Source organism: Aplidium turbinatum, chromosome 10 (assembly GCF_918807975.1).
Source record: "Aplidium turbinatum chromosome 10, kaAplTurb1.1, whole genome shotgun sequence".
Lineage (NCBI taxonomy): Eukaryota > Metazoa > Chordata > Ascidiacea > Aplousobranchia > Polyclinidae > Aplidium > Aplidium turbinatum.
In genome coordinates, this window is record NC_137481.1 from 25,850,625 (window position 1) to 25,920,270 (window position 69,646).

The window sequence follows — 69,646 nt, forward strand, 5'->3', positions numbered from 1 at the left end:
GCTTCTTAGTCTGGAGATCCCCTAGCCTATCCTAAATGGAAATCAATATATGTATTGTTTTAGTGATGGCAGGCCTAATGATGAAGATTTTGAAATTGAAGACGATTCAGAACGTGGTGTATTACATCAACATGAGTTGAATGATTTGGCACGAGATTTAGAACTAGGAAAAAAAGCTTTGGAACTCTTAGCATCCAGACTAAATGAGAAAAATTTACTTTGAAAAAGAGCGAAGGTATCATACTTTCGATCGAAAGAAAATGCGTTTTTACCGTACTTTCGAAGTGACAGCAGCTTTGTTATCGAGATCTGACCTTAAACCTGGTGATCTCAATATTCTACATGAGCCACTTGTTGACAGAGAGAAAATTATTTTCCCACCTCTCCATGTAAAGCTCGGCCTAATGAAGCGATTTGTTAAAGCATTGCCAACTGAAAGTGAAAGCAACTGTTTCAATTACTTCGTTTTGGCTTTTCCTGGCCGGTCAACACAAAAAATTAAGACTGGTGTATTTGATGGTCCACAAATTCGGCAACTGATCAAAGATGAACGTTTCAGTGGTTCAATGTCAGAATTGGAAGAAAATGCGTGGTTATCATTTAAAAACTTTGCCAAGGGGTTTCTTGGGAATACACGGGCAGAGAATTATATCGAAATTATTCAGAAGCTATTGGAAAGCTACAAAGAACTCGGCTACAACATGAGCATCAAGATGCATTTTTTGCATAGCCATCTTGCTAATTTCCCGGAAAACCTTGGTGCGGTCAGCGATGGGCAAGGAGAAAGATTCCACCAAGATCTGTAGGTGATGGAGGAAAGATATCAGGGAAGATGAAACTTGCATATGCTGGCTGACTATTGCTGGAGTATTAAGAGAGACTGCCCATAGCTTGAACATGCCAGGAAAAGCTACCAGCGTAAATTTTGCCCTAAAAGTCGCTCTTTATTTGTCCTGCAGAAGCAATATCCGTTTTAAGAAATAGAATATAGCTGTACAAATGTTTATTTGAAAACCATGGAGTTACTTTCGGTTGCTTGTAGTTCTTAAAACGTTTTATACAATAAACACAGATGTCTTAAATGTTGTACTTTTTGTGGGTTATGAGACAAAGTGGTGGGTGCCTAGCTCAAAAACGTGACGTGATAGAAAAAATCTGATGTCATTTTTGGATTCAGCGCCCAAAAGTTAGTCAAAAACAATTGTTAGATCGAAGTCAACAAAAATTGTGTTCTCTTGTGTTATCAGCCTGCAATATTGCTTTGTTGTGGGAGGATATAATACTTGCAACATTCGGAGTACAACTGTAGCTCAGCTTAATAGTATTACGGTTGAATATTTTGTGCAATCTATGATGGGGCGGGAAGTGTATGGAAACAAGCCTGAAAAATTCCCTACCAATATTGCTATCAACCTGCAAGCTGTAAGGAGGATTAAACCATAAAATTTTTCGACTTCTTTTCCTAGATGTTCGCAAGTTATTAGCAGGGTTGTAGCAAACTCTCTCCGCAAAACCACTTTTCAAAAGGGCATCATTATAAACAGATGCGGTCTTGTCAAATTCATTTTGGCCAAATGATGTGGCGGACAATCGCTTTGCAATCATAGTCGGGATTTGTCTCTTAATATTGGGTGGGTGATTAGACTGGGCATGGATGTAAATTGGATCATTATTGGGTTTTCGATAAGGCCAGAATTTACCAGATAGCAAATTCAAAGTGACGTCAAGAAAGCAGTTTCAATTAGTCCAGTATCCATAGTAATATTTAGCCTAAGCCATGTTGTTTAAATAATTGAATGACATTTTTCCTCAAACGATCAACTTTAATTTCATTTGATTTTTACAGGCTATAAATCTCATTTAATTTTTACAGGTTTATAAACAGATTTTATTTCATTTGTTCAGGTCACTACAGGTTACATTACATCATCACAATTCCTTGGGATTTTCATTCATTCATTCATTTTGTTCCTTCCTCGTCTGGAGGGTTGGATACAATGCGCCATTGTTCTCGACCATGAGCTGTGCGTACTGCACATTCATAAGTTAATTTTGTCCATTTTGTGATGTTTGTTGTCCAAGTTATTCTTGGTCTGCCTTTACTTCTTTTACCGTTTATCTTCCCTTCTATTAATGATCTTTGTAATGAATTTTGCCTTATTGTGTGTCCGAAATACTTCAATTTTCTTCTTTTGACTGTTTGTAAGAGCATTTTGCTTGAATTGAATTTGGAGAGTACTTCATCGTTAGTGATTTTTTGTTTCCATGAAATTTTTAATATTTGCCTGTATGTCCAGAGCTCGAAGGCATCGATCCGTTTCTCCATTTTTTGTGATATTGTCCAAGTTTCAGAACTGTATAATAGGGTCGACCAGATATAGCATTTTAAGATCCTGAGACGAGTTGATAAATTTAAACGTTGATTGGTTAAAATATTTTTCATTTTTCCAAATGTAGTTCTTGCAATTTCTATCCGTCTAAGAATTTCATGGTCACACCTCCCATCTTCAGTTATTAAATGACCAAGATATGAAAAAGATTTTACTTTTTGTATAATTTCATTGTCAATTATAATTTGGAGTACTGGAGTGTCTGGTGATTTTGAGATTATCATTGATTTGGTCTTTTTAGCGTTAATTTTCATATTAAATTCTTTACCAATTGAGTTAACATTGTCCAATATTTCTTGAAGATCTTCTTGTGATTCAGCCAACAGAACAGTATCATCAGCATAGCGTAAATTTGTTATATTCAAGCCACCAACTTTTACTCCTTTCATATCATCAATGGATCGAAAAATCATTTCTGTATATAAATTAAAAAGACATGGAGAAAGTGCACATCCTTGGCGTACTCCACGCTTGATATCAATTCCTTTAGACAAATCTTTTTCCATGCGAATAAATGCTTTTTGATTCCAGTACAAATTGATAATAAAACGTAAGTCTTTGCCATTCATACCAATATTGGACAAACACATATTGGGATTTTCACAGGTTATAATTTTGAAAAAATTAAATTTCATTTGATTTTTACAGGTTATAAATCTCATTTAATTTTTACAGGTTTAAAAACAATTTTTATTCATTTTGTTCAAGTTACTACAGGTTGCGCTGATCATCACAGATGCATTTTGCTTCTTTGTGATGTCATAGATGTTGCCATCATGTTGCTTGGTTTCCATTGGGACAAATTGATTGAAACTTTGTGGTAACGGATGGAGGTTGTCCTTAGTAATTCTGAGGTTTTTTTCTGCAGATTGGATTACGATTATAATATTTAATATCTTTTCTGGTATTCAGGTTTAGAGGTTTTTTTTGCAGATTAAATTACAGTTGCAATATTTAATATCTTCTCAGGAAGTACAGGTTTAGAGGTTTTTTTTGGCAGATTGAATTACAGTTGTAATATTTAATATCTTTTCAGAATTATCGATCTTTACTGTTTGCATGTTTTTTCAGACCTTCTGATGATCCGTTAGGTGAAACAATTTGCAAAGGCTTCAGATAGTAATAACTATATTTGATTTAATGATATAATTATGTGTAAACAATCAAATAGCCTAACAACAAGAAGTAATTCTCCTTATATTCCGATATATTGCAGAATTAACACTTGCAAACAATCAATACGGTAGCCTACATGGGGCCAACAGTTTGGAACAAGCTATTGTCTGATTGTTTATCTATTTTTCTAACATGCCGAATTGGATTTTTTTTTCACTTTTGTTATGGTTTAACGTGTAAAACATACGGTAGCCTAACCCAAATTTATCATATTACTGTGACATGCCACTACTACATCCCAGCTGGCGATGCCTGTCGTTTTTGCATTAATTCAACGTTTGCTAACGTTGGATCAGTGTGGAGGTGACGAGTGTAGCTGACTGGGGTATGAAATTATCGCTTTATCAACGCAACTTTTATCAAAGCACGCTTGATATCTTCAAGACATAACTTCCCTGGGTATAATTGAATTTCCGAAAGATGATGATGTTGTTCTTGCTAGTTTGTTTTATTTATTTTTGTCATTGTTTTCAATGTCGTCAAGTTATAGCCTATCTATTTTGTGAGTCGTACAAGGCCTATGGTGCGTATCAGGGCCGGTTTTAGGCTGATTTGACCGATTAGATCAAATTGGGCCCCGCACCTTGAAGGGGCCCCGCGCTAGCGGGGCTTTCTGTATTACGAGGTTTAAAATACTACTGAAACGTAAAATAAAAATTGAAATAATATTCTTTCTCATAACATCAATTTGTTATGCATCGTAACTAAATCAAAGTTATATTTCTGTGTCTGCCTGTTACGTCATAATGAATATGGTTGCTTGCTAGCAATCATTCGCAGAGTTGCCGGATTGGGTTGGTATGTATTTTATGATATATTAAACACCCATAAATTTTGCTATGAAGAGTAGGGGCCCCGTCATCACATTTCTAATTGGGCCCCGCGGTTCCTAGCACCGGGCCGCGAAAATTTTTTTCCTACGAGATTTCTGTCTCATTTACATATGTTGGTAAAAGTTTGGATTAAAACCGTGTGAATGCAACATTTTCTCGTTGGCATGGTTGGTTCAGTGGTTTCATCCTCGCCTAGTGATCGTGAGCACGAGGGTTCGACGCCCGACGAAGTCAAACTTTTTTTCTTCTATAAATTAATTTTTGCGATGCACAAGAGCTTTTCAAAAAAAGTAGGGTTAGGGAAAGCTTATATTTTATTAAATTATCATTGCAGAATTTGATTGGTAAAGAGTTATTTCGCAATCTGAATCAACCAATCTCTTAACACTTTCGGAAAATCTTACGTTTAGAGTGACTAGAATCAATGATACAGAAATCTCGTGGAAAAAAAAATTCGCCACCGGGCCTGGGTGCGTTGCGCTTGAAATGGCTTTGCCCGTGGTAGGATTTCTTTGTGGGGTTTTCTTTGCCTGCCTTGCTCTTCTTTGCTATGAGCTAAACGCATCAAGACGTGTTCCCCTTACGACCATCAGCACTCTTGATAACGCACCATGGCCGATCTTCATAGCAACTGTCCATACAAATCTTAAATATATCAGCTAAAGCTATGTGGGCTAATAAAGCTATAGCCTAAATATATGTTGTTTATTTATTTATTTTTTTTTGTAAAATTTTCTTTTTTTATTTTCCCTTTATATCTTAAATTTTTCTGAAGGTGTTGCGACCGTGCCAAATTTCTTTCAAATCAATAACTTACTTCGGTCTCAAGCACGTTTTAACGTTCGCGTTTTGTCGCTTCTTCCCTTTTCTCGACCTTTGCTATGCTGTTGACGTGTATTGTTTTGATATGATGGTCAGAAATAAAAACAACTGAACTGAACTGAATGCAGGAGAGCCAGGTCGTCTGCGTAAGCATACTTTCTGGAGATGGTGTCAGGCAGGTCATAGATGTAAGTGTTAAAGAGGAGGGGGCCAGGACAGAGCCCTGTGGGACGCCGTTCCTGAGTCGACGTAGTCTACTTCGTCGGCCGCTACCGGTGGAAAGGGTAAAGCTGCGGTTTTGCACAAGTTCCATAATCATATGGACCATGTGCCTGTCAGGAAGGAGACGGAGTAGTTTGCAGGGAAGGCCACTGTGCCATACAGTGTCGTAGGCAGCCGTGAGATCGACAAACACTGCGCCAGCCTTCTTTTTTGCCGAGAAGCTATCCTCGATGTCTTGAGTCATCAGAGTGACCTGGTCTACGGTTGATCTTCCGTGGCGAAAAGCGGCTTGTTTCCGAGGGAGCTGAGGATGAATCTGTTATCGGTTCGACACGGGCGTAGATAAGTCTCTCGAGTATCTAGAAGGGGGCTGTTATAGGCCAACGTGCATGATACTAAAGCAGGACAATCAGTTTAAAATATGGCACGGTCACAACACCTCAAGGATACGCAGTATACCAGGTAAGCACGCAGAAGCCGACAAGATTCTAATTAAGTGAGAGATTACTGTAGGCTACACAATAGCCTACGCTTCTTAGATTGCAAAATACGGCCAACACCATGTAGCCTACAACCCGTTGCTTTTGCTGGCGCTGCACTCAAGTCATCGCTGATACGCTCGATACAGGCTATAGGCTACCCATTTGATTGCAAGTCTTTTATCGTATCGGTTAAATATTCGTAAAGATTGGATTGTTTTAAAGCTTTTCTCCGCAGTATAGAGGCCCGTTTACTGCCAGCATATGATTATTAGGTAAGTCGATGTTGCTCATCAACAGAATGGGAATTTCAAATAGTTTCTTTTTTGCTTAATATTTTTTTCGACTTGCTGAGTTGCCATCACATCACCTCGGCAGACAACCAAGGTAGTTAGTGATTTATCGAAAGTTCTCTAATCACCTCTTTTAGGTCATTGATTTCCTGATTTTTAATTCTAACCTCAACTATGAGGTGAGATCACATTCTAAAGCCAGACTGGTTTTATCGATTTTTGTCACACTGGTTATGAGGCACCGGCAACCAGGGCGACTGATTGCAAGCGAAACGTTGGAAACAAACAACCAGTAACCTAATAAGCAAACAAGCAACTAGTTGAAGATAATATTTTGTTTTTTACAGCGCTAACAGCCACGTTGGCTACTTACTATTTATTTTTATCGTTTATAGTTGTGAACCTACCTGTGGACAGTGATGGGCATTATCGGCGATAATTTACCGGCGATAATTATCGTCGATAAATTTTTATCGCTTATCGTTATCGCTCAATTATTTTTTCAGTTATCGTTTATCGTTATCGCCAAAGGCAATATTTGATTATCGCCGATAATAATCGCCGATAAATTTTATTTCGGATCAACACACAAATGGAAAAACCATGAAAAGTAATATATTTACTAGCCACCTAGTTAATGAAACTAAAATTGAAACCAGTTCTTCTTCAGTGCCTGAAGTGTGTGTACACAGGTAGTTGTTAGGGGAGGGAGCACGGCCCCCTGCAGCGACGACCTTGACAACACAATAATTTTTAGAGTTGCAAATTGCAATGCAATGAAATGCATGCAACAATTCTCTTGTTGTTTTGCTGCAATCGGCAATCGTGAGTGAATTTTACAATTAGAATGTAAGCGCAACTCTGATTGCAGCATCGTGCATTTTACCTCACTTTTCAAGATCAAGACTCTGGAGAGTGGGATTTTATTGCATAGGCTTAGATTAGGGGCGTAGCAAGTTAAAAGTTGTTCCTGTTTAAAGTTAAAGAAAATTAGCCATGCAGTAAGCATGAAGTAGATAGGCTATGTATGACCGTCGAGAAAAGATGTAAGAACAATACAGTAGGCCTATAGTTCAGTGCTCTCGCCAAAGCAAAAAAAAGGGAGGGGGGCACCTTCCCAAAGTGAGAGAGCACCAAAATGTTAACCTAATGAACAAGTCATAAAAAAGCCGGTCACATAATAAACGCCATAAGTTTTCGTGGGGCAACAATATTATGAATGCGGAATGGTAATTTTGCAAATCAAAGTTAACAAATAACTAATCAACATAATAAGAAATCGGTTTATAAGGATAGGTCACAGAGACAAAAGACGTAACAAATAATAGCCTAGTGAACTTGAATGAAAAATTATTTAAAATTCAGCCAGAGAACTGGAGAAGCGCTGCAAACTCACTCAGTGGAATCCGAGGATCGGAAGCTCAGGGAGTTTATCAGAGAGTTTTTGGCATTAAATGGCTAATTTTAACATTGAAAAATCCGATACTGTTGTTCCGATATAAATTTCGTTTGATTTTGCGTGTTTTGGAATTTTTTCAATTATTGCTGACTTTGCTGTAAACAGCCCTTGAAGCAGAAAGCAAAATACAAAGTTTGGAATTTTTTATGGTATTTTCATTTGATTTAATTATTTTGCCTACTACACGTAAGCGGCAGTGTAACTCAATTGATAAAAGCATCCAACTGGTATCTGAAGGTATAATTATAAGCACAGCGGTTACCTCAGTGGTTTGATTCTGGATCAAGAGGTTGAAGATTCGATACCCACTGCCGCTGTTGCGATTCTATTCATGCATAACTTACAAAAAGTTTTGTCCCTTTACAGTAGCCTATATTATGTTCGATTTTTCGTCATGTTGATGAAAACAGTTCGTGCTGCATGGGATGGGGCAGCGCTAATCAAGAAAAAAAATTATCGTTATCGGACATTATCGGCGATAATTTTATCGTTTATCGTTATCGCTTAACTTTTTTTTGATTTATCGTTTATCGTTATCGTTTTAGGCATTTTTCGTTTATCGATTATCGTTATCGCTTAACTGAAAAATGAGTTATCGCGCCCAACACTGCCTGTGGACGTGGCTGTAATGGCAGCGACGTCCACGACCTACCTATGCTGCTTGAAAGGTAGCCTAAAAAGGTAGCCTGTTTCGAACAGAGGCCACGATAATGCCAACCGCGTGACAGAAGATGAGTAGAACATTGAACAGTTCGTGTCAACCAATCAAATAGAATTGTTTGGTTCGCTCTGTAATTTCCATTATTGCGCGACATGTGAGCGGCTCTGGCGCTGATGCTTTATGTGGCATTGGGAGCATGTTTCTGTAAGTAACCAGCCGCTATCAATGTGACGTCACAAAAATGAACTTTCCAGATGCAATTACATCACTGTAAAAGCAGTTAAAGAGTGTTTCTCGTTTAGTGTCGTCTGTAGCTGCAGACGATGGCAATAGATGAGTTACTGGTTTGTCTAAGTTCACATTTCTTCGAAATAATGGTTACTCTGTGTGTAGGCAGGTCGCTTGTTTCTTGGCTAAAGTGGACTCTTTGAGATAGCCAGACGAAGCCCAATGTGCTTCCAATATTTCATGCAACTTTTCAAAATCAGTAAAGATATAATTGTAGTGATAAAGATTCTTTATAGATCGCAGGCCGCCTAAAGCTGCTGTCTTGTTATTCTCATTGCAGCTAATTAAAAACAGTACAAATTATTACGTCATAAGGCAAAGTTGCTGGCTGCGAAAGAAACCAGTCTTTCTGTCACACTAAAAACTGTGGGAAAGTGCAAAGTTCCTTTTTAAATCCACTTGCGGATTAAATAGCAAACACAGCAATTTCCACGTTCCTTGTGCAAATAAAAGCAAAATACTTTTGCATAGCTTCGCTATAATAATCAGTGATGGGCAATATCGGCGATAATTTACCGGCAAGAAGTATTGGCGATAAATTTTTATCGCTTATCGTTATCGCTCAATTATTTTTTCAGTTATCGTTTATCGTTATCGCCAAAGGCAATATTTGATTATCGCCGATAATCGCAGACAAATTTTATTTCGGATCAACACTCAAGTGAAAGGACCATGAAAAGTAATATATTTACTAGCCACCTAATTAATGAAACTAAAATTGAAACCAGTTCTTCTTCAGTGCCTGAAGTGTGTGTACACAGGTAGTTGTTAGGGGAGGGAGCACGCCCCCCTGCAGCAACGGCCCTGACAACACAATAATTTTTAGAGTTGCAAATTGCAATGCAATGAAATGCATGCAACAATTCTCTTGTTGTTTTGCCGCAATCGGCAATCGCGAGTGAATTTTACAATTGAAATGTAAGCGCACAGGCGGGACAGTTTCCTTTGAAGCGAAGCGAAAGAAATTGGCAAGTGGTTTGTGAAAGTGTCGCAATACGAGCAGTGGGGTAGCCAGAAAAAAAAATTTGGGCGGGCCAAACATTTGATGAATTGAAGAGTGTAGATTTAAGCAAACAAAGTGTAGATTTAAGCCATCGCCACTTGATGTGCAGTGGCGTATCCTGGTGGGTTGAGCAAGGCAAGCAATAAAACTGGTGGGGGGTTAGAGCGTGCCTGAGGCACGCGTATCCTAGGGGGGTCCGGGAGCATGCTCCCCCGAAAATTTTTTGAAAAATTACACTCAAATAATGAATTATAACGCTTTCTGGAAACACTTTTAGGGTAATATTTGTATGAAATTTATTAGCAGATAAACAGCTATTAACTTATTAAAGATAGCTCTTACACACGAACGGGCAAAACTGCGGCTAAAATTAGACAACCCCAAAAATTCAGCTACACAAAAACCTAACAGAGTAAGCTATTCTGAAATTGCTTCCACAAATTAGTTCAAAGAAACGTAAATCGCGTAAATTTTGCGCGATTTACGATTTGCAAAATTTATTGGTGTCTTTCTGTGTGTCTAAAACAAGTCTTTGGAGGTGTTAATAGCCAGATGTCTTGGAAAACGCAATAAATTTCTACAAATTTTATTACATTTTCAACAAAGGGCTCAACTTCGGAATCCAAACTTGGAAAATTTGGGGGGCCATGGCCCCTTTCGCCCCCCCTCTGGCTACGCCTATGAATACGAGGCCGCTTTCAAGTAAGCATTGCAGCAGAAAGAGAACTCTGATTGCAGCATCGTGCATTTTACCGCGCTTTCCAAGATCAAGACTCTGGAGAGTGGGATTTTATTGCATAGCCTAGGCTTAGATTAGGGGCGTAGCAAGTTAAAAGTTGTTCCTGTTTAAAGTTAAAGAAAATTAGCCATACAGTAAGTATGAAGTAGATAGGCTATGTATGACCTTCGAGAAAAGATGCAAGAACTATACAGTAGGCCTATAGTTCAGTGCTCTTGCCAGAGCGAAAAAAGTAGGGAGGGGGGGGGCACCTGCCCAAAGTGAGAGAGCACCAAAATGTTAACGTCATGAACAAGTCATAAAAAAGCCGGTCACATAATAAACGCCATAAGATTTCGCGGGGCAAAAGAAATTGATAAACTGAATTTGATATACTCTATCAATTTACCTTCTCCACATGTATCAATTTGCCTTTTTCAAAAAAAATTATAAAATTCTGATTTTTGTAAGCTTGGATGCACATTGCAAAAAAAACGTAACATGCCCGTGAAGCTTTATCAATGAACTGTCAAATAAGTTTGGTATCATCTTTCAGGAACTTTTCTTTAATTTTCCAGACGAAAATAATCATGAGTTAAAAATTTTACGAATATACTCAAAAAATACACTTTTTACAATTTTATGCCACAAAAGCACGAGTTAGCTGCATGGTAGCCTATCATTTTTGTAGGCATTATTTTCACAGATATTCCACTTGAGAATATTTTTGGCTAATATTTTTTGTACATTTCTGTATGGGGGGTGTATCAATCCTTATCAAATTACCTTCCCTTAGGCTACCCTACTTTGCAGCTTTTGCAATCAGGAGCGCCGGAAGCGGGGGGAGCGGATGCATGATTTTTCTGCTTTAAGACTTGACAGTAGGTTACATCATTATAACATAGCATGATGCCCTTCTTTGTATACCGGACACTTGTAGGCTATTATTACTCAATACATAGTTAGCTGATAGATTAGCATTATCGCTATTTCTTATCTTAAAACTTGAAAAAAAATTGGCCTTTTAGTAAACAAAAGTGCCCTTTTTTCGTAATCTTGCCCCCCCAGTCAAAAATCGTTCCGGGGCCCCTGTTTGCAATGTAGTTTTGTTTTCATGACACCATGTTGAGATACAATATAATATCTGACTCTCAACTAGAGAATGGTAAATGGAGAGAGTGATTAATTTATGTCACTGTCATTAGGAGATTGTCTTAACGTACTAGAAGGCTCTGCTGTCCTGATTGCGGGGGGACTACGTTTTGTCTGCCCTCTACTTTTCGACTAGCCTGGCTTGGGTGGCCCTTCCAGGAGCAGATGCCAGTATCGCTCAGCATTTAAAGATGCTTTGGAAGCTTTCACTAGCAAGCTTGATGATTGAAAGAGAAAAGTTAAAATGAACAATTGAACATGTCACCATATTTAAAGAATTATCATCGGTGCTGATCGCTGACGGCAAAGAACAAGTTCTTCCAAAGTTGGAAAAAGAATTGATTTTGCAACATCTTACAAGATTAGAAGTGGAATTCATTCGTTGGCTCCAGACTGTCTAAGAATACTCAGCACAAGCATATATATGATTTAGAAAGTATATTGACACGTCTTGTAATAGTAAACTGTCAATCAAGCTACTGAATATTAGAAAATTTCTTGCATTTCGTAACTGGCTGTGACAAAAGGTTTATTGTGAACTTCACAATTATCCGATGCCAACATAATCGGGATTAAAAGTTGGGGCAAGAAAAAAAAGTAAAAGTCAAGAAATCTCAGGTTTCTAGCGTCACTGCTTCTATGTGAAATTGCTGAATTAGCAGAGGGCGAGACCATAGGGTCTACGCCAGTGACAGATACGGTTCAAATGTTTCAAATCGAGAGTAGTAGTCAGTCCATAGCTCCATTGATGGATCAAAGGCACTAAAGTTAGGCATTACGTTGGAAACAGAACTTACATTTTCAGTGTGTGTAGAAGTTCCACTGGTACTTTCTCCCATTTTCTGAATAGTTTTAAGAAATATATCCATTTGTTCTTTACTTTGCTTATTCTGTTCTTCAATTTGAAGCTTTTGCTGTTGTAATTGTGTTTTCAGTAGCTCAACAAGTTCTTTGTTACTCATTGTGAAGTGGTTTCTTGCTGAAAACAACTTTAAAATCCAATCCTTGTCGCCAGTTTATATGTTGTGTTTGTAGACTGTCTAAGAATACCCAGCACAAGCATATATATGATTTAGAAAGTATATTGACACGTTAGGTAATAGTAAGCTTCTTACTTAGTTCACTTCAGTCTTCAAGCAGTAAGCACATTTTAAAACAGAATCAGTCATTGTACAAAATCGGTGTTTCCACTTTTAAATATAAAAATCAATTACCAATTTAACCTGATGGCGATGTAACACTAACCTAAGCCTCAGAAAAGTAGACCAAACGAATTTTTCTATATACTAACTGTAACTAACATCCTAAACATTCTACATTAGTTAAAAACAAGTCTGCAACCACAATATCATGCACAGTTTCACCGTTGATAGTAGACAACATGCCTGTATTTGCATACCTTCCAAGCAGATTCTGTGATTTAACCATAGCTTTCCTAGGTGGCGCTGTAAACAACAACCTTTGGCAGTTTTGCCATTGACTTTCCAGACTATGTATATAGTGGCTCTGCTCTAACCCTAACCCTCGCTGATCGCAGTTTCCGCAAACATTTTTCCGCAGTTTCCACTAACCTTTACCCTAACCCAGTGGTTCCCAACCGGGGGGGGGGAATTCCCCACTAGGGGAGAATTTTGCAATTTTTAGGGGGGAATTTGGTTTTAGGATTGTAAAGCTTTTTAAGCCTAGTAAGTTGGCCTAGACCAGAGCTTTAAAGCGTTAAGGAGGAGCCCTTAAGTTCCGATTATTTAAGCAACTGTGTGTGTACTGACATGGATACAAACCATCACGTAGGCCTACTTCTTTTTCACGCAAATGCTCGATGGTTTTCAAGAGGAAACGTAACCAAGCGAGTGTTTGAGCTCAGAGACGAGCTTAAATTATTTTTTGACCTTTAAATAAAATTGGAATTTGTTTCATTGCGTAATGATGACAAATGGATTAGATGCCTTGCTTATTTGATTGATATGTTTGGTCCATTGAATAAACTGAATCTGAAAATGCAAGGGAAAAACAATAATATGCGGTAGCCTATATATTCAATAGCCATCTCCGTTTGAAGCAGATTGCGCATCAACGTCTGTTATCTGTATCCATGCACCAATTGCACCATTGACATATTGATACCATGGGAATTTACAAACTGTACTGCTTCCATGCTGGCTCAAGGCAGGTTGGAAGAGAGTGATTGATTTATATCACTGTCATTAGGACATTGTCTCAAGGTAGCCTACTAGAAGGCTCTGCTGTCCTGATCGCGGGGAGACTACGTTTTATCTGGCCTCTACCTTTCGACTAGCCTGACTTGAGTGGCCCTTCCAGGAGCAGACGTCAGTAGGCTACCGCTCAGCATTTAAAGATGCTTTGGAAGCTTTCACTAACAAGCTTGATGAGTGAAAGAGAAAGGTTAGAATGAACAATTGAACATGTCACCATTTTTAAAGAATTATCATCGGTGCTGGTTGTTGACGGCAAAGAACAAGTTCTTCCAAAGTTGGAAAAAGAATTGATTTTGCAACATCTTACAAGATTAGAAGTGGAATTCATTCGATATTTTCCTGAAATTTATGACGATGAGCTTGATTTAATACGAAATTCATTCACATTGTTGATGGAAAAACTTTCCGATAAATTGCAGAATGAATTTTTAGAACTCAAGACAGATTCTTGCACAAGAGACTTATTCAGAAAAAAATCAATCACTGGATTTTGGCTATTAACGTGTAATTCCTATCTCAAAGTGGCAGAGAAAGCTATTCAAAGTATCCTTCCGTTTGCTTCCACTTAAGTATGCAAATTTCAATTCAATTTTTTTTTTTTTTGCTAGCGCGAACATGTAGAGAACGGTAAAGTAAACACACGAATTTGGCACCAACAAAAGGGAAAGATGGCAAAACCTTTTGGTTTAAATCAGGTTTTTCAACTCTTGCAGATGAAAAGAAGACAAAGAAACAGATTAGACGTGGAGAATGACATTCTTTATGCTCTTTCCAATACTCTTCCACCTCTTTCATGAGTTGTCGAAACAAAAAAATCACAAGCTTCACACAGATTGTTATGCATTGACTCTTATATATTGAATGTCGTTGGCTCCAGCTCGTGTCCGATCGAATTTGGCTTTGGATGGTGATGTCATATGTGGCTTTGGAGGCCCAGTCTATGATGGGAACGACGTGGGGAAAAATCACATTGTTTGGATGGGTGGGGACGCGGTAGTTTTAGCTTTTCTTTTCTAGTGTTTTGTTTTTCATGGGCTTTTTGTAACTTGTTCTAGTTTTTTTTCCCAAAATTTTTGTGCTTTCCCCAGTTCTTTTTCTCCAGAGTGATCTGTCACGAGCAAAGTTGTTCATGAATCCAAATCAATGTTTGCATGGTTGAGGGAGACTTTCAGCTGGTCTTTGTGTCTCATATTTTTTTTCTTTGAATATTACAGGGATATTACTTTTCAGCAACGTTCTTCATTAGTTAAATTATTTTAGTATGAAAAGGAATATTACAGGCTAAAAAGCTTACTAGGGCCTGCTAGTGAAAGTTTAATTTATCTTACAAGACTTAAGTTATGCAATGTAAACAAGTTTTTAACAAACTAAATTTATAGGGGGGAATTTAGATTTGAATATTGACTAAAAGGGTCCACCAGATAAAAAAGGTTGGGAACCACTGCGCTAACCAAAGCGTTAGCTTCGCTAATTAGCGGAACTGTGCCCTCTATTGTGTAACTTACACATAATATGAACCCTGCGTGTTGTGTCATATTTTCAACTGATTGTCCTGCTTTCAATCAATCAATGTTTTATTTGTCAGTAACAGGAACACAGGTAGCCTACATGTTTGAAATATGCAATTAATGTACACAATGCAAAGTTACACAAGTTCCCATACCGACAGGGAGACAACCATACGGTCTACTAATCAATTGCCACCCTACGGAAATGACGATTTTGCCATTTAAAATAATCTTACAAGAGTAAAATAAAATAAAACGTTCCCGCGCTTCAACATACACACCAAAAAAAAAACATATTTAAGATAACGTATCTTTGGTATCATGCACGCTATAACGTCCGCGTTTTGTCGCTTCTACCTTTTTCTGAACCTCTGCTATGTTTGTCATATATTGTTTTTTTCTCGTTGTGATGGTCAGAAATAAAAACAAACTGAACTGTGTAAAATAAATACCACATTCCAGTTTCTGTGTTGGAAGGGGCCACGTTCTTTGTTGCTGCGGCCCTGTAGGCCTATAATAGGTCCTGCATCTCCCTTATTCGTCTTGTCAAACGGTTAAAATTTACTTGATGGATGATCTGGCCATAGCCTATATTTCTTGACTTTTGTCAAAGTAGGTCGTTGTAACGTCTTGATCTCTCAAGATATATTGATTCTTATACTGAATTATAGCTTCATCAAACTAGCGTCTTGCGCATACATCAGTAACTCGTGAGAATGTATATTTCGTCATAATGATGGTAACCGCACATATATACAGATGGTAGGTGGCGCTATAGGCCTAATCGTTCAATCTGTTACATCTTCCTTCTTCAAATAGGCCAACATTATTTACACAGCATAAAAATACATTCGTGAAATATGAACAGTAACACAAATGCTTGTAAGTCACAAGTCGGTGAATAAATCAATCACGATATCTTTGTGGGGTGACAACTTGTCTGCCAGATCGGGTTGTCCTATTTTCAAGTCGAGAAGTACTTGATTCATTTCGAACATCAGGCACATTTTGATTCAAGTCATGATTATTTGCGATACAGTTTTCATCAGGATCAAAATTGAAATCACCATGACAGTACGGATCAGCGGGCATTTGCAATAGATGCCTACGATTGCGTCGAAGAGGTCCACGTTCATTACTGTCACGATTTCTTTCTATCTCTTACCAGGAAAAAGACTTGGAAAGATTCAATGACGTAGTTTAATGGGTTATAACCGAAAAGCAGTCAATTAAATGTCGAATAATTCTACTAGTGAAATGATAATCTGACTTCTTGAAGAACTTTAACGAACGGCTTCTCAAATAACTCTAATTTCTGCATCAACTACCAATCCACAACTCATAGCACAACTCTCATAATCAACTCATAATAATCACCATAATAATCATCATAATAATAATAATTACACAAACTACACCACTATTTATTGGTTGTTGAATCAGTCCAGTAACTTCGAGAAGGTAACGTAGTGTTGCATCACACGAACTCATCGTCGGTCACGTAGCATTTAAATGTAAACAACAGAAGTCTCTAGAATGTCACGTAGGGCCGAAGGTTGTAGAAAACACGTTACATAATACAGATTTCGTCATCAGAGGTTACTTTAGGTCAATACCCGATAATAACACATCGCTCAAGAATTCCATAATGAAAACAGCACATTCTGTCAAGACGCAAAGCAGCCCGACGCGAGGCTTTGCACATTGATTGTGACATACGCCCCCCCTTAGAATATTGTTGCAAACAATATAACAACACAATCAATACAAAACACACCACAAAACAATTAATTACTCAATAAATCAATTCTCATAAGTCCATCGTTGCATGATCTACCAACGATAACTTTTCTCAAAACAATAGTCACGTTTACTGTGAAAGTTTTCATCGTCCTCAATGTCTTCAGTGCATCGGCGAGCAAAATGACCCATTTTCCTACATCGGAAACACCTCCTCTCCGGACAGTCCTTGGCGAGATGACCTTCTCTGTGACAGTTGTAGCAAGCCTTATCATCAAAAGGGCAGCTCCTGGCTATATGTCCAATCTCCCCACATCGGTAGCAGTGGTTGTTACGGCAACGTCTGTTTTCCGAATGTCCGCCGTCAGCAACGCACTCCCTGGCGAAGTGTCCGCGTCTACCGCATCTATAGCAAACTCCAAATGGTCGTCGCCTGCCTCTTCTCCTCGGTTCTTCGCGCTCATTGTATCCATGATCGTGAGATCGTTGCTGATTATCTGCAGAACAATCTCGGGCAAAGTGACCATTCTTGCCACAAGAATAACAAGTAACTTCAGAATTTCTCTCAATAACATTTCCGATTATAAGATCAACTAAAGAGTTTTGTAAACATAACGCTTTCACAGTCCCACTACAATATGGAGTTTCGATATATATCTTCGCTAACGGTCCTTGGATTGAAGTGTTATTTATTGACATCACAATTCCAGTTTTTCCCGTTAATTGACTGTCTTTAACCAAATCTCTTCTCACCGTTATACCCGTAGAACCAGAATCACGTAAAACTTTTACCTTTTTATTTCCAACTGTTCCATCCACTACTGGCAGGTAATCTTCAGGTATTATTTTTTCGCAAACTTCTTCATCCGGTCTCTCCTCCCCAAGCGTGGGTTCAGGAATCATTAACGCACAACCGCATCGATAAACGTCCGTGTCTTTATCTTTTCCAGACTGATTGGATAGGGAAAACGACTTGTCCTTGCATTCCTTCGCTTCGTGTCCTTGCCTATTGCAACGATTGCACCACTTCCTCGATTCCTGATGATTTCTATTAGTCTTCCTCCGGCAGTTAACAGACTTATGACCTAAGCCATTACAATTAAAACAACGTACTTCTCTTGGAACCGCACCTCCTTTAAAATTATTTGTTTGCTCCTCGTCATTATCGCATGACAACGTTTCTTCAGTCGACAACTTCTCATCATGAGCAACTAAGTACTGTTCCGCCACACTGGCTATTTCTTCTAGATTCTTTGGACTTCTCTCCATTAGATAAACAGACAGATTTTTTGAACATGAATCTGTGAATTGTTCCTTAACTATAAGGTTTGCCAATCCGTCCAATGATTGTTCGGCCGCCGAAAGTTCAAACCATTTTAACAAAAGGTTTCGTAAACGTTCAATAAATTGACCTGGGCTTTCATGTCGTTCAGGCTTTGCCTCACGGAATCTTTGACGGTATCCATGCTCGGTAAAATTGTATCGTTTTAACAGAGCTAACTTCAATCTGTCGTAATTCATGGCTTCTTCTTGCGAAAGTCTTGAATATACATCAAGAGCTTGTCCCGATAATAACATGCTTAGCTGGGTAGCCCACGTCGACTTCTCCAATTTGGCTATTGTAGCATATCTTTCAAATCTTAACAAATAACTATCCAACTCATCTTTTTCTTCAACAAATGATGGCAAATCTGGACGTCTAACTTGCGCCACAATAACATCTCGAGCATTATCATTAGTAGAATTAGATCGCTCACCAATGTCCAGCTTTTGTCTTTCTAATTCAAGTTTTAACTTTTCCAATTCATATTGCGCTCTTCTTTCTTCAGCTTCTGCTTCGCGCTGCGCTCTTCTTTCTTCAGCTTCTGCTTCGTACTGCCATTGAGCACGTTTTTCTTCAGCTTCTCGTTGTGCTTGTTTCTCTTCAGCTTCAAGTTCTGCTTTCCTTATTTCACGAGCACCTCTTCTATCTTCTCTTTCGTCAGCTTCTCGCTGAGCTTTTTGGGCCATTATCTTGTGATACTCTTCCATCACAAACTGAGACTTTTCATTGTCACTCAGCCCCATTCGTTCAGCCATGCTCCGTAAGTCTTCAATCATCTCATGTTTGACGGCATCCGCCATTTTGACAGCTTGTTGTTAATTTATTATTCTTTCAATAAATCTTTCGGTATTCTTCGGTTTTTCGGTTATATCCTTTTTCGGTTTAATCCCGGACGAGCCCCTATGTCACAATCAATGTGCAAAGCCTCGCGTCGGGCTGCTTTGCGTCTTGACAGAATGTGCTGTTTTCATTATGGAATTCTTGAGCGATGTGTTATTATCGGGTATTGACCTAAAGTAACCTCTGATGACGAAATCTGTATTATGTAACGTGTTTTCTACAACCTTCGGCCCTACGTGACATTCTAGAGACTTCTGTTGTTTACATTTAAATGCTACGTGACCGACGATGAGTTCGTGTGATGCAACACTACGTTACCTTCTCGAAGTTACTGGACTGATTCAACAACCAATAAATAGTGGTGTAGTTTGTGTAATTATTATTATTATGATGATTATTATGGTGATTATTATGAGTTGATTATGAGAGTTGTGCTATGAGTTGTGGATTGGTAGTTGATGCAGAAATTAGAGTTATTTGAGAAGCCGTTCGTTAAAGTTCTTCAAGAAGTCAGATTATCATTTCACTAGTAGAATTATTCGACATTTAATTGACTGCTTTTCGGTTATAACCCATTAAACTACGTCATTGAATCTTTCCAAGTCTTTTTCCTGGTAAGAGATAGAAAGAAATCGTGACAATTACGAACAATGTAAGATCGAGGCTCATTGCATACATTCGAAACAACAGCATTGTTCCAATGATTACGTGTTTTATAACGTACTTTATCTCCTTTCTGCAAAGTAGGTAAGGGTTTTGTATGACGATCAAAATAAGACTTCTGGCGATTTTGACGTTTGCGTAAATCCGCATACACATCAACAACTTTAGGCACAAGTAAAGTGTTAGCAATAGGCAATTTACTGCGAAGACGACGACTCATCAAAATTTGAGCAGGTGAGTAACCAAGACCAGCAATGGGTGTATTACGGTACCCTAACAAAGCTAAATAAGGGTCAGTGCCTGCATCAAAAGCTTTTTTGAGCATTTTCTTTAACGTCTGAACAGTGCGTTCAGCCTGGCCATTACTCTGAGGATATTCGGGGCTGGAGGTAATACTCTTAACACCATACTCTTTACAAAACTCAACAAACTCTTTGCTTCGAAACGGCATATTGTCGCTGATAATTTCTTCAGGAATACCGTGTCTCGCACAGACACTTTTAACTTGTTCTACGACAGTCTTTGCTGTCTTGTCAGCTAAGGAAAGCAGTTCAGGGTACTTGGAATAATAGTCAACAACAACAAGATAATCGCGATTTTTAACAGTCATTATGTCCATAGCAATTTTTAAAAAGCGTCCATCTGGAATTTCGTGAGAAACTAGCGGTTCACGTTGGTTGTTTCGTTGATGAGCACAACAAACATTGCATTTGATAACATCCAAGGCCAATAAAGCAAGTCCTGCGCTCTTGATTTGCATTTTTCCATTCCAAAGTGGCTTTCATGGATTAAATTCAACATAAACGATCGTAACTCGACTGGAACAACGATTCGATCGTTGGCCATTATTAAGTGTTCGGCTTCATGCAATATGTCACGCATATTCCAGTAACTTCTAGCTTCGACTGGAACGTCTCTTTGTGCACGAGGCCATCCATTTTTGCAATAGCTTTTGACCTTTTTAAGACCTGTATCTCGCTCTGTAGCCTCAATAAGCTCGTCCATGCGAGATGGCGTAACTGGAAGGCTAGTTATAAGAGTGTGGATTACACGGACAAGGTCATCATTCAATTCATTGTCTGCCACAACATTGAGATAAGGGAACGTTCAAATATTACGTAACGCTTTTTTTCCGAATTTTTGACCCCCCCTCCCCCATGTAACGCCAACGTAACGCTTTTTTCAATCCCCCCTCCCACATGTAACGCTTTTTCACTACGAATTCAGCACAAAAAACTACCATTTTGTACTCGAAAGCGTTACGTAACGTTTTGCTTGAACCCCCTCCCCCCCGATGTGACGCTAACGTAACGCTTTGCATAAACCCCCCCCCTCCCCCTCGAAGGCGTTACGTAATATTTGAACGTTCCCTAAGCACGTGATAAAGTATCAGCTACGTACATTTCTTTTCCGGGAACAAATTTAATTTTTAAATCGTATGGCTGCAAACAAAGCATTAAACGTTGAAGTCTAGGCGGAGCTTTGCACAATGGCTTCTTCATAATTGATTCAATTGGTTTGTGATCAGACTCAACAACAATAGAGTCTTTTCCATAAATGTACTGATGGAACTTTTTTGTTGCAAAAACGATAAATAGCATTTCTTTTTCTATTTGTGCATAGTTTTGTTCAGCGGCAGTCATGGACCTAGAAGCATAGGCAATCGGTTTTCCATCTTGAAGTAAGCACGCTCCGAGTCCTTTTTGAGAAGCGTCGGACTGGATTGTTACAGGCTTCATGACATCGTAGAACGATAAAACTGGCTTACTTGTCAACAGTAATTTATAACGAGTTAATGCTTCGTCATGAGCATCAGTCCACTTCCATTCAACTCCTTTCTTTAACAGATCACGTAAAGGCGCTGTAATGGAGGATTCATTAGGTATATATTGAGATAAGAACTTCGTCATTCCTAGCAATCGTTGCAAAGAATGGACATCTGTGGGCTTGGGCATGTTCACAATAGCGTCAATTTTGTTTTCATCCGGCTTCAGACCATCTTGTGAAACAATGTTACCCATATATTCAACAGTTTTCACTTTGAGTTGGATTTTCTTTTTGTTAAACTTCACTCCTTTTTGACGAGCTCTGTCTAGCACAGCTTTAAGAATTGCATTATGTTCTTTCTCAGAAGATGCTGCTATGATGATGTCATCAGCTATGATATGTACATTGGCAATGTCACCAAATGTCTCTTCATTTCGTTTCTGCATTATTTCAGACGCGGACGACAGTCCAAAAGGCATTCGAAGAAATCGTTTTCTACCTTAAGGGGTGTGAAACGTAGTGAGGTACGAAGATTCTTCTGTCAACTTTACATGCCAGTAAGCGTCTTTCATGTCAATTACAGTAAATAAATTCTTTCCGGACAGTTGGGATTGGACATCCGCTGGTGTTGGAATATTATGACGTTCACGCTTAATAAAAGTATTCAATGGTTTTGGGTCAACGATTTGTCTTTCTTTTCAACCACCACAAGGTAATTTACCCAATCAGTTGGCGTATCAACATCAGCAATGATTTTTTGTGTTTTAAGTTTTTCAAGATGCTCTTGCAAATGTGATCTGATAGCATAAGGAATTTTTCTGGGGTGCTGGATTACAGCTTTGGCATCAGGCTTGAGCATTATGTGGTATTCTTTATCATAAGCTCCAATGCCAGAAAAAATATCAGCATATTCATGGGTAATATTTGCAATAGTACCAGCGCCATTTTGTGTGTATGCATCGATAGCCTGCGTTTAACAAGGTTTAAAATAGCACATGCATGTGCACCAAGAATAGCAATATCAATGACATCAGTTACGTAAAATAACAAGTCAAAACAATTGTCGCTTTTAAGCCTTTTATCATAGCATTTGATTACGGTTGTGCCATGCGGCTTAACAACGCTATTACCAAAACCACAAAGCTTGGTGCTCGTCTGCTGCAATTCAAGACCGGACATTTGTGCAAAAAAATTGTAAGGAATAACATTTGCAGTTGCACCAGTGTCAAGCTTACACAACACAGAATATTTGTGACCATCAGGATCACCAATAAGCAGGCGAGTTCGCATTTTCGTGCTGCTTTCTTGTTCATCAATGGTAGAAACTTGTAGAAATGTTGGTTCTGATTCTTCGGCTTTGATGTCATGCATCGGCTTCGTAGGTGGCTTTCGACACACCGATTTAAAATGATTACGCACACCACAGTTGAGACATGTTTTACCATAGGCAGGGCATTGTCTAGGCTCTAGGTGCGTGGACTTTACCACAGTATCTACAACTGTCTCTTGGCTTTGGAACGGGCTGCACCACAGAGGCTGCGCGGTTCGTCATGGTTGGCTGGCGTTTACTACTAATGCTGTCGATATGTTGTGGTTGTGTGTTATTCATGACCAAAAAATGGCTTATTGTTGCGTCATAAATCAACGGCTTTTGCCAGCGTTAAGTCTGAGGTTTGCATCAGCTTTTCTCTAATACTCTGATTTGAAATACCACAGACGAAGATTTCTTTCTTTAACAGCTTGATTATGAAATGCACAGTTATTTGCAAGTGTTCTTAGATCATTAATCCAACAATCAAAAGACTCACCATCAAGTTGATTTCTATGCCAAAACTTGTACGTGGAAAAAATTTCATTCTTCTTTGGTTCACAATATAACCGAAATTTTCTCAGTAGGCTACATGGTCGTAATTGTCTTTGCTACCATTATTATCATTGTCTGGAAAGACGAAATTGCTAAAGATTTCTTGTGCTGCAGTCCCAGCACAGTGTAGCAAGATTGCGACTTGCGTCTCTGCTGACTTCTTGCTGATCTCAGCGGCTACATAATAGGTTCGGAAAGACATCTCCCATTTTTTCCATGCTTCTGCTGTCCTTGAACTGTTGAAGTTCATCGAGGCAGGCTGCTTAAAATCTGCCATGCTTATACTAAAAAAACGATTATTGATAATTCTTCTTGTAATACGTAGGTTCAAGTAAGTTCTGACACCATGTAACGTCTTGATCTCTCAAGATATATTGATTCTTATACTGAATTATAGCTTCATCAAACTAGCGTCTTGCGCATACATCAGTAACTCGTGAGAATGTATATTTCGTCATAATAATGGTAACCGCACATATATACAGATGGTAGGTGGCGCTATAGGCCTAATCGTTCAATCTGTTACAGTCGTGGCACAAGATCAGGTAAGATTCAGTCTTGCAGCTTTTGGTCTTGCAGCTTTAACAAAACACTCTCGACCGGACCCAGGTCTCATTGACGAAAAAATTAAGTTTACACTGACATGGCTACTTCAAAATTAAGAAATTTAGGAGATATGGTCACACATAATTTTAAACACAAGAACAATTTGGACACAGGTTTAAGAAAAAGCTTAAAAAAGCTCACCAGTTTGACACAAAACAATAAAATCGTCATTTGCAGAGCGGACAAAGACGGGAAAATTTTGATACTAAATTACAAAGATTGCCAACAAATCTTGGAACGAGAGTTGAATTCTTTTACAAAAATGGATATTACCCAGAAAGGAATTGATGCACAACTGAACTTGATCCTGCAAACATGTGAAAAGGAAATATCACTTCACGAACTAAATGTTATTGACGACGATTTACTCTTCCATACTATTGGAAGAAAAAAATCTGCACAAGGGTCATACACCAGAATTACAGGTAGTAAAACAAAATATTTTTCGACCAAAGACCCGGCATTTGCCTACCCCCTGTTCAAAACATACAAACTCACACCGGACAATTTAAAAACCATTAATGTCACTGAAATTCCTGTACGATTGCTACAGGCATCTGGCCACATCACAACATCCCGAATCACAGCTTTAATTGAACATTTGCTTTAACCCGTCAGCATAACCTTTTGTCAAAGTGAAATAAATGAATTCTGTAGAGATAGCAAACACTATGTAGAAACACTCATGCAATGGCAATCTGACAAACAAACCCAAATCACAGAAAAGCTCATAAGCAATCAATTACATTTAGTTGCGGCTGATGTCAAGGCTTTATATCCTAACGTCAAAAGATCATTAATTGAAAAGGCGCTGAAATATGCTTTGGATCAACACACGACATATCCTCGGATTGCAATAGAAACACTCACAGATTTGACGTTGTATTGTCTTGACAGTGTTATCACGCAAAACGGTGAGAGTTTCTATAAGCAACCAGAAGGTATAACAGGTGACAACCATTCTGTATCGATCGCCAACATTGCCATGCACTACGTCATCAAAACAGCTTCCAACACACTGAAACAAGCAGAAATATTCAAACGCTTTATAGATGACATAACTTCGATATCATTTGGCCAAAAAACTACAGAATTGATAAAACACAGCTTGACTACAGCATTTCATAATCACGACTTGGAACTTACTTTCAGAGAAATCAACACCTCCCAAACTGGTAAAAATGTTGAGTTTCTAGATGTTAACCACCGCATTTTTATAAAACTTCAAACTTTAAATTTGTGACCACCAACTACACCAAAGAAACAGCTATAGACCGCTTGTACCTCAATGGTAAATCACATCACACCACATCTACATTCAAGGCAATCATACATGGAGAAGCATTACGACTCAGGAGATTGAATGAAACACAACACGACTACACTGCAGCACTTGAACAACTTAAAAACAAAGCTTTGAAATCAAACTTTCGCCAAAAAATTACCAAAAAAGAAATACAACTTGCTGAAAAATGGACAGAACGACTACCTAAACCCACAGAAAAAAATGCAACCAAAGCCAACAGAGTAATCTGGCCTACATCATTTCCCAGTTTACTCAAGACCACCAACGCAGAAAAAAAACTACAGCCCAATCAAATGATTACATATAAAAAGCCAAGCACGCTGGGAAATTTACTTACAAAATACAAAAAAATTGCCCTGAATACAGAAACACCAACCAACGGCTTCTCCAAACCATGCGGCAAATGTGCACTATGCGGTGACCATGGAGCGCATAAGCCTATGATAAAAGAATGTACCTCTATTAAATGTAAACCCAACAAAAATAAATGTAAACCCAACAAAAATTTCAGTCTTAAACAAAAATTAACTTGCTAAAATTACGGAATATACATTGCAACGTGCACTATATGTCACGAACAATATGTAGGCCAAACCATCACAAAGTTTTCCACACGTTGGGCAACACACAGATCCATTTGGAACAGTTTTAATTACTCTGATAAATCCGGTGACAAAGCAGCATTATTGAAACATTATGCAAAATTCCACAACAGTGAACTAAAAAAGAAACCAGCTCTGGCAGACTGCTTTGTTGTTACTTTCGCCGAACAACCCAGCAAACAATGTTTAGACATCGCTGAAGATAAATGGCTACATAAAATCAAAGCCTCCATTAACATACAAAAATTGATTCGACCAACCACTTAGTCTGTTTTGGTTAATCTTATGTCATCAGCAACCTTCGACCTCTGTAGTATAGCTTATTCAACCATGCCCATTCACACTTTATTCTTTTTGGCGTTATATCAATGTAAACTTATGGCAGTGGACTGTAAACTAAATTGCATTTTTCTTTGTATTCGTCTTGTTGAACGATTGTAATTTACTTGATGGACGATAATGTTCATGTATTTCTTGAATTTTGTATCAGTATATTGTTGAAAATCGTGGCAGAACACCAGTTTCAGATTTAGGCTTGCAGGTTTTGATTTTAATTTCGTGTAACCATTTATTTAAAATAGAATTTGTATGCGTGTTGATCAGGGGCGGCTCGCTAGTGTGTGCTGCGGTGCTGCAGCACTCCCATAAAAGTTTTCACAAAAAGTTTCTCAAATATCTTAAGAGTTTCTTCTGCCCAAAATGTATTTTATGTTCTTTGTTCACAGAATTTCTGACTGTTATAAGTGTAAATTATGTTTGGAAACTCTGCGTGCTAGAAAATCGCAGCGTGCTAGAAAATCGCATCGACTGTGACGTCGTAGAGCCGCGTGTTTTCTTGAATTGCCAGTACAAACGACTTGCAAAGCGATGTGCTGTCTTTTGGACAGCACAACGGGCAGAACGAGAAAAAAGGAAAAAAGACACAGAGTGAAAAGTCTGGTACTGCTATTTTGCATTCATCAAATGCTGGCATTTGCACAACAATCTAAATTCTAACCTCTTAGCAGTGGCGTAGCCAAGGGGGGGGGGTTTTGGGGGTTACAACCCCCCCTTTGGCTACGCGTGTGACGTCACGATATTGAGAATGATGCTTTCAGTCTAAAACAAAATTGCCTAATTTTAAACAAAACTGCATTGAAAGAGCAAGTTTTGCCAATACCAAACATTCAAACATCTTAGCCAGGAATTCCGCTCAACCATGCACCAATGGGGAATGGCTTCTTCCTCCTCCTGTGAATGTGGTGCCGAGGAACAGACCGCAGACCACATCATCAATGACTGTACCATCTTCAAGCCACCTAACGGAGTGGAAGGTCTGCGCGTCATGGATGATGAAACTAAAGACTGGCTGCTCTCTAGCAGCCTTCCAGTGTAGTCCGGGAACATCGTGAATCTGGGGTGGTAAAAGGATAGACCCTCGGCCCCAGAAGCTCAGACGACGACGACGACGAGCCAGGAATTAGCAACAAGAAAACATTGAGACTTAGCTTTATTTCCGAAAAATGCCAAAGAAAACATGATCTTATCCTTTTGCTATGCCACCGGACAGCACCATTTTACAGGAATATTTATACCTACATTTTTGTTGAAAAACTCTCAGAATGCACCAAATTCAAAGTAATTTTTCAAAATTTTCTTGGGGAGGCCCCTTGGGGAGGTCGTCAAAACCCCCCTTTTCAAAATTCCTGGCTACGCTACTGCCTCTTAGTGTTATTTATTAATTAAGAATCGATTTCGCTATAGTAATAGTATCTTCAGCTAGCACATGTAAAAAAGAAAATTTGAAAATACGTAAAACGAACAAATAAAGCAAACTCCGATATTATCAACATGCATAAAATTCTAATTCAAAAAAGTCGATGCACTGTGTCTGGCTTCGTGGTGACGTCAAAAGTAGTTTACGACGCAATAGCGACACCAGTGTGAATCCGCCTTTACGCTGTGAAATTATGTATTGTTAAATATTACGCAATAAACCAATTAGTAGTTTACATTTTCGCTGATTAGTATCCGTCTACGTATTGTGATTTATTTACAAATGCTTCATCCATTCATCAACATAACACAAGATATCAAACAAGCACCAACTATTTTATAAATAGATCAAACACAGAATTTGGCAAAAAGTTGATAGCATCTGAACGAAAAGTTGAGTTTACAGTAACTGCAAACCTTCAACAATCGGAAAACTTCACTCTGTCAATCTCGGTGTCCGGGCCTGCGTCAGTGATTCAAAGCCTCTACAAGTATGCGAAACTGCCAGGATTAAGCTCTGCAAGAAGCTTTCCCAGTCCGAGGATAAAGATTCAATCAATCAATCAATCAATCAAGTCCATGCAGGTATTGGGACCAATGCTCTGGTCAGAGGTTCCAGGTAGGCTAAAAAACTTATCATTTCATTGTTTCAAGAAGAGATCAAAACGTTAATTTTACAAAGCTACAGTGCATCGTAAGTGATATGTTATGGAAGCCAACTTGCCAGTTTCATTATTATGCAATACAATGTTCAGTCGGAAACTTGATTAATCTCTGCTTGCTTCTTGGAATTTGTGTTTAGGCCTACGCTATCTTAAATATGTTTTTTTTTTTTGGTGCGTATGTTGAAGCGCGGGAACGTTTTAACGTTTTATTTTTCTCTTGTAAGCTTATTTTAAATGGCAAAATCGTCATTTCCGTAGGGTGGCAATTGACTAGTAGACCGTATGGCCGTCTCGTTGTCTCCCTGTCGGTATGGGAACTTGTGTAACTTTTGTACTGTGTATATTGCATATTTCAAACATCTACCTATGTTCCTGTTACTGACAAATAAAACATTGATTGATTGAGGGTAGTTTTAGTTAAAAAAGAACGCAAATACGGAGGCACTAGAAAAACTGATACTTTTTAGGATAGGTCTACTTCCCATCTTTGGAAAAAACTGCTTAAATTTAATATGTCATGCAACAAGCAACGTATCTACATCCAAAATGTAGGAAAGTGTCATAGGCCGCGGGAGAATTTTTTGTCGAGTAGGTAATTAAAAAAAACAAGCGTTTTTTCTTTTAATCATTAAGAACGTGTTATTCACATATGTTTGTTGATCGTCCCCTTCAAAATATTACACATTTGCAAAACTTATAAGCCAAGTTTTACATTAAACTTTTATCACAATTTAGAGCTAAAATATGCTCAGAATGCACCAAATCAAATGTAATTTTCTGAAGGAGAGCCCTCCCCGCTGTTGTAGCCTATTTGCCTTCGGCGGACACGCCGTCGGGCGAAGCCCGGCGGCAGCACCCCCATTTCTAGGACTCACCAGCCGCCACTGGTGTTGATAATATCGGAGTTTGCTTAATTTGTTCGTTTTACGTAGTTTTCAAATTTTCTTTTTTACTGTACATGTGCTAGCTGAAGATGCTATTACCATAGCGAAATCGATTCTTACTTAATAAATAACACTAAGAGGTTAGATTGTTGTACAAATGCCAGCATTTGATGAATGCAAAATAGCAGTACCAGTTTTTGGTTTTAACATTATGTAACCATCTATTCAGAATAGAATTTTTATGCGTATTGATAATATCGAAGTTTGCTTTATATTCCAAAACAAAACTTCGTTCCTAAACTTTTCATCAAATTTTTCATTAAATCTTTTCAAAACTTTTTCAAAACTTTTCATCAAATCATACCACTGTTGATTTTCACGCCATTGCCATTGACAAACTTAACAAAACGTGTGAATATAGAAAAACTAAAGAACAATTTTGGATTAAAACACTTCACTCACAAGAACCTACTGGGATAAACATTAGAGAATAAACAATCTTATCACTCTTTTACTGACGATCTTTTTACTTTGACGATCTTTTTACTAAAATTTGAAATACTATTGTGAGTGTTTACTTGGTCAAATGGTTTAGACTTGAAAAAAAACTATTGATTTATTTTCTTTTTACTAACTACTTTTTAGACCTTCTTGTTTTGTCTATTTTCCTAATTCTCTCGTTTTAGATGTTTTTTTCTTTCACTAATTGATTTAAACATTTCAAATTTTCAATACGTTTTTTCTTTACTACTCTCTTGTTCATTTCTAATAAAAAATTTTCATTATGACATCATTATTGAAATGCATTTTTACTTTTACCCTATCGTTGCTATGCCAATGTCATTGCATCTCAACATTCTTAGAGTTTAGTTCTGTTTAAATTAGCGGTTCAGTTTGTTTGCATCTCAACATTCTTTGAATTAGCAGTTCAGTTTGTTTTTATTCCTTGCTATCACGATAATAAATAGTGTAGGCTATGTCATCGTTAGAAGTCAGGCAAATGATAGGAGCTATAATACGTAGAAACTAGTTTTATAGTTAAAAGTTATCTTCAATTACAATTTTAATAGATTTGAATTTTTACATGTTGATTATCGCCTTATTATCTAGTTTACTGACCTAAAGTCTTATAGTTATGTATAATATTTGATCTTTTCTATTTTTTTACTATATTATCTACTTTTTTAACACTTTCATTAAATTTTATAACCATCTTAATAGTATATCATTCTTTATTATTGTTGCAGTTTATACTGATGAAGCCACACTTGTGTGGCGAAAGCTCTGTATTTAAATAAACCGATTCTTCTGATTTGGTGTGATATTGTTTACTTTATATGTTTGTTTTAAGTATTTTTCAATTTTTCTTTTTTACAAGTGCTAACTGAAGATATTGTTATAACAGCGAAATTGATTCTGAATAAATTGCGCTAAAAAAAGGTTAAATTGTTGTGAATATGTCAGCATTTCATAAATGCAAAATAGCAGTAAACTTACGTAACTTATTTTTAAATTAAATATAGTTATTACTATCTGAAGCCTTTACAAATTGCTGCCTCTGTTTTTGCTGCGGGATTATATGCTGCCTCTCTTTTGTATATCCTCGTTTTTCATTTTGTTCAAAGAAGCTCGTCTGACTTCAAAACTTCTGTGATGGCAGGTAACAGTGCCAAAATTGCCAGATGGGTGCGAGGTGCATTAGCCTACATGTGGTTTGGTCGTTGATGGTGGCAGCCTACGGTCTGTTCCTTGATTCCACACTTGCGGGAAAAGGGAAATGTCGCTCCCATTGGTGTACGGTTGAGTGGAAAAACTCGACGCCAGTAGAACAGGATTGACGCATCCATGCCGGCATCCGGAGGGACAGGTGTTGGCGTCAAGAAAGAACGGAGCTTTTTTAAATTGTACAATTTATTACATCTATTTCAGAAATCTTACGTTTTTCTGACACTTTTTTTTATGTTGAGAATAAGAAACTAACAACAGATAAAGGATTTCAAATCGCCGACACAACTCATACTATCTTGGTAACACAATGCAACCGCATCAAAAAATTCGCAACAATACATTTTTTTGTTTACACCGTTAGCCTAGTACGAGCAAACAAAAAGTAACACGAAGTAAAAGACTTTAGAAGAATGTGCATTGTGCACCAAAAAGCCGACCCATCCCTGGAAAATATTGGCACTTTGTTGTGCAGTGTGCTTCCTCAGCCAGCACCCGCTTGACACGTGAGCACGGCACTCCAACCGCCGTTCGACGCTAACGAACAACCATCTTCAAGGCCGCTCTTCTGTGACGTCACCAAGGTCAAGAGCACGTCGGCGCTTCACGTCTTGACGCATTCCAGCGCCACCAGTTGCTTGACGCTCATCTCCATCCCGACGAGCTTCTGCTGCAACCGTGTGGTCCACGGAGGGTGCGCGCATGGAGCGGGCCCTACATGCATTGACAGGGTAAGTACAACATTGGAAGCAACAACGTCACACGATGCAAAATTCTTGCCTCAAACAAGCATAGAAGCCCCACTGCAGCTCAACATTAAAGCAGAGCCGGATCCATGGAGGGCACTTGATAACGTGCCCCTTCTAAAACCGAAAAAACAGTTATTTTAAAAGGATTGATAACAATCTTGTACTATCATGCACCTATTTTTCTGTTCTTGAGAAGTGTGAAAGGCTTACCGCTTTCTAATCGGTTAATTCTGCCCTATGGTGCAAAACAAAGCGGTCTATGCGAACAGGCTGAAGTGCAAACCTGCAATAATTACTGGAGGCCAATGTGCAGTAATTTTGGTTTTGAAGTCTCTAGACCAAATATACTTTTAATTTTTCTTTGAAATGATAGTTATGAGAAACCTAATTGCTAAAATGTAATTGCTGAATTGGCAAATGGCAAATGTTTCTTTTTCGCCAGTTGCCAGATGCTCACGAATTTCCAACGCAAGTGCCAAAATCCAGTTAAATATTTGCCTGGTTACAGTAGTCCAAAATATACACATACATGGATTGTATGTTTCAACTGTTACTTAAAACTATCAACTTGTACTGATTACTCTACAGCAGTGGTTCCCAACCTTTTTGTCTTGGCGACCCCCTTTAAAAATTTTCGTAGATACCGCGACCCCCACTTATATTTTTTCCTAAATGCAAGTATACTATTAACAAATAATACAACAAAAGGCAGCACTAAAAATGTTTAACTTTCGCCGCACTTGCATCCCCGAGAACCAGCTTTACCGTTTTTAACAAGCATGGTTTCACAAGTGTTTCCCCAATAGTGTGAGGTTTCTTTCCTTTGGCAATTTCCAGTGCGACTTCATAGGACGCCTGAATTAGGCTACAGCCACATTTGCCTGATGAAAGTTTCCAGTAGCGTCAAGCCGTTGCCGCTTGAGACCAGCTTCATGGCGTTTAAAGAATGCTGCATCCTTTTTAGCATGTTGAGGGTGTTTGTTTTCTAAATAGCGTTTCAATTTTGATGGTTTCAATGATTCTGCGCTAAGAACAACGTTGCAGAGAACACACTGTGGCTTCTCAACACCATTGGTCAATTAAGAAGTACAGCCAAGGTTAATGCACTCTTCAACGTATTTTCGGTTTTTCTCCATGGAACGATGCTCTCTTTAACTATTTTTTAGCAATCTCGAGTATTGACTGATCTCTGTTGTCTAATATACAAGGCTACTCGTTAATAGAGTTTCAATTTACACTTTTACAGCGAATACTCCTACACAGTATGCGTCCACTGTGATGTAATACACGTGACTGTAGGACTTACAGCCACGCTTATTACATCACAGTGGACGCCTACTGATGCAATAATGTTGTACTACAAGCAATCCGAATGAAATGGCTAGAGGACCGGTACCACGTCCTACTTACATTCACTTTTGTTGTTGCATGAGCAACAGCTTCGCGACCCCCTCAAAATGCTCTGCGACCTCCTTGGGGGTCGCGGCCCCCAGGTTGGGAACCACTGCTCTACAGTAACTGCAATCATGTGTAGCAGACCGACCTCCAATCAATTTCGAAGCTTGTACGCAGCCTGTAGTTCGCCTTGGTGGCGATTTACAGTAGCACACGCTTTCCCCTGATGAACATGAAGGCAAAACGTTTAAAAAATGATTATTGCAATTCGTGTGTCATTAATAAAGTGATATTAAATTTAACTTCATTTTTAAATCATAACTTTCAACTTCAACTTCCGGCAAAATCTAATTTTAATGATTATTATGGCCAAATAAAAATCATTCTTGACTCAGAAAATACGCAAAGACTAAAACGAGGTAAAATTGTAGGAAATAAAAAATATTGTCAAAATTTTCTGGGTCAAGTCCCCATACTGGTTACATTTTCACAACTTAGCATTGTTCATTTTCTCTAAGCATTGTTCATTTTCTCTTAGCATTGTTCATTTTCTCTTATAACTTTCGACTCACAGGAACTCCGGTGCTCCATAATTTTTTTTCGAGATCCGCCACTGCTTGAAAGTTTTCAATTAAGTTGCAACAATTAGTTTTGCTGCTTTTGATCCAGTAGTTCGCCAGGTTTAAGTTACAAAAATATTTCGTTTTAACTCCATGAAGAATTTCTTTCTTAGTTTCGTTTTACATTGAGATTTTGGTGAAGGATTTATTTGGCCGAAATAAAAGCGATTTCGTTTCGTTGTTGACTCGATACAACAACAAAACATACGGAATCTACAAAAGTCCAGTGGAAGAGAGATCTGCCTTGCTGATACTTTTCCAAAATCGCCGGAGTCAAAGTGAATTATTGAAGCAAGGAGGTTTTATGAAAGAAGTAGAAGCAAGCGACGAAGCCACAAAACCAGTTACTCCAGGCCAGAGTTATATTTTGAAAAACTTGGATAAGCAAAATGAAATAGTTCATAAAATAGAAAAAACAATCAAATAGCTCACAAAGCCATAAGAGTTTTATTGCTTTGTTAATTGATGGCATATCCGTAATTTGTTGAAAGTTTGTCTCAAAACTATGCTAGAATATTATTATGTGTCTGTGTATTCTCAATTATCAAACATATGAAAGAAGCGGTTCAGAAAAGCGTTGAAATTGAATGACGTGCAACTTGGATTCATGCCGGTGTAGCAGTCCAGGAGTTACTGCAGGCCAGAAGTTACAAGGGTTGCCAAATATTTCATTTAAATTTTATTTAATTTTTTTTGAAAAATAGTTAAATGTTTAACCTCTCAAAAGGTCAGATTAACAATTATAAGTATTTTGTAATGTTAACTGAAAAGCTTGCATTAGTTTGAGAGCAATGAATTCATTAAACTTAGTTGAAACAATTTTCGCTTTTGTATCGTTTGCGAAAACGCCGGGCACCCCTGGTCACTTGTGGACTGCCAGGAACTTCTAGACTGCAACGCCGTAGCAGTAGTCCAGAAGTTACTACTATTGTAAGTGGGTGTGCTTTTTAGAAATTCGTTTGGGAAAAGTTGTAAATGGACTGAAATTCTGCAGTTAAAACTGTTTTTGCGTACGAGACTGTTATACTCACTGAAGGTTGATGTTCGTCAACTACAACTCAAGACCAGCGGTTAACAAGTCAGCCTTCAAATGCAAACTTTGCACGATGTATATTAAGGCCTGTACCCTATTAAATGCCGCCACGATTCAAACTTTGAAATGTTTGGAGCGATGGCACAGACACAACGTAAGGCACGGACACAACTTCAAATGGTATAATACAAATGAATCGGGTTAAAATGATACGTATTAAAACTTGCGGCTTGCTACAAATTAAAATTTCATTCCAATACAGCAACAATTTCTGGTACAAAACTCATCTTTTAACTTTCATCTTATTTTCCCTTCATTCTCAATTACGTTTGTGCGGTAAGATGCAATGGTGGATAAGCCTTCAACATGTTTCCAATGTTAAAATTTATTCAAATCTGCTGCAAGCGTCAAATCTGGCAACCCTGTTTTAGTAACTTCTGGACTGTTAGAAACTTCCAGACCGCAGTAACTTCTGGACCGTTACACCGGAAAGGGGAATAACAGACGCTGAAGAATGCAAGAAGCATACAAGGAAAAGAAAAAACTATACATGTGTTTTGTTAACTTGGAGAAGGCGTTTGACAGAACCCCAAGGAAAGTGATGGAATGGACAATGAGAGAAAGATGGATACCGGAGGTGGTTTGGATCGACGTATGATGTGTCCAAATTTTTTTCTTTAAATTTTCACTGAAGTCCGCTCCGATAGCTCAGTTGGTAAGACGAAGAAACTCCAAGATCAAGCGGCGCTGGTTCGGCTCTCCAGGTGTGAGCAATGCATTTCAAGGACTGCTCTCCATTTAGCAGCACCTAAAGGATGGACTAATCTAGACAAGACTTCAACAATCGAAAACTTCACTTTGTCGATCTCGGTGACCGGTCCTGCGTCAGTGGTTCAAGTCTCTACAAGTATGCGAAACTGCAAGGAATCCCTATCGAGGTTTTGTCAGTTCACGGATAAACATTCCCGCAATCAATCAACCAAGGCGGCTGATAACCCAGCTGGCATTTCGAAGCAGAGTTGCCAAACCGTTTTGGGTGATTTCGCCCGCCGCAATATTTAGAAGTAGAATTCTATTTAATAATACTTAAAAATAAATTCTAGAGAAAATACCTTCAAAGTTACCAACCTGGCGGGGGTGACCCCTTCTCCAGAATCAATGGTGTGCAGGGGAGACTCAGACTGTTTCACGTTCTTTAGTCCTGTATCACGTGACTTCTTATCAATCAGTGCTTGGTCATCCGTGACGAGGATCTTCTTGTTTCCGCGCTGTTCGAAAGGGTCGATGACCGCCACGCTGCCTCCCGCAGCGGCCATGTCCTCGCTAATGTAGCCACACGCCAGGCCAGTGATGATGATGCTGTTCAATATCTTGAGGAGAACCAATCTGAGAACAACATCACCAATGACATCATCCTGCCAACGGTTCCCTGGGTTAGAACTTTAATAGGCACAACTCTAATGCGATCAACTCACAAACGAAAATATTATGCAGTGAAAGTCAACAGCCAACAACAAGATGAAGATGTGCGACAAAATTCACAAGAAAAAGTTTAGATGTGAGAATGCACCAAATATTTACAATGTAATATGGAAAGCTTGTTGTTTATATCAAGGTTTGATAGATGACAAGGTCACATGTCACGCAGCAATTGTCAAGAATGGATTATCTTCACAATATGCATCAAATTGGGAATGGTTTCATTTTATGCTGCTTTGTTGAAGTAACTATCCAAGCCTCATTGTTTGTGCGTGAATGTTAAACCTAGCTTCAACTTTAATAAAATGAAAACTTTTTGGAGGAATCTGTGTCGAGTGCGGCCACAGCCCATTTCTCTCCCGCCACGTACCAAACCTCAACTCACATGACGTAGCCGACAGCGATGACGCAACATCCCATCAATCCGTGGAAGTCGACAGATATCCGTGTAACGTAGAAGATCTGTGATGTCACAAGAAAATAGTGAAAAGGGTGGCAGCTAATGGCGTTTACATGCCAGAAAGTAGAGTGACTTGATAATTATAAACTCACCAGAACAGCTAACGGCAGCGGGATAAAGCCCAGACGGCGGGAAACAACATCTGAGTAGTCGGAGATCGCCCCCTTGTGACGGCTACTCACCACGTCATAAGCAAATGTGGCGCGGTATTCTTTGTACGATTCAATGGCGATATGGTTGAACTTCAAGACGAATGCGTGCTTGAACCAGTCAACTGGAACGAGACCTTATTGGTTAAACTGCTCAATGCTCATGTTATTTTGATCACCTTTTCTCACAATTTGCATGAAGTCAACAAGATGGCACAACACAGACCGACACAATCAGGCGAGTCTCGCGAAAGAAACTGTTTGTGTGGGTCTCAGGGGTTTTTATGTCAAATCTGTTCAGGAAATGACATAAATTATGACGTACCGACGTACTCGGACGCGATGAGGGCGATTATGCTCGGGAGGATGTCCAGAAAGTGCTCATAGCTCCAGGAGTACTGCTGCATGTTCCGTAACAGGACAACCAACATCAACACCAGATAGTGGAAACGCTCACGTATGTCCGAGCAAGAAATCTAAAGTTGGATAGATGTGAAAAAAAAGCAAAGAAAAGACTGAGGCACTTCTAAATCGCAACAGCGACACTGGCTCACCTGGAACAAATTGTTCTTGTCGTATTTCTTGAACACCGTTCCCTTGATTTCAACAAAGTTGTTGGCCATCATTATGGTGAGGAGGACTTTGTTGTGGGAATTAAAAGCGACGTTCAAGGTGGTGGCTTCGAACAGCACCAGCAGGGCGTGGGAGACTGGTCGGAGGTTTGTTAAGGAGTTCAAAGGTCACATTGTGCCCAACTGGGAATCACGGTCATGTTCAGCTCAACAGAGGTGACTACAAAGCTGTTGTTGATGAAACCAAGGAAACCGAATTTTCTGTGGTTCGCGCTTGAGCATTTAAAGTAAATCACGTGAGGCGACGACCAGAGTTTAAATTTATTAACAAATTTAAAACTGTTTACAAATGAATCTCTCCTACCGCACGCACTGAAGGCAAATACAGAGATTGCCAAAGTTGGGCAACAATTAAAAAACTTTCTTCATGAATAAGCGCAGTGGCCACAAGGTGGGGCTGCATGTAGGATTTTAGTTGAAATAGGATACAAACATAAATGATCGCTAGAAGGAGATGGAAGACAATCTTGTAGAAATCTCGCTTCATGCGCTTCGCTTCTGTGGCTGTAAAGAACAGCGCATCGAGGATGTCTTGCCCGAACGACGAAAAGAGACGATCGGCCACCTGTGATGTCACAATTAAACTATTCGAATGACGTGATCCAACTTAATCTATCCTGTATGCTAGGCTAGTTGGCCGCCACAATTCCAAAGATATTTTGAAAGTATTATTTTGGTGCAAGACACAGTTTAAATAACAGCTTTAATCCCGTTGCATCCGCCCAATAGCTCAGTTGGTTAGCGCGTGACTTCTGGAACGAAGAAGCTTCAAGATCACGCGGCGCTGGTTCGACTCTCGGGGGATGCGCTTGAGCAACGCACGTAAGGACTGCTCTCCATTCAGCAGCATCTAATGGATGGAATAACTCCCCGGCAACAACACTTTAACGATCGGAAACTTCACTCCGTCAATCTTGGTGACCGAGCCTGCGTTAGTGATTCAAAGCCTCTACAAGTATGCGAAACTGCCAGGATTAAGCTCTGCAAGAAGCTTTCCCAGTCTGAGGATAAAAATTCAATCAATAACTCTTCATTATCCAACGTTCCACAGGTGAAGGTCACCAACCTCCAGCATGTTGTAGATGATGTAGAGCTTTATCAAGGTCTGTGCGCGCACCATGTGGTAGATGAAGGATGTGTCGATGAAGGACATGAAGTGAATGCAGACCACAAAGATGATTCCCTTCAAAAGATCACAGCTCTGTGCATGGTCGAGCAAAGGCCTCCTGTGAGTAGAGCATAAGACAAGTCGTCGTGGCCACCATGTCAGATGGATCTCTTGAATGTAGCTAAAATCACACCAACTAGCAGCAAAGAGTTGAGTACATACTCACCTGATGCTAAAGCGGCAGGGGGAGGTAGCAATCCTAAACATTGCCAACATGATACGCATCGGAAGGAAGGTGAAGACATACAGGAAAACATCCAGACAAAGCAAAACTCCGTAGATCATCATCTGGACACAAAGCGTAGGGCATGAGTGCTGCGCATCGGTATCACGTCTCACGCCGACGAACCCACTTGAATGGTAGAGGGAAAATGTTTGTGTTTTACAAGCAGGAAAAATGCTACTAACAAATTGAATGTTCTGTTAAAAGCAGAACTACAGAAGAGTTTCAACAATCAACGTTTTTCTACCATCTTTGAATTGGACCACTGGCCTTATTTTGTTGCAAACATCGCAGGTATTGGATAAAAGTTGACGCAAACATTAACAATCCGACTTTGCAACATGTGATAAAATAGGAGGTAGGCACTTTAACATGCAGATATCCAATCCAACCACGAACCAATCAGATGCTACGTTGTCTGTCCAATTGTGACCATTCCAGCATTCAGCCAGAGACTTTACTACTTTGAATTTGTTTGGTATTACAGAAGAAAAAAGAGTTATAGCAGAGGTGGGAGTTAAACTCACGTTAACAAAACGACTACCACCGCCCTAACCCTCTGCGCCAAGCCAACCGATGGCAAAGCGATGATTTAATTTAGTTAGAATTTGCGTTTTTCCTTTGTTCTTCCTAAACGCAACTTTGATGACGTCATGAACAGCGTAGCTTCTGATTGGTTAATGGTTCGTGGTTTATTAGAAATCTGCTTGTTAAAGTGGCTACCAAAGTAGGAAGATGAGACCCCACCAAGTGTTAGAATTGTATCGTGGTAAGCCAAGTAGCCGCTTCACCTTTTCAATCTCTCTGGGTTGCTTCAGAAATGTGTAGACTCGTTCTCTGCGCTCGCTGTATCGCGCGTCGTTCTGGTCCATGAAGTAGCCATGCGTCAGCTCAAGGGTGAAGTACTCCATCAGACCGACACCTATTCAAGGAAGTTGAGTTAAAATAGTGGGCGAGATACGGGGAATCCCCTCTGAATGTATGGTTCTCAACCCTTTATTTGTGGTCCATTTTTGTTGCAAGAACTCTGTAGCCCATTAACTTTTAATGCAACTAAAAGCTACTAAATAAGTATAAAAACTTCAGGTTACAAATTCTAACTTGGCTCCCTATGTGAACCACACTCTTGGCGAAGCTTAAAATCAACGTCGGTATATGATGTAATAAAAGGCATTGATTGCATCACACCGCCAAAATTATTATTTCAATAAATAGAATGAAAATTACCACTCTGTAGCAAGAAAAGTTGTCACTACAAACTATTATTATTACTACAATCAAAACTACCAAACAAACACACCAATGTAAAATCAATCAAAATGTTGGATCCAAAGCATCAAGAGATGAACAACATGTAAGAGGAGATTGCCGATGGGGCATGCGAGAGGAGGTTGCCAATGGGGCGTGTGAGAGGAGGTTGCCAATGGGACATGCAAAGGGAGGTTGCTGATGGGGCATGCGAAGGGAGGTTGCCGATGGGGCATGTGAGAGGAGGTTGCCGATGGGACATGCAAAGGGAGGTTGCTGATGGGGCATGCGAAGGGAGGTTGCCGATGGGGCATGTGAGAGGAGGTTGCCAATTGGATATGCGAGAGGAGATTGCCGATGGGGCATGCAAAAGGAGGTTGCCAATGGGACATGTGAAGGGAAATTGCCAATGGGGCATGCGAAAGGAGGTTGCCAATGGGGCATGCGAGGGGAGGTTGTCGATTGGGCATGCGAGGGAAGGTTGCCGATAGGGCATGCGAGGGGAGGTTGCCGGTGGGGCATGAGAGGGGAGGTTGTCGATGGGGCATGCGATGGGATGTCGCCGATGGGGCATGCGGGGGGAGGTTGTTGGGACATGCAAGGGGAGGTTTTCGAAGGGACATACGAGTGGAGGTTGTGGTCGACCACAGTGGAGGGCACTAAGAACATAGCATTTTAAACAATCGATACAAATCACTTTGTGCAATAGCGAAAGTCTGACCTTTCTTTAGTTTCTGCGTATTCATCTTTTCCCAGGCAGATCAACATTGAACATACAGTTACAAATTAACCTACAAACAGCACCCTGAAAGTGAACAATACAAGTTCAGTTCAGTTCAAGTGAACAATACAGTACAGTACGGTATATATTATCCAAACACCAGGGACTAAGGGCAAACGTCCGAGGTCATAGGAGTATGACGGCACAAAGCGCTGATAACTCACGATATCCATTCGAAAGGTTATTAGGCTCATTCAAAAATAGATAAATCACACAGTTTGCTATAAACTTAAACAATTATTTCTCTACAACGCTCCCACATGACAAAGGGAGTCACAAAGCAATGTCCTTAGTTACCGTAACAATGTGTGCCAATGCAAGGTCACAGCTATGTCTAATCCACAGACCGCATGCAGCCCAGTTGAAAGGTTTGTGTTGTGACCCCGTTATTCTTTCTTGGTTGGTTAATAACTTAATTTTGTCCATTTAGAGATGTGTGTTGTCCAAATCATTCTTGGTCTGCCTTTGTTTCTTTTACTTTTTATCAAAGATTTTAGTAAGGAATTTTGCCTTGTCGTGTGTCCGAAATATTTCAACTTTCTTCTTTTGATTATTTGTAAGATAATTTTGCTAGTATTGAATTTGGATTAATTGATTGAATCTATCCTGGGACTGGGAAAGCTTTTTTGAATGTTGAAAGCTCAATGGCAGTTTCGTATACTTGTAGACTGTAGAGGCTTTGACACTTCATCGTTTAATATTTATCTTCACAGTTCTTCATTGTTTATGATTGAGCAGACTCGCGTGAAAATAAATTCGTTTACATTACAAGACATATGTAACCGAGTCGTTCATGTCAAGCATTGTTGTGGGTTTGACACCTGTCAGAAGATGTTTCATTTCCATGAAACTTTTAACATTCTCCTGTATGTCCAGAACCGTATGAAATTATAACTTCTGGTTTGATTTTCACAGCAGCCTACGTCAAACAATTCATAGTGGCAGGCCAACATGGGAACCGGGAACCTCATGACGTGTCGTTCGGTGGGTGACTGCCAGCTTCTGACCAATCAATGTTTGAAAACACGAAAACGACGTCATCGAGACAAAAGCAAATCTCACGCAGCAGAGACGAACAGTCTGAAGCGGCAGATGTCATTGTCATGGCCATCCCGCGGAAGGTATCAGTCATTCCAAGCAACACTGGAATGATGAAACACAAGTCTGATAGAGGTTCCAATACGGAATGCAAATTCCTGTTCATTCCTTTTGATGGTAAACGATAACAAACGGATTTGAGCAGTGACAAAATCGTAGCACAATGTTGCGCATCATAGCTGGCTATCAGGGCCGCCTTGTCACAGAGCTTGAAATCGATGTCGGATCGCGCGGCCTCAACCCCCTTCGTAATGATCGCGATACGTCGAGAAGAGATGTTTCTGACGATTTGAAAGAAACCCATGTAGTCGATACCAGTGTGTGACAGCATAATCAGCTGGAATAAAATATTAGTTATTAATATTTGCAGATGTTTTTGCAAAGTTGATGTGTCCATATCCTATCTTTTCAACTCTACAACAACGCAATATAAACTGAACAAAGTGCTCGCAAAAGCAGCAAGATTGGCAGCGACAGCGATAGTCATTAGTCACGTGTTTCGTCCATCAGCAAAACTGAACTAAACTTGAAATGCTGAACACAACTACTTTTCACACCAGCACCACGTTGAAATGACATTCAGCAAGCAACAGAAGTGGCAACGAAGCAAACGAATTGATTTGATGAGATGTTGTCAATTGGATGCAAAGTTATAAGTGAGGTCGCACATTTCGCCAAATTAAACTACCACATGCGTATGACATAATTTCGGCCCAGCATCCTGTAGAGCAGGGGTTGTCCAAACTTTTCCCAAGGCCGGCCAAATTTGATAACGCAAAAGTGTCAGAGGGCCAACAATATTTGATAATCTTGTTTTAATAACCGAACAAATTCAACATTTTCTTTGCAATCTTTCCCTTTCTGGAATTTTTTCATCTACTGGCAGAAAAAGCATAAGGGAAAAATGTTGCTGTCGACTTTGACACTTATAGTTAGCTCATAATGAGCTGCAGGTGAGTCGGAGCCCCATCATCAGAGTTCACGCAGAAAAAACTGAATAGCAATCAGTGATTTTCAACAGGTGTTCCGCGGAACACTAGTGTTCCGTTAAAAATTGTCAGGTGTTCCACAACAAATCTGTTAGTTTAACTTGTGTTCCATGGAACACAGGTGAAAAATCAAAATCGCAACAACTTCGCATTTGTCTTTCTACAATTCCTGCCCTTATGTCAACTTTGTGCTCATCCAATTCCCACTGAGAAAAACTGAAAGTGAATAAATTGTTGTTGTTTTGTTTATTTCACTGCATAATCGCGAAATTTCGTTTGGTGTTTTGCAGGATTATTTTAATGCATAAAGCGTTCCGTGACTCAAAAAGGTTCAAAACTCTGCTATATATAAATCTTTTTTAATTGCAGAATTCGCTAGCAAGGACATGAATGAACGCTCGCTTATGGACATCGCTATAATAGCATCTGGACTGGAAGCCAAACGCTCTCATCTTGGCAAAAACAAGATTGTCATATTGGCCGTTTTAATGCCAATATTTAAAAATTTGACGTTTTTTTAATGGGTTCTCAGGTTGAAATATCGTACAGGCGCAACACCTTAGTAGACTATAGTAGTAATCATGCTGTTGACAAAAGCAGCCCAAAATGCAATATTATGTAAAACATCAAGATTGGGAGGTATCTTTTCAAACCTGATACTTTGTAATTAGGTCAAGTCTGCGCATTGATAAAAATTAGAGTTTTTTTTAAACTATTTACAATGCTGAAAAAAATTTAAAAAAACGCCCAAACATATATCAAAATCCTAAAGTCAAACAGACTGACAAACGCATTACAAAACGTTCAAATTTATTAAATTTGGCGTTAAAACCGCCAATATGGCAAACCTGTTTGCTGTCCAAGATAGGGCCTAACGTTTGGCTTCCAGTCCAGATGCTAATATACCGACGTGCTTGGCTTGCCTAGCCATAATATACCGACGTGCTTGGCTTGCCTAGCCATAATATACCGACGTGCTTGGCTTGCCTAGCCATAATATACCGACGTGCTTGGCTTGCCTAGCCATAATATACCGACGTGCTTGGCTTGCCTAGCCATAATATACCGACGTCCTTGGCTTGCCTAGCCATAATATACCGACGTGCTTGGCTTGCCTAGCCATAATATACCGACGTCCTTGGCTTGCCTAGCCATAATATACCGACGTGCTTGGCTTGCCTAGCCATACACTTAAGGACAATAGTTGATGTCGCAATGACGCGATAACGATTCTAACTTTTTTCGACGCCTTTTTTCTTGCTGCAAAAAATGCTATTTTTTTAATATTTTTTTGTAAATGCAAACTAAATTGATATCATTTTTGTGTGTCTGCGGGCCAAAAATAACACATTGTGAAACAAGTGACACGGACCATACAAAAAGGAAACGCGGGCCGGACGTTGGACACTCCTGTTATATATAGAGTCTACTCTACAATTATGTGTAGGTCTACAAAGGTGCGTAACAATAAACTTCACCTATTACGTGTTTTCTATAACAATGTTGAAATGGCAGTGTAAATAATTGATATCATTTGTTTACAAGGTCTTTTTGGCGTCACAAAGTTGCCTACTGCCTGTGTCAATTTAAGTTAAGACGAAAGTAGTGGGAGAAGTAGCGGTAGTGCGCACTACTTTAGCCCGAGTAGCGTTAGCACGCTCTTTTTAAAGTTGCAAATGCCCATTTCTGCCAGTCAGTAATCTTGCTTCATGCCTCTTAACAACCAAAGAAAGTCAGCGAGGCAATGAGCGAACGGTGTTGTGGACAAAATCAGCCCAAAATGTAACAACAGGATTATGAAAAGCACTATCAGGATTACAACGAAAAGTTGCCATTTCAACTGATTCTTCATGCAAATAGATAAAACAGGGTTTTTTTAAACTTCACTTTAAAATGCTGAAATCAACTTAAAAAAACGCCAACATGCCAAGCCAAAAATAGCCTGCCAAACGCATAGAAAAAACGCCAAATTTGTCATTAACAACTCCAATATGGTAACCCTGTTGCATACATGTAGCGGCTACATTGTAGCCTAGTTCCATTTTTTGATGGCTTATTAGTTATTACACTGAATCAAGGTAAAGTGACATCCAAAATTGGAAGCAAATGATATTGATTGAATTGAATGTCAGACAATGTGAATTGTTGGTGTGGAGAATTTCCAAAAACCACAGGTTTGACATGTCAATTTTAAAATGTTAATAGTAATTTGCAAAAACAGCGTAAGTATATACTTAAACCAACACGCTAAAAAAACATCGCTTACTGTATAGACGTCTTCACCATTGCACCATGAAAGCCTACCACCAAAAACCTTCAATGCTTAGGCTAATTCAAGAACTTAATACGTTATACAATACATAGTCGTGTTTTCTTTAGTGATCAATTAAATGTTTAAAGCTGACAATTTTTTTAATCAAAAGTGGGTAAAGGCCTAATGACCATGTAGTAAACGCAGTGACTTTAGTTACGGACGGTACCTTAAAAAGTGGGTGGGATAAAATTTGCGAGTCTAAAAATGCACCTGACAATGGCTGGTCCACTCATTGCTGTCCATTGATTCATGGCAGTCGCTGATCTCGCGTTCAACGTCGCTCAACTCTGCCTGCAGGAAGTCCCATACCCGTCCTATGGTGCAACCGTTGATCCAGTTGTGATTGATGGAGATCGTGTCCTCCTGAGAAAACATGGATTCAAAATCTAGAACAACGCTGAATCAATTTTTCGCGCGGTTGGTGGGCTGGTGGCCCACGGATGTTCAAGCGCAAATGTAAGTGGCTACAAGTTTGTCTAACTTGACTGTTAGGGATGGATCATGGTTATTTAAAGTTTCAAAGAGGTCGATTGCATCTTTTCTGGGTTAAACATCTAGTTCATACACGTAAAGAGACTTTGGAATTGATGACATATTTTATAGGGATATAAAAAGTAAAACACTCAAATAAATGGCCGCATAGTTCTACTTGTAAGATGGGGTCTACTACTATTCGGCTAGTTCCCTATTCGGCTACAGTTTTGAATTGTATTTTATTCCACAATCATAGGCGCCGACTTTTCAAAAAACTTTAAGGGGCGAGAAAAGTGATGACGTCATAACCATAACGCTATTTTACTCAATTAAAATAGTCTTTGATTAAGCTTAGTGTCTTGTTTATATTGACACCTAGGTCGCAAACCGAATTTATTAGAACCTCTGCTTGAAACGATTAGTTTTACGCATGCAGTACGCCTGGTCGTAAAAATTTTGATATTGTTAGCTCAATTGGAACAGTTGGAAAACAAGCCGATTCATTTCCTTTTCGTGCGAGTGAATAACAACGATCAAGACAGTGAAGTTATCGAAATAAAACGCAAAAAAATCGTGATTTCAAGCAGAGTGGAAACCCGCTATCGGTTTTATTAACCTCGTATCGCACGCTTTGCTAATTACTTACCTTCAAAGCGTTAACAACGGCCAAGTGTTTTCTCTTCTGTTTTTTATCGAAAGTCTTTATAGTCTTTTATCGAATACCGTATATACTAGAGTATAAGTCGAGATGTTCGCAAGTGAATTTCACCTCAAAAAGACAGGTTCAACTTATACCCGGGACAAGCTATTGTCTCCAGCTTGGCAGTTTTCAAAATGAACGCATTTTTACTGCAGCAAAATCATTGTCGACGTAGATTACGGAGTTTGAAACGGCGTCGAAAAGTAAAAGTTTTGAATACGTTTATTTCCAGTGATTTCAAATTTAATGATTTCTTGTCAATTCTAAACTTTACGTACTTGTTGAGCAATATGCAAAGCTCACGAGACAAAACAGAAAGAGCTGTTTTAAGAAATCGATTTTTTTATTTTTGCGTGTAGTATATAATCGTTCTTATTACGTAACATTCCATGATCGTTGAAGTCGATGTCAAACCTAAGCGGTCGCATAAAACAATGATGTCAGGTTAGCTAGGTGATAATAGCCGTAAGAGACGTCGTTATTGCAGGCAATATCTGCGGCCAAGACCATTAAACACCTTTTCTTTTATCGGTTTTCAATTTACTTCTCACACATTGCAAACAAAACAATGCGTTCTGTTAAATCATAATTGATCTCACAGCGGGAAGACCTCCTTGAAAATAGCGCGTCTAATTTAGCTGGTTTACTTAATATTGCAGTGAATAGTTACGTGACTATTCCAGCAGAGTAAGTTACTCTATCATCTACTTTGAAATTTCCATACCGTATGAGAAAGCCATGCGATCAGCTGCTGTTTTGCGGGCAAGAGCAACGTAGGCTATTTTTCGCTTTCGGCACTCTTTAAGTCCGTTTAAATGATCTAAATCTCTTTCGCGAAGTGTTTTATCTTTGAAACACCACTTGTAATAACCATTTTTGTTGTCCCTGGTTAGTGGTTAGGTCTAAACCCCACTCATCTAAAGCTTCGATAATTTCAACTATAAAAGAAACGATATTGTGGAATAAAATACAACATTCTTTAAATAAACAGAAGGCGTCGTTGGATTTGGAATTTTGTAATAGTTGAGGATTCTAATATATTCTAAGTTTGCATACAGACGGTGACGTAGGAGACATGTCGATTTTATGTGAGCAAACATTTCAATTTAATAGTTCAAACATTTTGCGCTAAATTTCATTTCAATTTATTTTTCTTTGTCGGAATGCAAAAGAAACGATATTGTGGAATAAAATACAATTCAAAACTGTAGCCGAATAGGGAAATAGCCGAATCGGACTGGCCGAAACGGGCCATTCCGTGTAAGATGATAGATGAATGCTTGAACTGACAAATGGTTCACCACTTCCAACACGTAAAGAAATCAAATTCTGAACAGCAAACCTCTTCGTCGACTTCAACATAAATCATTTTGGGTAGAGAGGTAACTTTTTTAAACCATAAACAGACGTAACCCAGCAACAACACTACATTTAACATAATAAAAACAAAAAACAAAACAATAAGCGAACGTTTTCGGCTAATCATACAGCCCTTTTCAACCCTATAAAAAAAATATTTTAAAAGAAATACTAAAGAATAATACACTATCGCAACAAAATATGGATAAATCTAAACATTTGAGAAACTTGCTTAACTAGCTCACACAAACTGATAACTGAAATTACGCAGCACAACGGGTCAAGTATTTGAGAGGTGAAATTAATTAATTGTTCAGAAAAGGGCTCAAACAAATTACGCAAGATGGACAGAAGCACAGCACGAGATAGTGGCACAAACAAAGTAAAAATACAACAAGCACAAGACGTGACAAATCAATCAAAAACTGTTAAAAGATAGGAAGCTCCGCCAGCAAATAATTGCCTGTTGAGCCTTGGGTTGAAAGACTTGATTATCAATGCCTCATGAATCTTGGTGTCGAACTCGGACAAACACTTACGAACAATTTCGAAGGACTCCAAGGAGGATTGGAGTCCTTGACTTTTTGTGTCAATTCATTTCAATGTGTTAAGGCACACAGAATGCACAGTTAATAGGTTGATGATTTAATCAAAAAGAATTGTTTAAATCTAAATGTTCTTAACTACCAAAAGTGTTTAACTGTTTCACGACAAAATTGTTTATTGTTATGTCACAAAAGATACGAGTAGCTAAGTTTTTATACAAAAATCAGGTCTTCTTTACTTCATAAAGTGAACAAGAAAGTATATTTTACAGTCACCTTCTTACTCAAACGACAATACACCATCATCATTATGTTCCTTCCTCGTATTGAGGGTTGGATACACTGCGCCATTGTTATCGATCATGAGCTGTTCGTACCCGGAATGGCCTGTTTCGGCAAGTCCGATTCGGAGAGTTTCCTATTTGGTGAGAGCCTTTTTCGGAGAGTTCCCTATTTGGTGATTTTTTGAAATTTTTTTAAAATTATCGGGTACGGTAGCCTAATTATCATTGCCGTATTAGGGTTGGGAGCAAGTCTTTTAGGCGCAGACAGTTAGGCGCAGACAGTTAGCACTATGGCGCCCGTTCATTTAGGTGCTATATATTCCTAGATTGTATTCCTAGAAAGTCTGCAGATTGTATTAGCTTAGATTAGCTGGTAGCGCAATGCATTTCACACAAAATGTTATATTGAACTGAAAAATATGTTGTTTTGTTAATGCGCGTGCATTTATTTGTTGTTAGTCATGGCTTGCAGTGAGTGAAGCTGCTTTATCCGCCAATGCATTTCACACAAACTGTTATATTGAACAGAGAAATATGTCATGGCTTCCGTTCCACGAGGGGAAACTGCATAAACCCGCAATGCTTTTCACACAAAATGTTATTAATTGAACAGAAAAATATATTGTCTTTTTAATGGGCATGTTCGGCATTTATTTGTTGTCAGTCCAGGTTTGCGTCGGCGAAAGCTTTATCATCAATAAATTATTCAAGTTCCCGAACATCACTGAGTTCACTTTTAGTTATAGAAGTATAATATTAATAACTACACTAAACATCAGTAAAAATATACCGTAGCCTGTATTCAAGCGGGTGGTAGGCTTGAGTGAAGAGTAACTAACTTAGTTTTCCGTCAAAACCCCGACTAGGTTTTGCCAAAGCTGAGCTGATACAATATGCAGATTTTACTAGGAATAGCACTTAAATGAACGGGCGCCACAGTGCTCCGCACCTAAATATCCTGACGCCACAGTGTGCGCGCCTATTTGACCAGCGCCTACCTGTCTGCGCCTAAAAGACGTGGACCCTTAGGGTTAGGGTCTTATTTCAAGGCTTAGCGACGATAAAACGATGTAAAAGCTGCAATGATGATTAGGCTACGGTACCCGATAATTAAAAATAAAAAATTCAAAATATTACTGAATAGGGAACTCACCGAAGAGGGAACTCACCGAATCGGACTCACCGAATAGTAGCAGACTCGTTCGTACCGCACTTTTATAACTTAATTTTGTCCATTTAGAAATGTTTGTTGTCCAAATCATTCTTGTTCTGCCCTTGTTTCTTTTACCGTAGTACATAACACACGTAGTACACAATACCACAATACCGTAGTACGCAATACACCAAGAACGTATTATAAGCATGCAAGTACCACGTTTTGCACTTGGTGGTGCCACCCGGCGGGCACAAATAACACCTGCCCAGCCTCTTGAGTCACTTCAACATGAGGCATTGACGTGTAACTGGATGATGTTGTGACGTCATAAGGCAATCTTCCATTTTGATCTTTCAAGCATTCCTGTACAACAAGATTCGTTAGAATCCAGAGCACTCCATCAATACTAACTCTCAAATGGAGGTTACCTCGCTCCCTGGTGGGAAGAGCAGCCATTTCTTCCTTCCACAGATGTTTGCTGACCAGCTGTAGGAGTGAAAGACATCAGCATGGAATGGAGTCCTGTTGAGGGTTAAAACTGAGATTATGTTGGGGAAAGAAATACGCATGACTTTGAATGAAACTCATATTTGTTGCAACCAACATTTCGTTTATCCTGTTCAGAGTTTGCAACGATGCAAATCGTGGCTGGTCAAGTACTAACACGAATAATGAAATACTTAAGTGGCAACTGAGTATGCGGCATCGCAATATCGTCAGCTAGCCGCTCAAAAATGAAACTCAGCTTATAAATATCAAAGCAACAAGTGAGGCCAAACAATAAGTAACCTTCTACATGTTTTATTCTAGTCGACTGGAATCGACTAGCATCTAGTCGACTGGAATCAAGACACCCATTTGTGCCAGCCACTCAACTTCTGCTTAACAAAGCTGATGAACAAGACATCTCTGCGGCTAATTGGGCAGACCATAAGAGGAATTCTGAATGGAAGCCAAGTACCACGAGACTCCATTTGTTCAACCTGTCACCGACACTCGTCCCATCAGCCTGACACTACAAAGACAGGCATGGGTCTGGGTGCGCCTCATACGTCTTCGTACGCGCAGTGGACTCTTCCGCTCCACCATGCACCAATGTGGAATGGCCTTCCGCTCAACCATGCACCAATGTGGATTGGCCATCCGCTCACCATGCACCGATGTGGAATGGCCATCTGCTCAACCATGCACCAATGTGGATTGGCCATCCGCTCAACCATGCACCGATGTGGAATGGCCATCCGCTCAACCATGCACCAATGTGGAATGGCCATTCGCTCAACCATGCACCAATGTGGATTGGCCATCCGCTCAACCATGCACCAATGTGGAATGGTCTTCCGCTCAACCATGCACCAATGTGGATTGGCCATCTGTTCAACCATGCACCAATGTGGATTGGCCTTCCGCTCAACCATGCACCAATGTGGATTGGCCATCAGCTCAACCATGCACCAATGTGGATTGGCCATCCGCTCAACCATGCACCAAAGTGGATTGGCCTTCCGCTCAACCATGCACCAATGTGGATTGGCCTTCCGCTCAACCTTGCACCAATATGGAATGGCTTCTTCCTCTTCCATTTGGTAGAGCTTTGACTGCTTGAAAGTTTTTTAGAACCAAGACGACATGTTGCTATGAGATGACCTCAATTTTCCAGCTTTTTAGTGTTGCTTTCTAAATTTCTCAAATGATAGGTAGTTTAGATGAGTTGTTGACTCGACGGGAACTCACCAGGAGTGCTTTGGGCCAATGTAGACAAAGCGATAATCATCATCAAACGGGGGTAGACAGTTACGCCACAGTTCAAACAACCAATCAGAAGAAAAATACAGTGGGACGGTGTATGCGTCATGGTTCGGAAAGTCTCTGCAATGCAATCATACACAGAAGGCATCTATTTAAAAAAAATTCACAAATACTCATGTGCGTTTAACGAGATACACTTACGTTCTATTCAAATTAATCATACTTAGTAAGTTTGCAAGAAAAATTCTTGCAATCTATCAGAAAACCATGAGACAAGCCTGAAACCAACATTGTACGGTACTTGTAGTAATAAATACAGGGTGACCCCAAAAAAACGGGCCCCGCGTACACTAGGGTGGTTCAAAAAAAATCAATTTTTGAAAATGATATGGGCTACCTTGCCAAAAGTTTCCATTTCCAGAAAAAATAACTTGTGTAAAATATTTTTGAAAAATATTAATGTTTAGGGGTGCCCCAAGCCCCCTAAAGTTTTGGCAATTTCGTCATAAAAGCCTAAACTTGAAATGGCTGTGTTTCGAAAACGGTTTATGCTAACATACAAGTGTTTGGGTTCATTTTAATCAGCAAAGTGAGCTCTATGATTTGGCAAAGAGTAATAGTACTATAAGGTGAATATATAATTTCCGATTTTCATGTTTAATTTTGTTATGTGTTCTAAAGTTGTATTATTGCTGTACAATAGTAAGCCTATAAGTCTATTGGTAATTACCAAAGTCCACACAAGGTCTTAGGTCATATTGGGTGCCCCCACTATGACGAAATGGGTATCAGCTGATTAAATTAGAATGGGAAGGCGATCGACGATGATTGTGTCCAGTTAAATCTGGGAGAAGTTTTCCATCCCAGTGAACTGTTAAAGGAGCTTTTGGAGACAAGTTTTTCATGATTTCTGTTGCAAACTGTTTTCGATGCTGACGTCTGCTGCACCTGATGCTTGAAGTACTGAAGGTTAGGTCTTTGATGTTGTGTCCTAGACTTTTGGCAGTTTCACTAATGATGTACATTGCTGCTCGATTGGAGACATTAGCTCTGTCTAGGCTTGCAGATAAAGTAGGAGATAAAATATTTTCTCTACCCTTCTGGGATAAAATGGAAACATCAGATTACCCAGCTTATTTCTCACTCTCTGAGACAAATTCTTCAGTTGCTGAACTGCTGCTATCTTCCAGAGTAGCCATTGTGGCTGATGTATCAGCTTCCTCTTCTGCTAATCGGCATTGCTTGTGTTGTTTTTCTACAGCATTTCGATGCCTTTTTTTCTTTTGTAATAGACTCCTATCGAGCTTGCCTAAACATCCTCTGCGACATCCTCAGCCAATCATCAAACATCGAATGGCAAAAGCAATAATGGTCGATTGGTCGCTCAGGAAACTGAGGACTCCAGCAAAAAGAGCTACTGTGTTGTTGGATGACATACACACCAAAACCTTGACAACATTCGCTACAGCCAACACACAGCTGCTGTTCAAGAAACAGAAAATAGCATATGCCTTTCTCCACCTTCCAGTTGCAGAATGGGATGGAAACAGTGATTACCAGATGGACAAAGATTTCTTTAGATCACTGATTGTCAATAATGACCATAAGAAATGTTGCCCTTGTAAAAACATTTTCTGGACATTTGACAAAAGGTGAAGACCAGTTGCAGCTTCTTTTGCTGCTTGTGTCTCAGCATCGCAAACGCTTTCCTCAAGCATCAAAGAACACCTTAATTGGGTAACAGTGAGGTTGGTCGCCATGAAATTCCTGTTTTAACCCTTGACGCACATAAGGTACTGGAAAGAAATTTTCAGTCAACCATTGTATTATTTTGGTTAGTGGTGTTGTTTAAGAGGACTTTTGAAGAAATTTAAAAAAAATTATGTGTAGTAAGAGAAATAATGTATGGCACGTATGTGTGCCATTGTGCCTCAAGGGTAAAGATTTTGTCTATTTTCTCAGCACCAGCCTGTGTTGCCAAAATGGCAATAGAAACAGTAGAATTGTCATATGGTTTTCAACAGCAGCCTGATAACCAATGCAAGGTTTTGCAGATCACATTGATTTAATCACAAACAATGAAATAGACAAACAACGCACCACAAAGACCCTGAAAACACAGATAAAAAGTGTGGAATCCAAATGAAATCTGCAAAGTAGAATTTTGGAAACTAGCAAGAACACTCAACACAACATTTGACTGATTAAAAATTAAGCAACCTTCAAGTTCTATGCAAATATTATTACCATGCATTGTAGACTGTAGAGACCTAGGAAACTGACTTCAAGACCTTGAACCATCTGGTTCACTAATATAAAGTAAGAGAATGGACACAGCAAATACAGTATTCTGAGGTAAAAACAATCACTGCAGATTGAAATAAAGGTGTACAAATCATTAGAGGATCTATAGCCACCTGAATCAAAGTAAAATGATGATGAATTTAGGATGCCATTCCCAAGATATTGATAAAAATTGTTCATTGGTTTTAAAATCACATCATACAACATGCATACTGTACTACAAAGATTTGTGGTATATATGCATTGAAACAGTTTCTGTTATTCACATAGCATAGACGATTTCAACATTCCAAACATTGGTTGTTGGTCTGATTGTATGTTTTCCGGGTAGTGCACAACTTGCATCGCTTTCTCTTGTCTTCCATCTTTTCCATTGTATGGTTCATATCAACTGATGCCATGGAGCAAATTCTTTTGGAGGTCATGATAGATGCGACTGCTCGTTTCCTGTTTGTAAATGTTCCAATCATACTCCTAGCAACAAGTCGTCGAAATGTTTTAGAGTCAAGCTCATATATCAGGATTTTCATCACATAGTTTGTTGTAAATAACAAATGCATTATTTACAGCAATGTCCATTAGGTCAAACACAATTCGCAAGCAGTATTTGATTCTAGACTTGTGATCAAATTGATTCATCACTTTTTTTTGATCCATTATCCATTATACCAATTTATATCCATTACTTTTGATCCACCCATGTGCTGATTGTAATGCTTCACAACATCTGGACAGGCAACAGATTGTTTCGAGCTTGATTCCTTCTCTCTTTTCACTTTACCCAATGGAATAGCTGTCAAAAAGTTTGATACAAAGTTGATGGCTTCGTTGTCCATCCACTTCACAAAGTATACAAGATTTTCAGCTTGAAAACAAGCAACATCCCCTATCTTCATGCTCTTGTCAGCAGGGACTTGTGATTTTGGCAAATGCTTCCTATTGGATCTCACTGCGCCAGTACTGAAAACATTTCTTTTGGAAAGGGCATCCTGCAGTCCGCAAATAACACACGATTGACGGCGACTTCACTCAAATGGAAAACTTTTTGCATTTTAGCCATATTATTATTTTGAAAATACTTAGTTTGCACTAATAAAACATGAAAATAAACTCAATATCAGGTTACTTTGCAATTTGTTTTCATTTTGAATTACTATACCAAACAGATTTTCTTCACACATTGCAAACATCACCAGACTTTCTCACAAAGGTTCACATAAACTTGTGTAGCAATTTTTACCCTTGAAGTACAATGGCACATATGTGTGCCACACACAAATAGTTAGCCTCACAACCAGTAAACCTTAGTTTCCAACTTAAATAATGGTAAAATGGTGTCCTAGACACTCTAAAGTGTACTCTGAATAAATATTATGATAAATTGAGAATTATAAACTAATAAAAATAAGTTCCAAACATGCCTCTGAAGCAATAGCTAAAATAGGCAAAACAATTTTAAGGCCTGTCTGAAGAAATTAATTCAGAGTTTCCAACTATTAGTTTCAAATTAAAGTTTGATGTATAGAGAGGTTGCAGCATAAAAATCGTTTCAAAATATAACGATTTTCTAACATAAAATCACAGTTAATTTTGTGGCACACATGCGTGCCACTGTACCTCAAAGGGTTAAACAGCTGATACCCATTTCGTCATAGTGGGGGCACCCAATATGACCTAAGACCTTGTGTGAACTTTGGTAATAACCAATAGACTTATAGGCTTACTATTGTACAGCAATAATACAACTTTAGAACACATAACAAAATTAAACATGAAAATCAGAAATTTAAATATTTACCTTAAAGTACTATTACTCTTTGCCAAATCATAGAGCTCACTTTGCTGATTAAAATGAACCCAAACACTTGTATGTTAGCATAAACCATTTTCGAAACACAGCCATTTCAAGTTTAGGCTTTTATGACAAAATCGCCAAAACTTTAGGGGGCTTGGGGCACCCCTAAACATTAATATTTTTCAAAAATATTTTACACAAGTTATTTTTTCTGGAAATGGAAACTTTTGGCAGGGTAGCCCATATCATTTTCAAAAATTGTTTTTTTTTAACCACCCTAGCGTACACTTTATGTCATATCTTCTTTATTTCTTCACCGATTGCCCTTATTTTATAGGACATGGCAGAATCAACGACCGTAAGTACACCAAGACCCCAGTGGGAGCTGGGACAAAGAATACACTGTGTTAAATTTTACTGCAAAACAAGCTCGTTTAAGAAAACCCAGCACAGTTTCATGCATCAGTTCGAATGTAAAAATGCTCCATCCAAACGCAGAATTCAGAACTGGGTGGACCACTTCGAGAAGTATGGGACCGTGGAGAACCTCAACACTGCCAGTGAGAACCGTCCAGGCCACTCGGGACGTCCCAAGAAGCGGACAGCCGAGCTGGTCGAAAGTGTGAGGGAGTCTCTCCAGCAGAGTCCGAAACGCTCTGTGCGTAAACGAAGTCAGTCTCTCGGTATGTCCTGTGAGACTTGCAGGAGAGTGCTGGTGAACGAATCAGGGCTTGCCACCCATACAGAATACAGACGATGCAGACCCTTACAGCCTCAGACAAGAAGCAGAGGAGCGCTATGGCAGTCAAGATCCTCGAGAAGATCGAGGAGACACCAGGTTGCCTTAACCTCCTTTGGACCTCAGATGAAGCCCACTTCCATCTTGACGGAAAGGTGAACTCCAAGACAAATGTCTTCTCGGGATCCTCCAGACCCACTGAAGTAGCCACCAAGCTTCTGCACTCTCCTCAGTGCACAGTGTGGGCTGCAATCTCAGTCAGAGGCATCATCGGACCAATCTTCATCGAAGAATCTGGCGCAGCAGTGACAGTCAACAAGGAGCGGTATGTGGATTGTGGAGGTCCTCAAAACCTTCAAGAGTGAGCTCCAGACCCTCTACCCGTCGCTCATGAGCAAGTTCTGGTTCCAGCAAAACGGGGCAAGTTCTCACACCTCAAACCTGTCCTGAGATTGACTGAAAGAGAACTTCGGAGGCCGAGTGATCAGTCTCAAGACTGATTTTGAGTGGGCACCCCATAGCCCGGACCTAAGCCCCCCAGATTTTTTCCTTTGGGGCTATCTTAAGGACAGAGTGTACGCAGGGAAACCCAGAACCATCACAGAACTCAAGGAAGCCACCAGGGAGGACATGAGAGCCATTCCCAAGTTAGTCTAGGTAAGAACGTCATGGACAACTTCGTGCTGCGCCTCAAGAAATGCACGGAGGTAAATGGAGGCCATCTAGAACACATGCTGTAGAACGGTGAAAAAAAGGCCAAAGACCCCAATGTTTTGATGTGATGTTTTGAACATAATAAACTAGTTATAACCAAAGTTTCATTTCATTCCGACAAAACACTAAGAAACGGGACCTAGTTAGAGTTGGGGCCCGTTTTTTTTGGGTCACCTTGTATAATATACATAACTTAAACAAGCAAAAGTTCAGCTCCATGCTTCCACACGAATGTGTATTATTTTGTCCAATACAAAATACATTTATTTTCAAAATAAGAATAGAAATTTTTTTTGTAACTAAGTGTTTAAAATTATCAGTATCACCTAAAATAATGCCAATCCTTTAAGTACAAGCAAGCTTCAGTTGTAGGGTGGTCATTGCTAGAGTGCTTATCTAAATAATCTATATAATCTCCAAATGTCCAATCACTTTTCTCTTGTGCGTTAAACTCTCGACTTCTGAAATAAAAAATCAGCAGCTAATAACATAGTAAACAGCTCGTGAACAAGTGCCAAGAATTGCTTGTGATAAACGTCTAGGGTTGCTTACTGGCTCATCAGTATAGGTTGATCCCTGGTATTAACACATAACTCCTCCACCCAGTGCTCAGCATTGCAAAAACAAATGATATACCTTTCAGTCTCACTCAGGCTCTGGCTGAGCTGTGATTTTATTAAATCTATGTGACCAGACAAGAAACTATCAGAGATGACTGACTATATGTCATATTTTGCAGCATTTTTTACTAAGTGGACTGTTTTGTCACATATCAACTACAGTCCGGGGTTGAAAGTGGGTTTTTACAGTCAACCTATAGGCCAACTGAAATACTGGGATCTGCTACTATTCAGCGAGTCCGATTTGCCGAGTCTGGTTCGGCGAGTCCAATTCGGCGAGAGCCTTTTTCGACGAGTCCGTATTCGGCAATTCCAACGTAGGCGGGATGTTTATAAAGTAAACTTGCACACACACCTCCACGTCCTCCAGGCTGAAGGTGAAAGTGACTCCAGCAGTGGAAAACATGGTCGACTTTGATTCCATTACTACTTAAGTACTTAGGATACCATATTCTCAAAGGCTGTTTAAACTTTAAAAATATGGATGTTTAAACTCTGAATTTTCTTGGTCACATGACGTTTCCCATGTGTGTCACGCGTCCATACCAAAGCAGCCTTCTCTAACTCATGACATTTATAAACCGATGGATGCTATCAACTCTTCCATCGTTAGCCAGTCAGAAAGGCGGTTGTAAGAGAACAGATCAATCGTACTGTGGCATTATCATTGTGACGATCGACGGAGCCAATTAACTTCATGAGAGTTAAGACAATTACCGTGTTGCAAAGAAAGAATTAGTCACTCCCACCAGTAGCGATAAAACTAAATTAAAATGTCGATGATGCATCAGAACACCAACACGTTGCATGTTCATTTAGGTTACCCAATAATAGCTGTAGGCATCAAATTGTGAAGCATCACTTACTTGCAATCAGCAACAGGTACAGTTGCTGAGCAACATGACTCCAATAGAAGATCAAAATCAGGCACCAAATTTCCACCAAGCTCTTTAGTCCAAGATTTGCAGCTTAGCCAGTTACTAGTGACCCAACTCCCAAGCAAGCATGGAACATTGTTAAACATAAACTTTTCATAAAAATCATTGTATGATAAAGGAACTTCAACACAGTCAACGTTTAAGACATTGTTTGCTTCCATGGTATGTGGGCTAGTAAACTTTGCATTCACTGATGAAAACACATTGCTTGAAAGGGCACTAACAATCACTTTCTCCAATGCTGAAGGTGCAATGACATCTTCCTGTGATTGTTTGCTAAGCTGTTGAAAAGGCAACTCAGCAATATTATGTTCATTTGTACTTGTAGTCATTCTAAATGTTTCACCAATAAAAAATGTATATACATGGAATACATAATTTCCATAAACTATTTCTGAAACAACAAAAACACAACTTTAATGCATGAGCAAAATAGCTTAAAAGTTAAATAAGACCAGCCTTCATACAGTCTCAAATATATATGTACAGAGTCTTTTTGAAACATTTCTTGAATTTGCAACTGAAAACTACTCAAATTTCTACCCAAGAAAAAAGATCAAATCTGGACAGCTCATTGAACGTTACAACTCCATTTATAATATTGTTTAATTTTATCTCGGCTTATAATTTACGGTAAACAACCCATCATGATAAAATTTGTCAGACAAACCGTAAGAAATCTTGTATTTCAGCAAAAAAAAATCTTTGCTGGATCATCCATGAGCCCATAGCCTTGAGCCAGGGCCGGATTTACCAATAGGCTAGGCAGGCTGAAGCCTAGGGCCTCAACGTCCAGGCTCCAGGGGCCTCGAAATTCGGTTTCGAAGTTTGTAATTCTTTTAAAAACTTGACAAGTTTAAACCCTAGGTACCTAAAGGCTAAAGTACCGTATATTATCAAGCTTTTCAGAGTAGAAAATTCTATACACAACTGGTTTCAACCACATTGTAAATTGATTGATTGAATCTTTATCCTTGGACTGGGAAAGCTTCTTGCAGAGCTTAATCCTGGCAGTTTTGCATACTTTTAGAGGCTTTGAATTACTGACACAGGCCCGGTCACCGAGATTGACAGAGTGAAGTTTCCAATTGTTGCCGGGGAATTATTCCATCCGTTAGATGCCGCTGAACCCTGAGAGACGAACCCCCTCAGCTTGATCTTGAAGCTTCTTCGTTCCAGAAGCGACGCGCTAACCAATTGAGTTATCGGGCAAACAGTCATTATTACGCCGTTTGTATCATACCGGTAATAAAGGAAATTATTTACGCGCATTCTGCTGGAAGCGTCTATATTGAAGTACCGCAGTCTTCTCTGCAAAAAACAGTAGGGTAAGGGCAGGTTAGTTGATACACCACTAAAAGCGGATTCTAGAAAACGGATTTTGTAGAAATACCGCCACCAACTGGTGAAGAATGATGATTGAATGGTGATATGTGATTTCGCGATTATCCAGTTTCAAGTTTGTAAAATAATGCGAAATGTTCAAAAATTGAGTCTTTTTGCAAATTTTTTCAAATTTACAATTTAGTTAATTCTTGACTGTTTGAAAAACGGTAAGAGATTAACTTCTTGGCGACAGGCAGTGTATTGGTGTAAAGTATTATTGCATAAATCAAATCATTTTTAACTGACTTTATTAGATTGATGACAGACACATTTTTGATAAAAGTAAAGAAAAGGTTAGTTGATACATTTTAGCCCAGGCTAGTTGATATGATGATATCATACACTATATGATGATATCAACTAACTTGCATTCATACATTCAGTACGGCAACCTGCAATATTTCAACCATATTTTCAGGTAAAATACGTAAATGTGAAACTCTGTAAATCTGTTTGGAAATAGTTGTTGAAGAATTAAGCTGTGTGTAAATGAAGCTGCAGAACCTGTGAACTTGACAATATCACTTGAATTAATAAGGCCTCTTTGACAACATGCGCCAGTTTTATAAAAGAACAACTGATCGATGCTACAGATCAACTGAAGACTCTCTACGTAAACCTTGGCTGTCATAAGAATTGACAATTACACCAATTTCCAAATCTGTATAACAAGTTGACGTTAGGAAGAACATCCGGATGTAAAATATCTTTATCACACTTTACACTAGATAACACTATAAGACTGCAGCACTATCATGGGTTTTGGTTAACTCCTGACCTGGCAATATGGTTCTACTATCTACACTACAGTAGTTTGAGTATAAATTTCAAAAGCATAAAGTATAGTCTCAATATAATTGAGGCGTGTTTTGATTGTATCAACTAGGAATCCCATGTATCAACTAACCTTATGAGTGTATCAACTAACCTTCCAAGAAGGTTAGTTGATACAAACCGGAGTTGTATGTTTGAATGAGTCTAAACCGATAACTAGTGACATCAAACAGACTAAACTTGGGGGAAAGTTAGCCCAACAAACGAACTTTTTTTAGCACCATAAATGGTGTTTCTATGTCCAACAGTTTTAGTAAAATCTCACTAAACGTGAAAATTGTATCAACTAACCTGCCTTTGCCCTACAGTTGGTTGACATCAGGGCTGCCACTCCTAGTGGTTTTCCACTAGATCTAGGGTTTTGTTAAATAATCTAGCCAAAACAGTTGTCAGATACTAGGTGAGAAGAGATGCACATGCAAAAGCCACGGAAGCTATTTTGCAAAGTTACAGTGCCATCACCAATGCTCTCAGTCATATGCACTCCAATGTAAGTGAGAAGGGTGATACCAGACTTCATGCTAACAACCTTTTGTAAAAAATGGAAAAATTGCAATTTGTGTTTATGTTGCATTTTTGGTCCAGAGTGCTAGGTCGTTTTCACAGGTTTAGCCCTTCAGAAATCTGAATTGTTATTAAGTAGGGGAGAGAGGGGCTAAAAGTCACACGGGTAAGTTGTCACAAGCCTGAGTTTAGCGCACCCAATGTGGGAAACTACTTTCTGACGTCATAAAAAGCGAGTACTACTTCCTTGGTTACACGTTGAGATCGGCCATGTTGTTTCAAGCAACAGAAGTGAACAGAATCTAGACAATAACCTGTAGTGACTTTCTGCTTCTTTCGAAGACGAATTGCCCAAGGTTGGTATTTTGATATACGGTAACTTAATCGTTTCTGAATATATACGGAATCTTTATGTTTCTGTTAGTAGTGATTAATGTTGTTGACCAGAATTTGGAATTTTGAAACTAAAGATAATTTGGGGTAAGTTGTCACATTCTGTGACAACTTACCCCGATGATCAATAGTAATAATTCATGAATCCTCTTGTTTCAATCAGAGTGTACTTCTGTAAATTCTGTTATAGCCTATTTAGGGTAAACCTACTGTATTACCAATAATTCCTACTTTTTTCTTTAACATACCGGTATAAAACCGGTAGCTTAGGCTATGTTTTTGCAGATGCGTAACTACCAAAGGAAAACTGAATGTGGACGGTATTCGAAAGACGCGACGGAGGCTGCTGCAGAAGCGGTTGTGAATGGTGGCCTAAGCTTCAGAAAAAATCTGCTCGCAACAATGATGTTAACTACAAAACCTTAAGTCGTTACATTCCAAGCTATAAGGCTAACAACAACAGTTTAAAGGACGCCCAACTTGGTTATACTTCTCACCACCAATTGCTGACCACAACTATAGAGGATAGTTTAGCAGAGTCCAAGAAAAGGAAGAAGGGAAAATTCGAGATATACGCAGCTCACCTGTTATGAAAAGGATGGCAGAAGAAAAAAACAACAAAAGAAAAGGGAAGAAAACAGCGGCTAAAAGAGTGATGTTTCAATAGAAGGCCAAGATTCCAGCACCAGATCATCAACTGATGACAATAAAAGCTCAGATGAAACAGCCTTGTGCGATGATGCCACCGATGAAGACTCAGATGATGAAAGTTGTGTCCAGACACCACTTAGTCTTGATAACATAGACATTGACGACCACATTCTTGTGAAATTCGAAAGTGATCGAGCCGCACAATGTTACGTTGGGACAGTTTTAGAAGTCACCGAAGATCAGAGTAGATCAAACTTCGTGCGGGAAAAATGCCTTGATAAATTTGGAAACATGCAGTTTCATTTTTCTGAAAATCCTGATACGGTACTTACCTTCACCACTAGAGGATGTTGTCTTCAAGCTTCCAACTCTAGCTTGTGGACAAACAAAACGAGGAGAAAACTTGTTTAGCTTTCACTGCTCTCAATTATCTGAATACGCAATGTGCAGTAGTTTTGGACTCCACAAAAAAGCCAATTAAGTAACAACAAATACCATACTTGTAAAGTGAATACAATGTATAATTGGCTTTTTAATGGAGCCTATCTGTATTATCTTATTCATTCCATTGTACTCTATCTTAAATAAACTTTATGCGTTACAAACTGCATATGACAATTTACCCCAAGCTTTGTGACAACTAACCTTGAGGCGGGGGTAAAAGTCTCACCTCAGTGCTCATTTAAAATGTTGAAAAATTTGGATAAAGAATATAGTTATGTGGAATATTATATGGACTTCAAGTACTCGAAGTATGACAGTAAACCTTAGTTCGTAAATGTTTATGAAATTCCCACCCAGGGAGTGTAGATGGTTTAATTAGTAAATTTTGTGACTTCTTGCCCCCTCTTCCCCTACTTGTGCCGAATTGTACAGTTCACTTGTAGACTTTCTAAGCGAAATTAAAGATGAGTTTGATCAGCAAGCAAAAGCATTGAATATTAACTACAGAGCTGTCACTAATAGTAATAGACAAAAGAAATGCACCTGATGCTTTAAGTGAATTCTCTTCAAAGGAAATGTTTAAAATAAATTCCTTTATCCCTATGCTTGACGAACTTGAAGCCAATTTAAGAAAAAGAGCTAATGTGTACAGTGGCATTGCAGAAATGTTCCTCTTTCTTGCTAATCTGAAAGCAACTAAGGTAGAAATTGTACGAGGTGGAGAACTTTTAAAGGAAGCGTATCCGGAAGATGTTGACCCGAAACTTACTGATCAACTAGGGACTACATTTTCATTTGTATGTGAGACAAACATAAAACCAAGGGCTTACCGGTACAGAAGAGTATCTATTTCCTTGTCTCATGGAGACCTTTATGAAATTATGTGCAAGGAAAAAATTAGGGCAACACTAAAAGGCGGAAATGCGGAAACGAGGAAATAAGCCGGGTGTGAAATGGCGTATTGTCCGCAGAAGTAGCGATTTAATGCCGATGTAGAAAACGCGGAAATACGATTTTGGCGTCCATATTGTTTAACATAGCAATAACTTCATCATGAAAGAATGAAATGTTGCAACATGGAAAAAGGCGGAAATGCGATTTTTAGCCACAACTCAATACCGAACATTTCTTATGTTGAAATATCATTGAAAGATATTATTGAGAAGCAATTGTGAGATCATTAAATACTATGACTGTTTTAATTCTAAAGTTATTTCGGCTTATTTCCGCGTTTCCGCCTTTTAGTGTTGCCCAAAAAATTAACACTGCCTTTCCTAATGTGGAAGCAATATTAAGACTGTTTATAAGCTTAATGGTCACTAACTGCTCAGGAGAGAGATCTTTCTCAAGGCTCAAAAGCATCAAAATTAAACTGAGATCGACAATGTCTCAAGAAAGGTTGTCCGCACTTAGCATTCTGGCCATTGATAGTGATAATACAACTTAAAGAGATAAATTTTGATAAACTTTTGCATGATTTTGCTTTGACGAAAGCTAGAAAAAAAAATTTAGCCTAGTCTTACTCAATTTGATAGCTGTAAACTATCTATTATGTCCTCGTAAATAAACTTTTCAATTATTATAACGGTTGTTTGATCAAAGAAATTAAAAGCAAAACTGCCTTAACTAAAATTTTATTCTTTTAATTAAAAATTTGCACTCATGAATGTGGAAAATGAAAAGAACGAAGAGTTTAATGCACTCATATTTTTAACATTAAGCAATGACCTGTGATGTTGTTTAGAGAGAAATTCTGAGCTCAAAAATAGGGAGGGGCCTCACAAATGGAATAGCCTAGGGCCAAAGGCTTCGGAAGCAGGGGGGTGGCCCTCAATGTTTCTGTAGCTGGAGGGGCAGGGGGGCAACGGTGCCCTTTTAAGGTCATGTAAGGTACTGCACATTTTGCAATATAGCAATTTCTGCTACTCGCTTTTAGCTTAATTATCTTTCATTTTTGCTTCAAAGTAATATTCACGGCACAAAATTCTGCAACACAGTTGGTTACATCATTATAAGATAGCATGATGCCCTTCTTTGTATACTGGACACTTGTAGGCTATCATTACGCAATAGTGAGCTGATAGATAAGAATTATCGCTATATCTTATCTTAAAACTTAAAAAAAATTGGTCTTTCAGTAAATAAAAGTGCCCTTTTTTCATAATCCTCCCCCCCCCCAGTCAAAAATCGTTTCGCGCCCCTGCCTAGAGTCTCTCATGGTCTAAATACGGCCCTGCCTTGAGCCCTTGACTGAGTCACTTACTAAGCGGAGAGTTCGACTCGTCAATGATGCAAAACACCAATTCGGGAAAAGAAATGTCTGGACAATCAATGGCAACGTTTCTGTATATTGATTCACAGGGTAGCCACTTTAACAAGTCGAAATTCTTCCACTGAAAATGACTAGAATGAAACCGCCAACCAATCATAAGCTACGGTTTAAGTGACGTAAAAAATGACGAAAAGAAGATGATAGAAAGCAAATTAAGTGATGGATTTTTTGTCAGCTGGTTGGCTTATTTAGGGGTTAGGGTTAGGGCTAGAAAGTAGTCATTTCATTGACGCGGGTTCGATTCCCACCAATGCTATTGCTCCTTTTCTTCTGTAATTACCAAATAAAGTTCAAAACAAGCATTAACTTTCTGGATGAGTGCTAGGAAGGGTCACAATTGGACAGTAGCCATCTTCAATCAATCAATCAATGTTTTATTTGTCAGTAACAGGAACATAGGTACATGTTTGAAATATGCAATATACACAGTACAAAAGTTACACAAGTTCCCATACCGACAGGGAGACAACGAGGCGACCATACGGTCTAGGGTCATTTCATTATAATTCATCCAGGCCATGGAACCATAGAATTTAGAATTGTCCCATTTTTTCACAGTTTAAAATGCTTGAAATTCTGAGTTATTTGGCACAAATTTTGTCAAAATTGGTCGAGCGGTTTTTGTTTTATCGCTATTTTAATGTTTGACCACCAGGTGGCAATTTTTTTAATGAGCCGCATAAAAATGCTCATATCTTGGGACCTAGTTGCCCAATCTTCATAAAGTTGGTATCTATCCCCCCATTTTCAGGGGTGGGCTTTCCAAAAATGAAGGTTAAAATAAGCTAGGAATTATACTTTTTGTGATATAAACATTTGTAGTGCTTCGATAGCATGGCCGATTTCGCCATGCGGCCACACATTTTTTTCAAAATTTTTATGATTATTATTATTAGCATAGATGTTATATTTCAAAAATATCTTTTTAATCACTTACAATTCACATCCTCATAATAAAAATTGTGCACAAAAATGCAGAATTTTATAAATAGTCAAAAACATTGGATTTTATTTTTTTTGGAATTTTGGTATAAGACTTTAGATTTCATTACCACTACTTGTATTACAACTATTTTATGAGCAGAACTGTAGTCAAGCTTTCTTCTCAATGCTAATATTGACGTAAATAACTGACTCCTATTCCAATAATTCCACTTTAATCACTAACAATTCATCAGCCCATACTGGGTGGTCCGCCTCTCCCCCCCCCCTTACTACGCCACTGTATGTCAAGCAAAGAATAGTACAGTAGTATAATTCACTATTACACAAAGTGAAGGAGTCAAGACATAAAGATGTAGGAGTTTAATACATCAAAAGGATGTAATGAGCTTGTCCGATGTGGAAAATATTTATATCATTTTCCAAACATGTCTCGCTGCTACTGGTAGGACAGTGTGCATAGTACAATTGCGTTACTTTAATTTGTCAGAAGTTACATTAAAGAACAGCGACAGTCTTAATAGTAAAGTGAGTTATATGCAACAATCATTTTGCATTTAACATTATGTGACACTGGACAAAATATGCTCACTGCAGAGCCATTACAACATGTGAGGGGCAACAATCGGAATGAATAAAAATGCAAGAACAAGGGCCGCCATGCGTGTAAATAAACCGACAACCACGGTTTCTACCATGTAGCTAAACATGTGAGAGGCAACATAAAATACTATACAATTGAACACGGGTTGTCATGCATGCGAATAAACTTTAAACCACGGTTTCTAGCATGTATCATACAGTAACTAAGCTCTGTGAGAGGAAGCAAAAATATAAATACAATAAAACATAAATGAACAAAGGTTGTTGCACACTTGGACACATAGAACAGCATCCCATTATTAGTCAAGGCATTACAGCATCCCATTATTAGAACAGCATCCTATCCCAACATTAGTCAAGGCCTAGACCGCAATTTCAGGCAATCAAACCCAACATAATAGAAGCCAATCAATGCTCTTCTTGAATGCAAATGAAGCGACGATTCACAGTTTCGATGTTTGGAGCCGAAAATGTGTATATTCTGCCTGTTGTAGTGGAAGGACTGTCCAAAATCATCATGATTGAAGAAATGTGCATGTAACACTTATCTTCACGGCCAGGCCAATCGAAAGATGGAGAGGGGCCACAAGGATGCATAAAATTGACCAGAACATCATTCTTTTCTTTGTCCACAATTTCAACAAGCCCAACCCACCACTATCCGTCATAAACACATGCTACATAAGACATGACACTTACACCTTGGATGTTTATCATTGGGGCTGCATCGAAGAAACAATGTGTGCTAGGCTGCTAGCGAATTGTGAATCATCTGATACACGATTAAAACTGAAAAAACCAATACAACTTGAACTAAAGTAATGGTATCTACGAGTACCAGGCACAGTGCTTCCACGCTGGAATCTTTGTTCAAGAGCGATCATTTTTTGCCACAAGTCATGGTAAATCTCCATGTGACGGAATTGATGGAGTAGTAAAAAGGAAGCTGGGTAACGAAAGTCTAGGCAGACCAACTGCTAACCAAATTTTAACTGCTGCAGCTGCCTATCAATACTGCTCTGATGCTGTAACAAGTGTAACTTTCTTCTATATAAAAGCTGAGGAACTGGTGCCAGTAAGAAATACTCAACAAAGATTCCAGCGTGGAAGCACAGTGCCTGGTCCTGAATTTCTTCAATCATGATGATTTTGGACAGTTTCCACTACAACTGGCAGAATATACACATTTTCAGCTCCAAACATGGAAACTGTGAATCGTCGCTTCATTTGCATTCAAGATGAGCATTGATTGGCTTCTATTATGTTGGGTTTGATTGCCTGAAATTGCGGTCTAGGTCTTGACTAATGTTACAATAATGGGATGCTGTTCTATGTGTCCAAGTGTGCAAAAAACCTTTGTTCATTTATGTTGTATTGTATTTATATTTTTGCTTCCTCTCACAGAGCTTAGTTGCTGTACAATACATGCTAGAAACAGTGGTTTAAAGTTTATTTGCATGCATGACAACCCGTATTCAATTGTATAGTAATTTATGTTGCCTCTCACATGTTTAGCTACATGGTAGAAACCGTGGTTGTCGGTTTATTTACATGCATGGCGGCCCTTGTTCTTGCGTTTTTATTCATCCTGATTGTTGCCCCTCACATGTTGTAATGGCTCTGCAGTGACCATATTTTGTCCAGTGTCACATAATGTTAAATGCAAAATGGGATGCACAACTGCACTAGTTCTGCATGCAAAACTATAGGTTTATTGAATCCTTTTTAATTGTATTTTATTGCAGAAAGTCACTTAAAACTATCTTTAATGTTTCGTACACTTCTTGGCACTAATAATCTTACAATGATGTATGTATGTAATTTTACAATGATCAGTGCAGACAAAGCCTATATATTCCAATTCAGAAATGATAGCAGAAGTGTATAGACTTGTAGTTATATCCTCAGAATAGTGTGACTTTATTTTGCAATGTTATGTACCGGTGGGGTGTTGTACAATGTACATACTTGCTCAGATTGTTGCATATAGCTCACTTTACTATTAAGACTGTCGCTGTTCTTTAATGTAACTTCTGACAAATTAAAGTAACGCAATTGTACTATGCACACTGTCCTACCAGTAGCAGCGAGACATGTTTGGAAAATGATATAATTATTTTCCACATCGGACAAGCTCATTACATCCTTTCGATGTATTATAAACTCCTTCATATTTATGTCTTGACTCCTTCACTTTGTGTAATAATGTATATATTATACTACTGTACTATTCTTTGCTTGACATACAGTGGCGTAGTAAGGGGGGGGGAGCGCGGACCGCCCAGTATGGGCTGATAAAAAAAATTAAAATCCAATGTTTTTGACTATTTATAAAATTCTGCATTTTTGTGCACAATTTTTATTATGAGGTTGTGAATTGTAAGTGATTAAAAAGATATTTTTGGAATATATGATCTATGCCAATAATAATGATCATAAAAATTTTGAAAAAAACATGTGGCCGCATGGCGAAATCGGCCATGCAATTGAAGCACTACAAATGTTTATATTACAAAAAGTATAATTCCTAGCTCATTTTAACCTTCATTTTTGGAAAGCCCACCCCTGAAAATGGGGGGATAGATACCAATTTTATGAAGATTGGGCAACTAGGTCCAAAGATATGAGCATTTTCATGCGGCTCACTAAAAAAATTGCCACCTGGTGGTCAAACATTAAAATAGCGATAAAACAAAAACCGCTCAACCAACTTTGACAAAATTTGTGCCAAATAACTTAGAATTTCAAGCATTTTAAACTGTGAAAAAATGGAACAATTCTAAATTCTATGGTTCCAAAATTTCAATTTTCTGGATGAATTATAATGAAATGACCCTCTACTAGTCAATTGCCACCCTACGGAAATTACGATTTTGCCATT

At 38.9% G+C, this 69,646-nt stretch overlaps 2 protein-coding genes across 4 annotated transcripts; both read right to left on the reverse strand.

Annotated features, from left to right (window-relative positions):
• Nucleotides 1-31,138: 31,138 nt before the first annotated feature.
• On the reverse strand, nucleotides 31,139-41,845 carry LOC145778021 (transmembrane anterior posterior transformation protein 1 homolog). The gene is made up of 11 exons (XM_082589408.1): nucleotides 40,839-41,845; nucleotides 39,661-39,791; nucleotides 38,813-38,934; nucleotides 38,545-38,704; nucleotides 37,908-38,043; nucleotides 37,401-37,555; nucleotides 37,172-37,322; nucleotides 36,790-36,971; nucleotides 36,623-36,699; nucleotides 35,887-36,144; nucleotides 31,139-31,675 (listed from the first exon to the last, which is right to left on the reverse strand). Exons 1-11 carry the CDS (start codon nucleotides 40,861-40,863, stop codon nucleotides 31,516-31,518), a joined length of 1,557 nt encoding a protein of 518 aa, XP_082445534.1. The 5' UTR covers nucleotides 40,864-41,845; the 3' UTR covers nucleotides 31,139-31,515.
• On the reverse strand, nucleotides 40,923-59,047 carry LOC145778023 (2-oxoglutarate and iron-dependent oxygenase JMJD4-like). 3 transcript variants are annotated; one of them, XM_082589409.1, is made up of 7 exons: nucleotides 58,605-59,047; nucleotides 57,445-57,579; nucleotides 51,552-51,686; nucleotides 50,246-50,339; nucleotides 50,034-50,180; nucleotides 45,510-45,662; nucleotides 40,923-42,333 (listed from the first exon to the last, which is right to left on the reverse strand). In XM_082589409.1, exons 1-7 carry the CDS (start codon nucleotides 59,006-59,008, stop codon nucleotides 41,866-41,868), a joined length of 1,536 nt encoding a protein of 511 aa, XP_082445535.1. In that variant the 5' UTR covers nucleotides 59,009-59,047; the 3' UTR covers nucleotides 40,923-41,865. The 3 variants fall into 3 exon arrangements, with proteins under 3 accessions (XP_082445535.1, XP_082445536.1, XP_082445537.1); XM_082589410.1 differs by lacking the exon at nucleotides 57,445-57,579; XM_082589411.1 differs by lacking the exons at nucleotides 51,552-51,686; nucleotides 57,445-57,579.
• Between the last annotated feature and the right edge of the window lie 10,599 nt (nucleotides 59,048-69,646).

What these genes read in the sequence shown, in the direction of transcription:
- LOC145778023 (XM_082589409.1), bottom strand. Translation starts at nt 59,008, where the DNA reads ATGACTACAAGTACAAATGAACATAATATTGCTGAGTTGCCTTTTCAA. An exon ending in AAGGATTGGCATTATTTTAG is followed by an intron (nt 51,687 to 57,444) that starts GTGATACTGATA and finishes ATTGCATTGCAG; the next exon opens with AGACTTTCCGAACCATGACG. An exon ending in ATTGGCCCAAAGCACTCCTG is followed by an intron (nt 50,340 to 51,551) that starts GTGAGTTCCCGT and finishes AACCCTCAACAG; the next exon opens with GACTCCATTCCATGCTGATG.
- LOC145778021 (XM_082589408.1), bottom strand. Translation starts at nt 40,863, where the DNA reads ATGAATACGCAGAAACTAAAGAAAG. An exon ending in TCATCTACAACATGCTGGAG is followed by an intron (nt 38,044 to 38,544) that starts GTTGGTGACCTT and finishes GTGACATCACAG; the next exon opens with GTGGCCGATCGTCTCTTTTC. An exon ending in GAAGGGGTCACCCCCGCCAG is followed by an intron (nt 31,676 to 35,886) that starts GTTGGTAACTTT and finishes CAATGCATGTAG; the next exon opens with GGCCCGCTCCATGCGCGCAC.